Raw genomic sequence first — 71,592 nt, forward strand, 5'->3', positions numbered from 1 at the left:
ACAGTACAATCAACAGGTGTGATAACATATAATTTGTCAAGACATTGCCATAATCAGTCATCTATAGCTGTCTGCTGTGATATCTAATGCTACACTGTATAAGAAAAAAAACCTGATCATGATATACCAATGATATATATATATCTATGTTTATAACAATGTAGAATGAGTATAGTTTTGATAAGATCATTATTATGCTAGTTCCTTGAAACATGAAATTGTTATGATAATTTGTAAGAGAACACGATGCTTTGTGGTTTCTTTGTCTTTATTTCAGGGTGTTGGGTACCACCACTTGAACTGATGCCAGTTTGTGTAATTGCCTTGGTTTGTCTGATTCAATTTTTTCATTTACTCCATTAATTCTTATTCAATATAGCATCAATAGTTTTTGCATTTTGTTTTGTTTTCAAAGCTTTCCTATCTAAAATCCTGCTTCCATTTTTACAGATATATAATGTTCATGCATTTTCTATTTTTCCTGCTTTTCTTTTGTTTAATGATCACAATTAGATGTAATTGTAAACTGAACATATACTTTAGGTCACTTAACAACAAAAAGTTTAAAGATTACACTTAGTCAACAGTTTGTATTATCTTTTTTTAAGTGATGATGGTAGCTGCAAGCACTGTGTGGCCCTGTTGTTTGCTGTCAATTCCTTTTGTGAACGCCATCGTGACAGAGGTACCGAGGTTGGAACAGATGTAAATTGTAAATGGGATAAACCACGCCAGCCATCTATGCCATCTACTGTCACTGATCTTCAGCACAGACAGAAAGCTGGTCAATGTGATCAGTTTAACCCTGTCTCATCTAAACCTCGCTTGGACCCTTTGAACATTAAGGATAGGCTTTATAGGGTGTGTGAAGACCATGGGTCAGTATTCCTTCATTCTCGTGAGCCCTTTCTAGCAACAAACGATGAATTTGATGAAGAAGTGCAGGAAAAATTTCCATCGATGCCACAAATACTGACCAAGTACTTTGAGAATGAACAAATTCAACAGAAAAGTGATGAGTATTTGTTCAAACACTTAGAAGATGTTCATACAAATGAACTTGTTGATTACATTCAGACAGAGTCATCTGATGAATCAAAAAAGGACTTGTGGTTTAATTACAGGAAAGGCAGGATAACAGCATCTCTCATGGGTTCAGTCGTAAGGTGTAGGCTTGACCGATTAAAACCTGACAATTACATTGTTAAACAAGTCATGGGAGTTTCAAACAATTACACTCTTAATGCAACTGAATATGGCAAAACCATGGAGAAAGTTGCTCTCACACAATATACAATGCAGTATGAAAAAAATCATCAAAAAAGTGAGATTACAAAATGTGGATTGTTTATTAGCAGGAAGCACCCATTTATTGGTGCAACCCCAGATGGGCTTGTTGAATGTGAATGTTGTGGGGAGGGCATCATTGAGGTTAAGTGTTCATATGCATATCAGTTTCTTGCACCTGTAGAAGTTGCAGGAATTCAAGATTATCATCTTTTTCTTGAAGAGGGCAATGTTAAGCTTAAGGAAAAATCCAAATGGTACACACAAATTCAAACACAATTGGGTGTCACTGGTAAGCCTTGGTGTGATTTTGTTTTTTTCACTCGAAAAGGACTTGTAGTAGACAGAGTTACCTTTGATTCTGTATACTACCATGACTGTGTACAAAAGGCAGCTGCCTTTTTCACAAAGTTCTTGAAATTTCCAGCATTACAATGAAATATCTATTATCTGTGGCATGCAATATTGTAATACATACATTTGTATGTGTTGTTCATTTTAAGAAAAATGCACAGGATAGTTGGAAAATGTTCATATGCATGGTGATAACTACTATGAAAAATTATGGAAAAACCCTGTTACAAGTATTACCAGGTATGTAAGTTGGCATGTTGCATAGTTTTACAGATATTGCAATTTTTTGGCCAGTTTGTCAAGATCGAACTGCTTTGAAATTACTGGCCAGAATTTACATGCATACCTCAGATTTAATTAGTAAAGTTTAACTCTAAAAAGAAACAATATAGATAGGGGGCATTGTGTCTTCAGATGTTTTGCTTAATAATTTGGATATACATTTAAACACATATGTTTCATACATATATATGCATCATTGGAAAGGTTATTAATTTTTCTATAAAATAAACTCATAATAATAGTCTAAAAATCATTTGAAGTTGCATAGAATTACATAATAAAGAAAAGGGGGGACAATTTTGCATTTGGATCTACTTTCACATTTTCTTTTACTAGCATATACATTGTAGCAGTGCCTATGAGCATATAACTGACCACGCCACTGAATGGACATCTATTTATGTTTAAAACAGTACCACATGCCGGCCTGTAATAATGTAGTACCCGCAGTATGTAAGTATTCAATTTTGCAAAATAAAATTAAAATGTTGGTAGCCCCCTATTTATATATCCTCGCATATTAATTTTAGTACAAAATTACACTTGCATTATACACAGGTAATTAGCAATTGACTTTGATGAAGTTGTATATGAAAGAAATGATATAGCAACATCATCACTTTTTCACTAAAGGTTTCATTAGATTACAGATAAATGCCGCAACAATAACCATAGGATTCACAACTGATTTCATGTTCCAAGGAATGACCTGGGAAATCATTTTGTAAGTCTTTAAGCGCTGTATAGCCCTTTCTACATGAATTCGAAGATTTGCAATAAGTCTTGTCCTTCGAATTTCTGATGCATTTAGTCTCTTCCCCTTTCCCCAGCTACATTTTCTTGTAAATGGTGGAATATTCAGGAAGGCATGTCGCTCTGTAAGAAGATCTCTGATTGTAAATCCTCGATCTGCCATAATCTCATCTCCAGGTGAAACAAGATCCAGAAAACCACTGTTCATTGTGATAAACCTGTCTGATGTGTTCCCTCCCCAAATTTGTGACACGAAATTGATAAGTCCTGATGGGGTGATAGAAATGAGGAACTTGTAGGTATTATGAGACTTGTATGTGCTGTAGGTTTTTGCCTGTATTGAGGGGTCACGTGGTCGTTGTATGAAAATCTCAGAACAGTCAATAATGCATCTGGTTTTTGGAAATGACTTTTTGAATGAAAACGGCATATGTTTTCTCACTAGATTTCTAGATGGCCATACTATCATGTCTTTGAAAATGTGATAAAGATAGAAAATCCAAGTTGTGAATATTGAAGACACTCTTGAATTTGAAACCCCAAACAAAGCTGCCAATAAAAATGTAGGTAAAGCAAGCCTTAATCTCAACATGGTCATCAAGAATTCATGACGTCTTGTCAGTTTTCTCTTTGGCCCAGGTTTACCACCTGTGTTTTGATACTTTTTATCATCAACACTGCTGTTGTCAGTCCAGTATTTCAAGTTTGGCTCATAATCTTCACAGATGTTGTTCAATTCATTGAAAATCTCAAGATTTGGAATGCCGGTGTATTTCCTGATACTTTCATCATTTTCAGTTATTTTTTCTGTGAAGCAGTCTCTAAGTAGGGTATCCTTATCTTCAAACTTAGTTGACAGAAACCTCACTTCCTGCTCCAGATGTGTTACATCCTCCAATGTTAAATCTGTCTCTGTACTGGAATCCTTATGAGTGATGGGTGATGAAGTATAGCCTGAGCTTATGTAATTATGATCCTCCATACTCTTATTGCATTGTGGATTTTCTACTGAAAACCAAATAAAATCATGTGAAATGTACAGAATCGTATCTAGTCTAATAATAACAGGAGGCTAATTATGCCTTGATGAATTATGCATTCACTTTTTCTACCACATAATCTTAAAATTATGAAATGTGTCAGAATTTAATGATAAATGGATTGAATTGAATTTATATGATAAATAATTAACCTGTATGACAAATTTTCAAGCTTAACAATCCCAATAATTTGACATGCCTCAAACCTTATGTAAGAATATTTTTATGGAATTATGTAACAAGCTTAACAAGTATAGACATACTTTACTTTTGAATGTAATGTAAAATTTAATTATCACATAACTCTATATATAAAAAATATGTGAAACCATGACTATTTTCACAGGACAGAATTTTGACATAGATGCTTTTCATAACAAGGAAAATAATGGTTTTGTCTCACAAAGGTTTCAAACACAGAGTTGGAGGGCTAGTGGTAGAATGTCATTGATAATCAGGTTTCATACCTAAACTAGTTGTTATATCTATTTCACATACAACATAAGGCAGCTCGTCATTTGGGAAAACCTCTATATCTTCACCACAGTCACTCACAACAGACTCAAAGTCCACAAGTTCTCCGATGTTAGCTAGTGCAGCCGAGTTATCTTGTTCTGGAAAATAAATGCAAACATTTTGCTTTAATAATTTTTAAATATTTTCTTTTATGCTGGGTTAATAAACAGAATCTAACAGAATCAAAAGAACTTAATAAAAAAAAAATGAATTATTTTTATCACTGAAGAAGATGGGTGTTGATAAACTTTAAGATTATACATGTACTTATTTTGGAATTTGAATAATATTTTCACTTTACTGAGTGTGACATTAAAATACTACAAATAACAATATGTCATATTTGATGTCATGCTGTAAATATGAATTAAACCTGATCAAAGGTTCATGGGATATCTCTTGTTTATAAGCTTTTCACAGACAGGCTTGCATAACGACAAAGTAATTTCTATGACCCCCTACACCAAAGTTATGAAATTGTTATAAATATAATTGTACTGTATACTTAAGCACACACAGCTGAATCTACACAGTAACATTTACCTCCTGCGGCAGTCTTCCATTCTTCCCTTTTTTGCATTGCAGTAGTGGAACGTAGATTCCTTCACTCCTAAGCAAATAAAAGTCCATTCTACTTTAATTAAGATATTTAGACAGTCTAGTATTTCAAAACATATTGATTCATATTAAAACATACACAAATTAAATTATGCTATATATTTAATGGAATTTCCCCAAACGTTCCAAACAGGTGTTCATGCTGATTTGTTTATTAGATCATTTAGTTAGTTATTTGGTAATGTTATGAAGAATATTATAAATGTATAATAGACCTATATAATTTTACTGGTACCGAGTCTTTGTTTGCCATGCATAACAATATTCATACAATGTATCTTTTCACTTTACAGAAGAGACACCAGAGTTGCAAATAAATTTTGGCATGATATGGTGAAATATTGAATAAAATATCGCTTGTTTGAAGATTAAAAGTATTGTCAGCTTTCATTGTATACCAACCTTATAGTTGTTCCATGGGAACAGTTCTGGAATGTCTGATTCCCCGTCTTGCCTGAAATGTTTACTACATATTCGATGCCACGGCTTTGGATTATAATCAGGTAGTCGTCGAATCATCGCTATCCATTGTGCACGTAATCGGGGTTGTCTCTTCGCTGTCGGAAACGACCTGAATGTTACATATTGCATCCATGGATATTTTTCAATGTTACTGCTTTTACGGCTGTCCGATATACATCCAGGCACAACACACCAATACTTAGTTTTCGAATTCGTACCTTTCTTTCGTCCCATTTTGACTAAAGCCGTCTAAAATTCAACGATCAATTCGAGCTTTCAGCCGGTCGTGAATGACGCCATCGTTTGGAGAAAGTGCCCTAAATATTTCGCGGTCACATGATCAAAACACCGATTTCTATCTCCGCTTCAAAAGAGTTCTTGTATCTCGGAAACGGCGTATTAATCGGCACTTCTTCAATTAACACCAGTTTATAACGCCGTTATGTAACCATACTTGAATAAATAGAAGAATGTACAGCACTTTTTCTCGGTTTCTTAGCACGATGAATAAGTGTATCGTATTTGTTTGTACGACAAAATACGTTGGTCGGGTGCTCTGGCCATATTTACCGACCAAGTGTTAATGTAGTCCTTGTGCCGGTCACGTGACCACGCAAGAACACGAGGAACGACGAAAACATCTCGATAAAGACGTTGGACACCTAACATTAAAATCCGATCAAAAAAACAAACAGAACTAACCGGGAAATCATTAAATATTGAATTTTATTAAAACATGACGTTTTTTGTTCTTTTTAATTATAAATGCAACATTAACCCACATGCGTAAGTCTATCTGATCCATTAAGTATCAGATTTAGATCTATATGGACATTAAATACAGACAATTTCCTCAAAAACATGACACGATGATCGTTATAATGGTGACATTGTAAAAAATAATGTAGCGCATTTTCCAAGGGAAATGAACAATTACATGAAGGGTTCAGAGTTAAATTAACTTTAAAAAGGTCTGAATTTAATGAGCTACATCCATGTCGAAGTCTAGTGTGAATGACATCAAGTTTTCTGTCACCAACTCCTAGTCTTATTGCTACAGGTATTTTTCGTTTTATTTGTCTTTTCAATTTTGCTATTGTTTCTGAAGATCTTACAGTGATGTCTAAAGAATTCCATGTTTTTACTGTGCTGGGAAGAAATGATTTTTCATATAGAGACAGACGACATCTAGGTGGTACATAATCTTGGTTATTTCTCAAGTTGTAAGTAGTATTTTCATTAACTCTGTTGGGCAAAAGGTCGTTTAAATAAGATGGCGCCATATTATAGTGCATTTTATAGAATAATTAAAGTTTTTTCTGCTTTCGCCTTTCTAATAGTGTTTCCCACCCGGTTTCTATATATAGCGACTGTCTACTTGTAAATGAGGTTAAACCTGTGACAATTCTAGCTGCTTCTAGCTGAATTTTCTCTAACTTGTCAGTATCTGAGTTGTTACACCCATCCCATAATTCACTCGCATATTCTAGCAAGGGTCTTATAAATACAATATATAATTTAGACAAAATTTCCTTTTTCAAAGTAAATTTCAACTTACGTAAAACAGATAAGTGACGTGAGGCATAATTAGCGATATATGAAATATGTGTTTCCCACTTAGCATTTTCGTTCAACGTTACTCCTAAGTGTTTGTGTATATTACTGCAAGTCAATGTTGTGTTATTAAATTGTAAATTAGTATCAATTTTTTCAAGAGAGCCGTTGAAGATTATAACATCAGTTTTGCTTGGATTAAAATAAACTTTCCATAGTTTTGACCAATGATCTATAGCTGTTAAATCATCATTCAAATGCCGTTCTATATTCATTCTGTTATTTCCAGAGTATGAGAGACAAGTATCATCAGCAAACATTCTTGACAATGAAAATAAATTTTCAGAAATGTCGTTAATAAATATTAAAAATAGAAATGGCCCTAACACCGACCCTTGTGGAACTCCAGCTTTCAAGTATCCGGTATCTGGGCTTGAGTCACCAATGACAACGAATTGATTTCTGTCAGTTATATAGTCTTTTAACCAGTTATAAATATTACCTTTGAACCCATATGAATAAAGTTTTTTCAGAAGTCCACGATGCCAAACCCTATCAAAAGCCTTAGAAATATCGAAAAAAAAACATGCAAGTTTGAAGTTTATTTTCCAATGATAGGCAAATGTTATGATAAATCTCAATTAATTGTGACACAGTAGAATGACCCGGAAGAAAACCAGACTGATACTTATATAAAAGGTTGTTATCAAAGACAAAGTTATATAGATGTTTTTACACAACTCGCTCAAAAACTTTACTAACAGTGCTAAGCAGAGAAATTGGTCTATAATTAGAGGATAAAAAACGTTCACCTTTTTTTAATAGAGGTATTACCATAGCAGTCTTCCATTGGTTATGGCACTTACATTGAGTTAAGGATAAATTAAATAATAACTGTAAGGGAATGCATACAGTTTCAGCAGTATTTTTCAACATTTCATGACTAATAGTATCTTTACCAGTAGCTTTGTTTAATTTAAGATTCAAAAGAATATCCTTTACTTCACTAACAGATAAAATAATATTTTCAATAGTATTATTACCTCTTGATGTAAATTCAGGAATATCAATTGGTTCATCAATAATTTCAGATATGGAGCAAAAGAAAGAGTTCAACAAATCAGCTTTCCATATCCGCCTTCTATTGATTTTGTCCTTCAGAGTTAAGTTCATTTTCGCCGTGTTTGACTAATTACAACAGCTTGTTTATTCCCGTGTTTTGTTTAGTTTGATTAGGATTGACGACAAAAGCGAAGTGGTGATAGTTTAGATTATGTGCAATGTTTTAAAATGTTGAACATTGTCCAAAATTTGTCTTGACTTATACTCGGACTCCTCTCACATTTTTGCTAGTTTAAAACATACCCTGTATATTATTTACGATATCCACAAGTTACCAGTTATACATTTTTAGCATGTACACGTCGTGCAGTAATCTGTATAGTTATTACATTTTACGGGGCTAATATTTATATCATTTGCGGTTGTCCAAGTCGGATCTACATGTAGTTCATATGTGATCAATTTCGCGCAACACCGCTTTGTGAACATTCTGTAGTACATATAGGTATTCGCGAGACAATTATTTTCCTGCTATATTAAATACCATAGATGTAGATAAACTGAATTACCCGCTAATATTACCTACTATACTTTCTATAATATATATATACTTATATCTTGAGTCATAGTATCTACAATATTCACGTGAAAAAGATTATCAGGGAAACAACTCTCAAGTTGAAAAAAATCAATTAAATAATACATTATTTTTTTGTTTCCACTGTCGTAATCGGAACTAAACGGACATATTGACGATTGTTTCCCCCTAACTCATTATCGTACCGATTATAATAACCTACCGATCGTGTAATATAATGATAAGGTAAGGAAAATTTTATGGTTTTTTTTAATTGTTATTATGCATTATATTCAATTCAATTCAATTCTTTTATTGGCATTGCCAACATAGGCGTACAATCATATATACACAAAACAGGTAAGTATAAAGTGTAAACATACTTGCTATTCAGTTGCTGCTGAATATTTTGTTTTTGAAAATTGGTCGCCTTTTAACACCAAATTTTTGATTGTTTAAAACATCAAAATTTAACAAACCAGGCTTTTCTCTCGCACTCTGTTGTGGCGGTGGCAAGCACTCGCATTCTGCTTGTGTTGCCATTTGGCTGAGTTTCTCCTGCACAACAGATTGCTGCTACATGTTTTTTGAACTTTGACTTAAAATTTGATTTCAAAAGATATCAAATAGTATTGGTTAGTATCTGCTATGATTTTGTGGGGGAATTTTCTGCTCCCAGTTTCCTCCCCAACTTCATTAGCTAGCGTGGTTGAAGTCATTGGCCATCATTTGCCACATTAATCATAACAGTTAGCAAAAAATAAATCCAACAAAAAATGTGTAATTTTTGTTTGTTATTTGTTTTAGTTGTCTTCTATTTGATAAATAGGAACTCCCCTTCTCTATACCGGTATAAAATAATAAAGTATCTACCTATATCTACCTATATCTACCTATATCTAGTCTGATAATATATACCACATATACTATAGTATTTAGGGAAAGTTTCATGATGATGATCCAATTTAGATATATTATATTTACCCCGGAATGTTCCGGATGTACAAGATTAAGTTTTGTTTTTATCGTTGCCTTCAAGAAAACATTTTCGGTTCGAAAATTTACAGATATTTATCGAAATGAATATAAAAATTCGTGTTTTTCCCCAGATTTTAGATTTTGGATGGATGGGGGGGGGGGGGGGGGGGCAAAAAGATATGCATTTGCGGACTCGAATTTTTTTCTGTCTAGATGTTTCCAATAGTACATCACATTGGGGAAATATATAGATATATAAAATCAATCATCAAGTGTTTTAAGACGAAACACCAGAATACATAAGCTTTTGTTACCATTTTAAAGTTTAATTTTGAGAAAAATCCTCCCAGTTCTATTGTATAAATCAAAGATGTCAGACTGTCGGCCTTTTTTGTTTTCTCGAAAATGATTGGGCACAACTGGAGACAAAGAGGAACACCTATTTGTAGGTAAAGAAAATAACAAAAACTACGTTCAAAAAAAATATTTATTTTGAATCATATATTGTTTTTTTGATTAATATACAATGAAAAAAATACGGAAAACAAAAACTACATGGTATATGTATATAGTAAGGTACTTATATTTTTGAAGCATTGTAAGGTCGTAGGTTGGTAAACGTGTACCGGTCCGATCTGGGTTTACGCTGAAAAAAATATTATAAAAAAAGGTTATTTAACAATACATATATATCATTACCGAGAGAAATATTTATGTATACATACCTAAATACCCATTATAAAATCTTTGTTAAATAAAATAGCACTACATAATTTCAGAGTGACGGAAAACTTACTCAAAATCCTTGCAATCGAGCCGGATGACAGTAAAATACATTGAATTACTCCCAGACTTGATTGTAATAAGTGATTGTTGTAATGCCTTCACGTGCCGGCTTTTGATTGTAGTGTCGCTTCAGCGTTAATATTGATGTTAATATTGATCTGTTGTGATCATGTTAATGAGGCTCCGACAAGAACACCGCGATAAAATCAAACTTTAATTTTACGTACCTATTTGACCAAGTCAAAATAGGTCTTGACTGAGCGAGTCTTGATCTTTTAACGATCGGGTTCTTCAGTTATTAAATACACGACTTGAAAAAGGCTATTTATGATTCTCGATAAGTCAACGAAATTTACATTAGGGAAAGCTGTTTAGTTTTTTTCTGTTTTTTGGGGGGAGGGGGAAGGGGTAATTTAATTTCTAGGCTGACTAAGCGAGTAATTTTCTCGCGGAATCCGAAGTGGGTCAACAAAGAATGGAGTGCGACCCGGCAATCCAGAAGAGATTGGACACTTGGGTAAAAGTCTACCTACTCTGAATTGTGCAGTATACCACATTGTGTCCACATTATGCAAGTCGGTAAAATTTGCTCTTGGTTAAGAACCGGATCAAAGATACGCGGTTGTTCATGGGCCCCCTCGTTTCGATTTAAATTTATAAAATCAAATACTGACTGTGATATATGAATATCTACTGACATGTCCATATGCATGTAATTTGTGAATACATATATACTTACTACAAGAGCCGCTTCGTATTTGGACATTGTCAAGGGCTATGTGACCCTGGTTATCATCTCCCTTCCAACCAACGATGTAAATCTATAAAACAAAATGACGGGAGTCCTCTATATAACGTTGTCTGAATATATAGAATTTTTTGCAGTCACAAAAAACCGATTGTGCTTCTTTTGAAAACAACACGAATATAGAATATGAATGCTGTGAGACTCTTCTAGGGATCGCACAAATGTCTTGCTAGTGAAAAGCATCTTTAGATATATCGATTAAGTAACTGATACAATAACAGTTTGAATCAAACAGCAGCATATACTAGTTTATTTATATACTGGGCACAGTTGTTCAAAAGGTGATTAGCTTAATCACTTGATTAGTGAAAATTTCATTTCTCATTTTTGCAAATGCTGTGAGGATATCATCTTTAAATTATGTCAGGTGGAAGAAAATTAAGAATACAGAGTATCATAAGGTTTTTTCAAGTTAGTTCTAACAGAAATTATTATATCAGGATTTGAAAAATGTTGTTAAATTGTGATTAGTCTAATCACCTTTTGAACAACTGGGCCCGAGCTGGTTGGCTACATTATGTGGTAGTGAAGTTAAATTCCTATATTTATAGTTACCGCTGTGTAGCTGGATGAGATGGTGATTGAACGGCTTTGCCAAGCGTTGTTGTTGGCGCCGTTTGTTTCCCATATCGTTCCAAAAGGAGAAGCGGCGTAGACTTGAAGATAGTATGTCTGCCCTTTGATGTGGTAGTTGAATGTCAAGCATTTTTTCTCAGCTATGAAATACAAACATTTCTTCAATTCAACATTTTGTGTACTTCATATGATATTATCACAATGCATGTAATTTTAAATTTCATTATTTACGTATTAATCGAAAAACTTGTACTGTTATCAGTTGTACAGTTAAGACCTAAGTGACTTGATTCCAGTTGTCACAATAATTTGAGGTCATAGTTGCATTTATTGAGTTATATGCATCGTAACAGTAATAAAAGAACGAGACACAAAATAATGCCATTTTAGACCATATATCAATATGTGTAAAGCGTACTCGGGGTGGGGGTGGGGGGTAACTCGGGGGATAACTCAACCAAACCAAGAACAAATACTTTTATTCTTTGTAGGCGCTGTACAGCTCTTTACAAATATATTCCCATTAAGTCATAAACAGAATCTTTTATTCGTTGCTAAGACAATCGCCAAGCAACACAGAGTAAGAATTACGAGATACTAGGGTATGAAAGTGAATCAGATTCAAGTTATGACCAAAAGCTTATGATAATACACCTTGTCTTTTTTTAAACACGTACAGGATGTTTCATTTTGTTTTACATCGCCAGAGGAAATCATGAAAAATCAACCTTCATTCATAAATCTCACAAAAGACTCCCTATGTATTGTACTGTAAGATAAACGTAAATTTTAAGGTGACGGATACTTACCTGGTAAATTAAATTTCCCCAGCATAGCGTAGGTGCCAGATACTTCCGTGTTGGTATCTATGTACATATATCGGCTACCGTCATATGCGCTGCTAGGCCCTGTACCGGACGCAGCACCCTATAACAAGATCAGGACGAACTCAAAGGCACATGTTGAGAAGAGTATGGAAAGCTGTATGAAACAATGATATATATACAGTATGTGTATGTATTTTTGGCTTTGTAATGGACTGTATTCTCTATCATGAAAAGCGATCTGCAATGGACTAATTCACTCGACCCTGTAAGTTTTCTTCCTTTTCTTTTTTCAAAGACTTAAACTTTAAGTAAGTGCGAGTCTGTTATATATGAAGTTTTTCATGGATCTTTTCCCACGTCAACCACATACGAAATATAACTGTCATTCATCAAGAAACCTAGAATACTCTCTATAAAGAATCTAAACAAGAAGAAGCCAATGGGCCTTAACGGTCATTTTACTCTAAAGACCAAGTGAAGTATGCATATTCACTAGCAGAACGGTAGTACTGAGAATAATTAGTATTCCATCGGACCAGTTTGATAACTAATTACACTTAATAGTAACCATCCCAGGACCCAACTGGTGTAACTGAAGAAGATCTTAAAAGGTAGTTAACTCTTAGACATAGTGATCATATTTTATTTCGAGTTTATCCGTAAATAAACTGCACTTAGTCAGGACCATCTCAGGATCATTTCAGGCAACTTTGAGCTGATTCCAATTTGTGGAACTCGAGAAAGTTTGAAATATATTTTAAGATATTCACTCAAATTCACTCACAAATAAACACCACTTAAATTGGTCAGTGCCATCTTATCATCCTTTCATGCAAATTTTATCTGAATCCCACCGATGGAATTAAAGAAGCTTGAAATGTATTTTTAAAGATGGTGGTCATCTTGGATTTCATAACGACCCGAAAAAACACAAACACATGGTCAGAATCATTGCAGGGTCATTTCAGACAAGTTCGAGTTGAGTCTTATTGGTACAACATGAGAAGAATTTTGAAATATTAAACGTTTACGCATGGCACATGGCGCCCTCTGCACAACGACGGACAAAAAATGATGACTATTAGTCAAAATGCTCAACTTAATTCTGTTATGTCTTATTGTAGCTTTTTTAATAAAGTGCTTACCGAAATTACACTCCAATCAAAATAGTCGTTATTGATTTGGACCATTCCACAGTTTGATTCGCCGACCTCAAACGAGCAGACCATAATTGTCGCAGCATCTTTAATACAAGGTAAGTATAATTATCTATATATGTGTTAAATAATGACATATATTTTGCACAAATGTAAAATTACCCTTAAAGTTGAATTATATTCCTGTCTCGAAAAATAGAAATAAGTAAGCCTGTTTTTCTGATCAGTGTTTACCCAAAAGGTCGTGAGGGAAAACAAATTGGTATAGGTCATCATCCGCTGTCCATAATCTTTTCACAACAGATATCCATGAAGTTTGCTTGGAATGTCTAGTAGAAGGTCATGTCCAATTAGTTGTATTAAGTGAAAGCAAAATTTAATATGGCCGTCATGACTCTCATATTTAAAATCTATATTTAGCTTATATCTTGATATTATCAGCTTCATAATTACGAGACTTTGTATGAATGTTCAAGAAACCTTTCGGAACTATTTTGTTATTTTAAAAGTTTATTTGATTTGGTCAACACAACAATTACAAGAAGTTAGACTATGAAAAAAACTTAAATCTTGAAATGGACAAGTTACCTCAAGACTGAATCATTATTACTTTACATTGATAAGAAACGATGACTTGTTTGACCAGTGCCTTTTGGTGACCTATATATTGACCTGTGTCATAGCTCAAGTGTCTTAAGATATCGATATGGAAAGGAAAAGTATAACATATTGATAAAACGGATGCCCATTTTGATCTGTTACCTTGGACGACTTTTGAATTGACATTTGAAATTTGATCTGTGGTATTCAGTGATTTATTCATATTATTGATAATTTGGCATATTCAAAATGTATGTAACATAAAGCAACATCAACAAATCTCTATTGGTAGTATCTTGCATATATTTTCAGCGTGAAAATCACTTAAATAAGATAACCACAAAAATATAAACGTATGCAGTAAATAATAAAATACAAACCATTAACGTCACAGTTGTTTCCTGAAAAACCGGAAGTACAACTGCACGTGTATGATGATCCGGACGCTGTGCATGTTCCACTGTTCTGGCACGGGTTAGGTACACACGGATCTGGAGCGATAATAATTTATAGTGTTTTTTTTGTATTATTTTTCCTGTTACTATTCCAATGATTATTAATTTTGAATATTTGATTATCAAATTATGTACAAAGAATTATTCCAAAGACCTTCATTGTAACAGCATTTTGCGAGATTATGAATAGTTCTATATATGAAGTAATGGCACAAACAAGTACCTTGTCTTCTCTCGGATATTTTTGTCATCGTTAAAAACGGAAGTTTAAGTTTCAGATTAAGAAAAAATCTCTTACACTTAAAGCAAAAATAAGCAATCACACATGCTTGATGTAGACGGATTGAAAACTTTAATTTATTGGAAAATGCTATCGGGAACCATCAGTGATTTCCGTAAATTAGATTTCTTTATCGTTTATGGAAAGTGGCGATCATATGATTGATATCTAAGTTAATAACTTCGACTGGAATACAAACCGACAACATCGCAGTTAGTTCCTAAAAATCCAGAGGTACAACTACACGTGTATGGTGACCCCGACGCTGTACATGTTCCACTGTTCTGGCACGGGTTAGGTTTGCATGGATCTGGAGCGATATATATAGATATATGTATATATAATTAATTCCCTTATAGATCCTCTCCGGTCGATGTCTGCTGTATTCACTAATATGGTATGCTTTTTATCATGGTAAAATGTTTGTAGTCATTTCAACAAACAGCAAACGAACAAAGAAGATCGACATAATGATCAAACCATAAATCCCACTCAAAATTGGACAAAGTAATAACAAAGTTATAAACACTTGCCATATATATATATTAATATAAAGTCACTTGAAAAAGTACAATGAGAATAAGACCAGGTGATCCGGTCCAGTAAGCGTCTTTTGCTTCATACAAGGTGTATGACCGTCTTAAGTCACATCCTCAAATGAGAACTAAGGTGGTGATACCTGAACCACCAGGTGTATCAACAAGCAACGACTGTCTTCATAACGCCCAATAAAGTAGAATATTTCCAAATCAGTACGTTTTATCGACCATTTAACTTTGCTGTGATCTGCATCAAACTGCATCTTTCGAAAGTTTGTCTTGCTTAGTTCTCAGTCAGTAGTCAACATCTGTATCGGAAATCGTGATAATTGGAACAATCCCTTGAATATCATATTAACTGGGTAATGTAGACAACGTAGTGAGAGGATGCATGTATTTAACTATCTAGAATTGTACAATTAACGATTAGGAAAATTAAATCACCACGCGTATCATAGCTTATGTATGCTGTCCATGCTGGTCACGTTTTAAGTTAAGGTCGTAAAGATCAACATAAGCGACTGATGTTGAAGAGTCTAGTGTCCTTAATTTCTAGTTCTACAGGGTATATATTATCGACATTATAACGTGTTTGTTATTCAAAGATAATTTGTTTGTTTGTTTGTTTATGTTTTACGGCCCATCGACAACTAGGGTCATTTAGGGCCAAACAATATACTAACATGTTTTATTTTTAAAGTTAAAATCAGATAAAATTTGTCATTTTTAAAAGCATCCGTATTGTATATTTAGATCATTATGATAAAAAAGTGGTAAAATATGTATATGTACGATCTGCTTCACCCGTTTTAAAAATACGAAGAAATTTCTTAGATACTTCGGTCGGCAGAGAGGTTTTTTTGCTGGAATTTGAAGAGAACAGATAACATTTAATTATACAAACCATTTACTTCGCAGTTAGTTCCTGTAAAGCCGGTAGAACAACTGCACGTGTAGGATGATCCTGCCGGGGTACACGTTCCACTGTTCTGACACGGATTAGTGACGCATGGATCTGGAGCGAGTCGTATAAACAAATATTATCTTTATTTTGAGAACTGCTCATGAATGTCTATATCGGAACATGAGTAAGCTTTACATACAAGAATAGGGGAAGTAATCATACATACATCCGATACTGGGGTATTTAACTAGTCTAATTTCTCGCAACTGTGACTGGGTCGCTTAATTCGCAAAATATAGCTACAAGAAAAACTACCCGATATACTTGCTCAGAAAAAGGATTTTCATTATTGAATTGCTGTTTTTCAAGATCGTCATTTTAGCAAAAATATCACTTACTTTTTAAGTCCAAATAAAAAAAACAATCATAGGAGGCGATCACAGAGCTCAAAGTCAATCAAAAGAAATGCCACAATATGACATTGCTAGTTTCACATCTGTTACTTCACCAACGGGATATAATTGATGATCGTACTGCCAGTTTCACATCAATTACTTCACGAACAGAATATAATCCAATATGGTATTGCTTGTTTCACATCTGTTATTTCACGAATAGAATATAATTCAATATGGTACTGCTAGTTTCTCATCTGTTACTTCACAAACGGAATATTATAGTTCAATATGGTACTGCTAGTCTTCAATGTCTTAACTTGTTTTAACATATATTGAATTACATATAGATATTAAAATAGAAATTAATTCATGCAGGTTATTTTGCTGTACAATATATTCAAAGCAAAATAAACACAACATGAAGAAGTAAAATAAATATTACGATGCAAAGTTTAGAAAGAATCATAAGTTTAGTTATCGTCAATAGATATCTCAGTCTATGTTTAACCTTATTCGCAATCCGTTAACAAAAACTATCTAAACCCATTGTTTTACTTACACAACATTATGTGATATCTTGATTTTTGTTTCACATTTATTGCCTCATGTACAGACTATTCTGTCAATTATCGTTGTCTCGAATTCTGATTATTTGAAGATCCTGCATAAGATAACGAGGTTTGACTTAATTGAAAAACTTACTGCTTGTTTCACACGTATTGCCGGTGAATGCGCCAGTACAAGAACAGATGAAGGTTGAGCCCGATACGCTGCAGACTCCCCCATTTTGACATGGTGAAGTGGAACACGGACCTGAGTTACCTAGGACAAAAGAGAATGTTAAACGATTAAACAAATCGACTATGTCATTTTACTGACACCAGATAGAAAGAATTGTTCTTTCAGGAATGAAAATAACGATACTCGGGAGACCATTATATCGTTAACTAGCGCCTGGTATAATGGTATCTTGCCTGCAAAGTTCTGGCATTTACATCAGGTGTAAATACCATTGAAAGTCAGTTCAATGCTTAAATGCCTACGAACGAACCCGACACTAGAATTGTTGCCAGAATGACCCCGCCCTACGTGATTCCCATTTTGCCTCAAACTTTTGTTGATTGACTAAGAACCCCACAAAAATCAAATTCTTAAAAAATAGAGAGATATCAATTATATTCTACATATCAGTGCTACAGAATATGCTTTCTTACTGTTTTCACAAATTAATCCAGAAAATCCAGAAGCGCATGCACAGGTGAATGAAACCGCATTTCCAGAACATATTCCGCCGTTCAGACAAGGATTGGTTAGGCAAACCGGCGTCACTGTAAACAAATTTGATATATACAGTCAACGTACTCATTTTATAGTGCACTCAATTTTTACAAAAAAAAAAAAAAAAAAGCCATAACTTTAGTAGTGAAAATGGCATCCGGGACCATGCTTTATTTAAGCATTGAACGGCTTTCAGTTGGCATTCATAGTCAATATGAATGCCAACTGGACAGAGGCAAATTCCATGAAGCGCGCTAGCGCTTCATGTTGAATTTGCCTCTGTCCAGTTGGAATTCATATTGACTATGAATTCCAACTGAAAGCCGTTCAATTCTTATATTTACCATCTGCGATTTTTTATTTGTCATGCGATTTTTGTTTTGAAACTTTCAAATTCAAATTTTCCGCGCTTACCAGTAGCAGAGATCACTTCCTGTTGGCAGTTCATAGGCTGGTGAACTCGCAACTGAATTGGTAGGGTTATATAGTGGCAGTGCCATACAATGGTAAATATATTAGTATGAACATGTAATACTGTCATGGATGAATTGGGTTTACGTGAACTTGATCTTGACATGTATATGCCTGTGTTGACATCTGTGTTAATCGAATATACCTTCAGAGCAGGTTGTTCCTGTGTAACCACTGGGACATGTACAAGTCGCTGTGTTATCCGACACGGTACATGTTCCTCCATTCTGACATATGTTGGGTTTGCAAAGATCTAAAAACAAAAAACAAAACAACAACAGAAATGTGTTCAGGTATGCCGCTATCCCGTCGTTATAACTCAAATCTAACATGTCGCATGAGTTGATGGTTTTTTCAACATCTCTTCAAAGCTATATGGTTCCAGTTTCTTGATCAAAGATCAAAATCACTTTACCAACATATTTGAAGTCCACAGTTCAATTACTTTATCTAATTGACAAGTTATATATTGTAACCTACTGCCATCGAATGACGAATTAACTTTTGTTTTTTGTTTTTTTTCACAACCAGAGTCTAATTAGAACGAACATGCTAATTTACGTGAAGTATGAAAACTACAATAGCAATTAAATGGTAACATTTCCAATATCGGTACGGGTACATAATGCATAAAACGCATCAAATTAAGACATTTAATATTTGCTGCCTTTTATGTTCTGATATAAAATTTGAGAACATGACTTTGCCCTTTTTTATCTATTTTTATTTTCTAAAATTTATACGGCGGAATGTCACAGAAGACGTTTCATTTACTTTAAAAGAAAACAACACCTAATTCTCATATTCGTACTCCAAAATGTAAATTTAAGTCAAATATACAGCATGTCAGGACCTCTTAACCAAAACCAGCATGGTAAAAAGTATATATCTTTACATTTTTACATTTAATCTATCAGAGAAGTATCCAGTTTCAATAGTTGGCTTAGCTTTGGAGAATATAGATATATGAATAGATTTAGTTTTTCTATACCAGAACACTTATATGAGTAACATATTTACCACAAGTTCCTGGATAAATGCGTATGTTGTCGAGAGCTACATATGCATTAGTATCAGTAACTGTTATTGTTACTATGAACGCAACCTGCAATGAACAAAAACAGGTTATGATTGTAAACTACTCTATGAATATAACATGTTTGTATTGTCCTCTCGCGATTCCGTGTCCTCAAAACATTCAACATCACATTTCAAAGATGTCTGCTTCGTCTTAGTTTCTCCCAAATCATAATGTCCATCGTACCCTATGGAATGTCTTTTGGGTGTTCTCTGGAAGACTTTTATAGTTACAATTCCATAAAATATGTAGCGATATGAACTGAAACATTCAACTAGTTTAAACCAAAATCAACAAAAATACCGACATCATAACCAATCCATAATTCAAACTCAAAATCTATAAAAAGGGATTAAACGAAAAATGTCCAAATCGTGATAGTGTGGGATTGTGAAATGATGACATGGCACAATAATTCAATAAATCATAATTTTCAATGGCGTTTTCAAAAGTGTCCATGTATATAGAAGTTACAATGTACCTTCGTGTGACCAGATGGTATATCTGCTTTAGCCTCTTTATACTCAGTAAGCGATTCGCCTTGTCTGTACCATATCGAGGACAGTGTGTTGCCTGATGCTGTTGTTGAATATGCTCCAAAATTCCCCGGGGCTCCGGACATTATATAGTAGAACGTCAGGCAGTTATCGCCATCTTTGCAAAATGAATATAAATTATTTAGTAAGACATTTCATTCGTAGTGATGAAAAATCAAACAATTTAGATTTTGAATAAAACAGGAACTGAAACCAAAGGTGAAATAAAGTGCAAATTATGGGTTGTTGAAACACAATTTTGATAAACAGTCTTTTTTAGAATAGAAAGGGAAAGGGACATTATGTGAATGACAGAACTTTAGTTCCGTTAAGTGAAAAAATAACTTTTCCAGGTTTGACATTGAAATACAATCAACTTCGGTATCTGAAACTGTAATAAATCAAAGATCGTGCGTTAATTCGAAATCAAAAGTTCAGCTCCCATAGTAAAGATTCTTTTTGAAATATATTCGATTCACTCGAACACTTTTTAACGAGTCCAATGGTTTTGAGAGGTAGGTCGACTAGCTTCAATACAACGATCTTGCCCATAAAAATTGGCCTGTTTATTTATTTTTTTTCAATTAAAAGTCCTCAGATATTCAGCATAACCCGCCTAATCGTATAGGTAACAGTATACAAAAATCAATAGATAAGATAAAAACAGTACGCATAACAGAATAAACGCGCTAAAAATAAAATCTTTCAATTGCAAACAACATTTTATTTACTTTAATTCACGTCAAATGAATTGGACATCAGACTAAGCCTTTGCAAGTCTTTTCCAAATCATTAAAAAACATAATGGAAATAAAACATTACATACACGTGTATTATTCTGCTGTGGTTTCCGATAGTTCAGCTGAATGATGAGATGTTATTTTAGAATAAAATTTTGGTAAAAGTGTTTTTCTCCATTTTAATAATCATGTCCATGCCATCGATGCAGTTTCAATGGTGAATAAACATGAATGAGATCTGTGTGAAAGAGGACATAAAGTCCTCGTGTATAAACACATCGACCATTTACCCAAGAGATATATGACAATACATCAGTTTTCACCATTATATCATCAACATTGTATGGCACTAAAATTAAGAAGTCGACGAACACTAAGCCCATACAGCTTAAATAGTTATTGTTTTATTCTTATGATTTATCCATTGGTCGTATCAAAGCCTTGTTCACTCATAACAAAATTACCAGGCTGTGATTTGATCTGTGGAGGTAGGTTCCGCTTCACCGAATTTCCGTTTGAGCTTAATATCATCATCGTATGATTTGAGATTTGTAAAGGGACCTTGTGTTATTTATCAACATTTTAAAGGTGTGATTATCATGTAAATATGGTACCCATAGTGACACGATAAGGTTTTACAAGTTAAAACTGTTATTGAACGTCGGGAGCTCTATGACATCAATCTGCTGGGAGACGGAATGCCAAAACGTCTTCACATTTCGTTTATAAAATAAGTATTTACGCGACAAATGTTCAAGTTCGGGATAAGCGATACCCTATAGTTAAATAAAAATCATGTTTCATTAGTCACTCTGATATGTAATGCTGACGATACATCAACTATAGATAACTTATTTCACTAGACGAATAGTTTGCAGTTGCCCCATGTACTCGACATTTGTGTGTATATATTTACTGAGTATTTATTATTTTCGCGCTATACTTAATATCCGCGAATATAGCGAAATGAAAATCCCCCCGAATATTGCCAAATATACAGTAGTCAGGCGACGATATCAATGAATTAACGGGATTGATAAGATATGTAGTACATACTTGGTAGACTTAAAGACGCATAAAGCCAAACTTGTTCACCAACTTGTCGACCATTATTGTTTATGGACATAAACAATGAGCCATGCTGAGGTGTGAAAGGCCCTCCTCCTGATGTGCTTACATCCCAGTCAAAACTATCAAAGCCAACATTACTGAACGGGCAGCTCTGGTCAGATTCAAAGGAACACCCAGTACCTGAAATATACACGTAATTCGTTAACGAACCAACAAGATACAGATTTTGGTAGCACATTACAGTAGGACAGCCTGGCCATGGGCGATTTGTTTGTTAAGCAAATAACTCCTGTATTGTGATATGCATAACAAATGAAAAAAATAAATGTACACTATAATTGGTATATTCAGTATGAAGTAGTGCATACAGGCTTCACATTTGTTAAAACTAAAATGAATAAATTGTTCCGGATTTAAAATTTCCGGATTTTCCGAAGGTGTGTTTACACAGGAAATTTAGTTTTGCCTACAGCGAAAAATGGAAGCTCCCAGTACCGGCAAGATAACGAGAAAACTTGATTTACAACATATGACAAAACAAGATTAATTCTGTCTTTGGGATAGAGATATTTAATTTCAAATAGGTTTCAGAAAAAGAATTGTGTAGAGAATTGTGTCATGTTGGGTCAAATATCATAATATGTTGCATTTCTAAGCTATTTTTAAGTTGTAACCATGGTATTCACAGCTAAAAAAAATCACAGAAAATTTAAGTTTACTTATCCTTCAGAGCTATATCAAAATTGTAAATGTTATACAGATTACAGATATATATACTTTATTAGAGGTAATATGTAGGGTTAACTGGCAATGTTTACATATCTAAAACATGTGCCATATTTTAGAATTGGGCATTTTTACTGTACACTGCTACCTTTGGTTCGCCATGATAAATGCAATATTTCGCGTCCGTGCGTAGTCTATTTTACCATATCAATTATTGCACGGAAATGAAGCATGACAAACGGACAACTCTAGGTACATAGGTTATTCTGACCCGAGTCACTAGTCAAATGAATTAAAATTTGATAAACAGGTTACGATAAACCTCGGGGACTGAAAAGTAAACCAACAGTGCCTTTAACCTTAATCGAAAATTAGAATTTCTAAGATTTATAAACCAGCTTGACATTGGTATAACATTCTTAGAGAAGAGAATATTTTCAGTTAAAATCATAAAGTTATATGGTTTGTACTTTGATTGTCTAGAGCAAGCCATGGAATTTGTTTTAAAAGTTTCTATAAATATCAAAATGTAAGGTTTACTTATTACCTCATAAATATATATAATCTGGAACAAAGACTTACCACTCTCATAGCATAGCTCAGCCAGGAAGCCGGATGCACAATTACAATAAAAAGTGTTACTTCCAACGCTGTTGCAGCTGCCACTATTTTGACACGGCTGGGATGAACAAACATCTATGGAAAGAAACATGGGCAAATACAGTGAAAAAAACATTTAATACTAATAATGTGCTTATTTTTGCGATCTAAAAGATTAGCGCAAAATTAATTAAAACAAAATAACGGAATGACGATTTAGCGCACCAACAATGCTTGCAATGAAAAAATAGGATCGCATAGTCAAGGATTGTGCAATAGAGTGCAAAAATTGTGCAACGTATAATTTTTCCATATAAAAGTTTTTCTTACTTGTTTGACCGCATGTAGTTCCATAAAACCCACTGGCACAATTACAAAAGGTTGTAGTGACTCCGGTTTGTATACAAGTAGCCCCATTTTGACAATTATTTGAAGATGAACATAAATCTACAAAATAAAACTAAACGTCATTGTTGTGATATCGTCTTAATAAACAGAGAATACTAATATTAATCGAAGCCGTTATTTTAAAGGCAAAATATTAACAAAATCGATTTGTACAAGTGATCCTTAAAAGGTATACGGATAATAGAATCAGGCGCGCTGGAAGGGTAAGCGCCTTTCCGATTACACTATGTCTTAACCTGGTTAAGTCACATCTTCAAATGGAGAACCAGGGTGGTAAAAACAGAACCACAAGGTATATCAGCGAATATCAAACACGTCATATAGCAAGGAAATAGAGTATCTACAAAGTATATATAACAACGGACGAAATACTTGTTATATCTAAATGACCTTAGCTGTAAAGTAAACAACGAATCGAAATTATTCTACAAAAGACATAAAAATAAGAATATCAAAAAAGTGATTTTATTAACTAAAAAAACCTCCAGCATTTTTTCCGAACGGCTATCTCAATTTATTTCGCAAAATTATTTCTTTTCACTGTATTTTCTGTCTGAAATGATTTCCTGCGTGTTCAGATATAACCGATAGTCCAGCTACAATTTTTGCAGCATCTAAATGTACATTGTGATTTTATGATGAAGGGGATGCTTGCCTCGAAAGTGTTTTTTTTGTAAATGTACGTATGTATTTATGTATTTGTATAGTCACCCAAAAAACAGTTGTATCATTTATCATATAATCGGACTACTATCCAGTGATCTTTTCCGTGTAAAATTTCCATGTCCGCAGTATAATATCCCCAGGAGCGTTTTTCATTCGCAGCACTTTTCAGAAATCGATTGTGACGTTATCATATAGACAAAAGTGCAATAAAATGTGTGATTCTATCTTGAAAATTTTGATTTTAAAACTTGTCAAGATGTACCTATTCTGAGTTATGAGATCAAGGAATCTTCAATTTGTTTTTATTACATTTGATTTTATTTTTAAAGAAGTCTCAAAACTTTAGTTTTTGCTCTCCAAGACTCGCAAAAATAAGAATTATATATGAAATGAAACTCATTTAGATCCTATACATAACATACATCGGTATATATGGATACAGTAGTACATTTTTGTAGTTAAGCAAAAAAGTCGATACTGAAATAATTACATTACAATGTAATACTAACTTTGGTTATGCATATATAATACTTTCATTGTTAATATGTGTATTATGAGGTTAAATGTATTTCTGAAATAGACATCATATTCAGAAAAAAACCCACCTAAAAAGCAGAAACTTACCATTGACATCACAAATGGTTCCCCAAAATCCACTAGCGCACGTGCATGTAAATGTATTGTCTGTCTGTGAACAAGTGCCGCCATTTTTGCAAGGATTGCTTGGTGCACATAGGTCTGTTAATGAAGAAGTATTCGAACAAATGTACAAGATTTATGAAAGTATAGTGCAAACTTTACCGACGTGTACTCAGAAATGAACAAATAAATGAATACGGTAACCCTTTTAGGCGTTCCTAAACTATAACGAATGCTAATATTGCAACAGAACCGTTATTCTGAATAAAAATTGTCAAAGTCCAGGTGTTCCGAAAGAGCAAACGTCCTGTAAACTATGTTCCGAAAGGTTTATTACTCTGTTCTTAATCGAAGACAGCTTATGTCAATCCATGGAATGCAAACTTTATATTTGAGATAATATCGCCTGATCACTATGGTTTCCTTTCTCTATCAATTGCGATCTTGTGAACCTTGTTGGATTTCGTTCTTCCGATGACTTTTACATTAGCATAGTTATAAATTATCAATGAATCATATTTTGTTTAGCCAAGAAAGTCATTTCTAATTACATTTCTTAAGTTGTTTTCTCCAAAATTTCGTCTTCTAGAAATTCAGCTTCTATTAACCCCATTCCCCCTCACAATTCCTCAAACTAAGCGCGAGATTAAATATTCCTATAAATAATCTACAATAACCTTACGGAAAGCACCAAATAAATGTCTTTTGTCTAAAGGGATCTGAATCATATCTATATCAGAAGAAATATCGGTATTTCAATGTGTCAGAAAATGTTAAATCTGGCGTCCAAAATACAAAAAAAAAATGTATTGCACGCCAAATAACAAGTAACGCATTACTTAGAAAAAATAAACGTACACAAAATGAACTGATATATGCTAAGTACATGTCTTTGATCTTAATAGTAAACTTGACAAACAACTTATTTACCTGTGTTTTCACATGTTTGTCCAATAAAACCTGAAACACAGTCACATGATAGGACGCCATTTGTGTTGATACAGGTACCACCATTCTTACAGGTGTCGGAGAGGCACTGAACTAAAATGAAAATAATACAGTTTTTATATTACATTTCTGAAGCCAACATTGACTTTTAAACTCATTGAAACAAAACTAGAAAGTGTGAATTCCATACTCACCAAGGTCACCGCATGTGGCTCCCTGGAATCCGGTTGAACACGTACATTGTCTTTCGTTTCCGCTCTGTGCACAAGATCCTCCATGTTGACATGGGTTTGGAGTACACAAATCTACTTAAATAAACAACAGTAAGTTAGCACGTTTTCAAATGCGCCGAGTGTCATATTTGATGATTTGTTTTCTGATTTCATGCAAATGTTTTTTTCAATTACCTTTGAAAATTCATTATTCAAAAATATAATAATCACTTATCACATGTTTAACGATTGAAAAGAGTATTTTGTTATCAGAAAACAATCACATTATTGACATAACAGGATAAAAATAAAGAAACGATGGTCAATCTGTTTTTAAAATCCTATTTTGTGAAACATCGTAAATCAAATATTTACTATCAATGCGAATCAGAAAAACACAATAATGACATATTTTGCCAAACAACTTTTCTCTTAATACCGACGACATACAGGGCCAAGTTGTCCAAAGGATGACTTGTTTATTCACTTGATTTATCTTTCACTTGAAAAAAGGCAGGTAGGTAGAGACTGACTAGTATTATAATCTTATAAAAATTGTTTGACTAGAAATGATTTCATCGTGATTTTTAAACTGTTGTTAGACTGTAATGAACCTAATACCTTTTGAACAACTCGGCCTTACAAGTATATGACGAAACGATGGAGTTTAGTTAAACATTTATTATACGATACCAAGTTTATACAGTTATGTGTCATACATGGGAATTAATGCATAGTTGATAATATTCATAAGGATTTTAATTTTGCCATATTTGTTTTACAGCTGTTGTGATTCGCAAAATTATATCCCCGCGAATAAGTTCAAGACAGAAAACCACGAACACTTACACCCGTGAAACTTAAAAACTATATAGTATTTTGAGTGTAGAAAATGAAATGCAGAAAAATGTAATATTGCTTTAATCAAGGACAAGCGAATAAAAACAACATGTTATCATGTCTGCGTTGATGTTGGAGATTCATTCTGTGAACCAAACATCCACAGGTAATTACTTTTTCTCAGAAACATGGATATCGTTTGCTTTAAATGATGAAGTATCAGCTTCAATTGGTTTATCCAGTGATACATATTTCATTTCAGAAAGAAAAACGTGAAAATACTGCAAACGTACAAATTTCAGCTGTAACCTTATTTGAGCGCCTTTCGCGCTAGAAGTCCAAGTTTACGGGAGCATCGGTTGAAGTAGGAAAGCTCGAGAGACAGGATTTCTCAGATTCTGTGTTTCATTTTTTTTTTTTTTTGGAAATGTTGTATCATTGTTTTTAACAGTAATGATCAAACGAATACCTCATAAATTGATAAGTATCCACAAGTTGACTTCATGTTTACAATTTATCGATTTGTATGGGAGCGGACAGAGATATTATGTCCACGATAGTATGCTTCAGTGAGGTAGCACTATAAATTCGACATCTGTTTGGCACTACCACAAGGAATCAGACTTGAACAGCCTCCTGAAACACATACACTCACAACATGCATACACCTTGTACGCAGGGGATACAATTCTTAAATAACCAAAGCTAATGTAAACTTAATTATTTTTACGCACTCAAATTTTAACGTAAATATAATAGAACAGATTAACGGAATGATGAATTAGCGCACAAACAATGATTGCCATAGAAACCAATGTAAATAAACTACAACTAGCTTAATCAATTTAGCGGTATGCTTCCAGCGCGACGCTAAAATATGTATTTTTACAGTTTTGATTGGTCGTTAAATAATATAAAACAAAACAAAAAATCCCTTAGGATTAAGCATTGCAGGAAAAAATTCTTCGTGCTTGCCAAACTTAAGAATCTTCCCGCAGGGATGAACGGATAAAATGATGTATTACTTCCAGTTAGAGAAATGCCAGTCTGTTCTAGAGACATATTCAGAACAACATATAGTTCTACACGTACCGCATTTTCCTTGGAAGACAGATATATCGTCGAGATACACTCCTTGTCCTGCCCCATAAACGCCTCTAAAATAAATCTGGCACCAGGAGAGAACAATATGATTATTCAATAACAAAGATAAGATATTTATTGGAAGTTATGTAGCACAACAAATGATAATGCAGACACGAGTTATAGACTTAACATAGCATTTCAATATACAACGTATAACAAATTATAAAATTAACCTGATTATTAAAGGCAATTAGCATCTGACATATTGACAAAATATGAATCGTCATATTCAGTAAATTCGACTTTAGGCCAAAACAGGAAATGTGACAAAGTAACAAGAACGAAAGAAAATATTCACACTAGTGAATTATATAAATGTAAAAGATGATATTCAAACTAGTAAGTTAAATAGATGTAGAAAGGTGATATTAACACTAGTAAATTATATACATATAGAAAGATTATATTTACACTAGTAAATTATATACATGTAGAAAGATAATATTTACACTAGTAACTTATATGCAAGTAGAAAGATTATATTTACACTAGTAAATTATATGCATGTAGAAAGATTATATTTACACTAGTAAATTATATACATGTAGAAAGATTATATTTACACTAGTAAATTATATGCATGTAGAAAGATTATATTTACACTAGTAAATTATATGCATATAGAAAGATTATATTTACACTAGTAAATTATATACATGTAGAAAGATTATATTTACACTAGTAAATTATATACATGTAGAAAGATTATATTTACACTAGTAAATTATATATACACTAGTAAATTATATACATGAAGAAAGATTATATTTATACTAGTAAATTATATACATGTAGAAAGATTATATTTACACTAGTAAATTATATACATGTAGAAAGAAAATAGTTAACATGATATAAAGGGAAAACACATTTCTGTCGAGTGCATCAACAAGGAATCTAATTCGGGCCTCCGATGTTATAATAATCCCTGACTCAACCTCCTAAACAAAAGACTATGCACCGTAAGAGCTAAGCAACATATACCTTATTTAAGTCTACTAACTGTTCCTGATATAAATTAGGATTTTAATATTAATATGGATGAGAAGTAAACGTTCTCCGAATACGGCATTTATTGAACGGATCTGTTAGATATTTTACCTTCCTGTTTAAACTTGAAGATGATGGTGAAATTTCGTGTTCTTTTGATACCCATGTCAGTCCAGTGTTATCGACAGTTAGCAGATTTGTGGGAGAGGTGTTTGCATCATCGCTGATCTGAAGTGACAGTTGGCTCGCCGACCCAGTTGGATCATTGACTATGGCTTTAAAGCGCACACATAGTGTAGCGTCATCTGTAATAAATCAGACAGGTATAATTCACATTCGCGCGCAGATACACATCAATTTCAGCGAAAACAATAATAATGACAATGATAAAAAAAATCTGCCATGAAATAAATCGTTAGTTGTCCCGATTTTGAGATGAAATTTCTGTATCTATTATGCTTTTTTTGTAATTAATGTGTTGAATTTCACTAAATCAAGATTTATCTGTTGTTAATATTGTCTAAATAGGCACTAGTTTGTGTGAACATTTAAGACTCTAGGTTTTAGTATCATATAATTTTTGAAAAAAATACCAAACTTGTGTTGAATAATCTAATATAATTTTATTTAGTATACCCTAATGATGACATAAGAATAAATACCGTATTCGTTGTTCTTCATAAATGCGATTGTAATTAAAACAGTGAGACTACCCATTGGTGACAGGGGATCGGTCTGCTCCCTACGTGTAAATGAGTCACAGAAGATACTTTATACAAACTGATTTGTTTTGAACTATGGTGGACTGGCAATTAAAGCCACGCATAAGAAGCCCAGGTTCGATTAGGACTGTTTACTGCCGCGAGGGCAACGAAAAGGACAGGATAAACTCATATATAATTTACAGAGTTACAGAGTCAACATGAGTCAGTTAGACAAAACTAAAACAAAAGTTAGTGAAAAGCCAACGTGAACTGGCATTTAAACTTCATCGCATTTCGTTAACAAACCCACGTTTTTCTGTTGTACCTCGGCTCGCGCAAAGTTGGGTCACGTTCCATTTTTATATGTTTATTATATACTTTTTTAAAAATTATTGACGTAACTGAGCAGATTTTACGAAAAGTAAATGAAGATAAACCCAAAGGGGATTCTGAAGTTTAACTTCAAAATGTTTTATATCTATACATCAAAACATAGAGAGTATTTAAGGTATTATTACTTTTTATCATTTCCATTCTTATTTATTTCTTTTTATTTTATTTTTATTTCTGATTTATAGATTAAAATTGAGTATCATGGAAATCCACATATTCTATTATTTGCAGTGTTTCTGAAAAAACAACTAAAAACAAAATAAAATATACATATTTAATTACTTACCTGGAAAGTTAATTGCCGATTGTAAAGTAGCAGCATCAGTATTAAAGTAGCTCCCAGTTGGATCCACGCGGTAGAAAGTGAGACCGTCAGCTGGTTCCGGTGGGTCAATAGACTGTCCCTATAACGGCAATGAAACGATACCATAGTAAAGAATTCGTACAGGCATGGCAGCAACTGAAAAAAAACCTCATCAAACACTACAGGTTGTTTGTTGAAATACACCTCCAATCTTAAAAATGCTAAACCGCCGACAAAATGGTATATATGGTCGATTGGAAACAGAAATAGGAGTATTGGTTATGTTCCTGTACTAAATATTCTACACATCCGACAAAGAATAATGATTTTTAATTGAAAACGACTTACAGTCTCTTGTATTTATTTTTCTTCTTCTTTTTCCTGCCCTCAGAGCCAAGAGGTTATGACTATCAGCCAAATCAAAACTAGCCAAAGTTATATTTTTATCATATCAAACGTTAGATACATTTCGCTATTACCACCCTCCAAATCTTAAGCTTTTCCTTCTTAAAATTAAAAGTTAGTAAATAATTGATAATTGATGAAGACGTTCTATCGTTCTCGGCTTCTGTGTTTTGTATGTAACGTTCGGACTAATATGATATCCCGTTGAAGACACTGTTGCTAGGTGTTTTTGTTTGTCGGTTTTTATCCGGTATAGTTCTATACCACGGGTGCCATTTTATGCATTTTCGTGATAAGTAGCATATACGCTGTAAGTGCTGACGCATTTTAAATACTACTTAAAAGAAAGACATTCCAGAAAAAATATTTGTTTAAATAGTTATAATAGCAGTTAACATTAACTTTGGATATTAGATATTAGCATTTTCATATGATATCATTAGATACTCATAAACCAAAATTAAAGATGATCTCTGTTTATCTCTTGATATCATTCTGATTACCGACAGTGGATTCATTGGGAGGCTATACCAGATACATTTTCAAAAAAGAAGCTGTACAAGATACAGATTCATAAAGAGGCTGTACAAGATACAGATTCATAAAGAGGCTATACCACATACATTTTCATAAAGAGGCTGTTCCAGAAACAGATTCATAAAGAGGCTGTACCAGATACATATTCATAAAGATGCTGTAATAAATACAGATTCATAAAGAGGCTGTTCCAGATACAGATTCATAAAGAGGCTGTTCCAGATACAGATTCATAAAGAGGCTGTATCAGATGCAGTGTCTTCAAAAATCTTTTCCCCGAATATTTCCCTTGATTCTTTACACATTTAATTGTCTCTGTTACACTTTAGTCTCCTCAAGATCAGGAAGTCATTTTGGTGAACGCAATACGTATACGAATATATGACGATATTGATGATGCGATCCTGTTATGACAGAATATTTTTTGCTATGAAGTGATAATACATCGTTTACATTTGTTTTCTTTCCGCCCAAAGGAAGCTAACTAATTACCAAACCAGACGAAAATAAGTTCTTCACTTCTACACGATCTAAGGAGATAATTCCAATAGGTCAGGATGAATAATTCAGATTTGAATAAATATTTATTTATTTTAAAGATTTACAGTCTTGAAAGACGATATACCTTCACTGTTTCGGGATCCTAATGTTCAATTGGGCGTAAATATATGTTTGATGTTTTCTGTAAGTGTAAAGCTTGTGAATATCATAAATGTATGGCTTATAGTACATAATAAACTTCCTTGTATATTTATGTATATATGAAATATGAATATCATTATCAGTGTCCTGGATGTGTGTGAAGTGTGGATGAATATTTATGTTATTCCTTTTAATTAAACACTGAGTTGCCTCCCTTTATTCATATAATAATGTATATATGTTATGTTCTTTCTTTTTTCTTTCCTTGTAATTTTTCATTTCAAATATATCGGTAAATATAAAATAATTAACATATATAATTGATATCTTTAAATTTCATATAATTACATTGTCCATTTATCCTGTCATCTACATTATGGAGAGAATTTACATAGGCATAGCCTGTTATTCAATCCAATTGAATATATTCCATCATTTTTGTCAATAAAATTTGTTGAAATGAAATAAATGTATTTTTTTCCAATTAAATAGTGCCCCTATAAAAGAGTTTATATTGTTATTATATTGCAAAGGTACCAGTACCAAAGTATTTCATCCTTCATAGTGCTTTCAATTTCTAGTTTAGATATAAGTATAGCTATAAGTCAGTTATATAATAATACTTTATGCAATTTTGTTTGAAAATGAGGGGACAAACACATTTAGACGTTACGCTCGTTTGGGGCATAGTCTGATTTCGTTAGATAGCCTCCAGTAAAACCATACCATGTAAAACATCAATAATTTCTCAGGTAGTATCTTATACACCTTATAATCACATACCTTACCTGTAAAACATCAATAATTTCTCAGGTAGTCTCTCATACACCTTATAATCACATAATACCTTACCTTTAAAACATCAATAATTTCTCAGGTAGTCTCTCATACACCTTATAATCACATACCTTACCTGTAAAACATCAATAATTTCTCAGGTAGTCTCTCATAAACCTTATAATCACATACCTTACCTGAACAATTGATGCCTAATGAAAACTTTTATATTTGGCGCTTAGACATTTCTAAGATATTACAACGTGCATGAGTTCAAGAAATGCACGTACCGATCTTATGGTCTCCCCAAATCGCATTGATGATCCACCTACGTCTTCCAAAAAGCAAGTCCCATCAATATCGTTTTCTGCTCCCTCGTTACACGTAACGGTTCCTGTCGAACATAAATACAGTTTGTTGGTGTATTTAGTTAACAAAATCTGCTATCTCTCAATGTCTCGAAACTCCCGCGTGAAGTAGTAATCACATGAGAATAGCAACGCGATCCTTTACGTGATACACATAGACTGATGACGTATATTATTGTGACGTTCTAATAGAATAGTGTGTATACGCGGACATTTCGAAAAAGTACGGGTTTGATGGAGAGGACGCCATTATGCTGTATTGTTTATGAAATCGACACTGTTATGTATTAGTATGTTTGGTCAAAATGGCGTATGTTAAGAGGAAATGTAAGGTTGGCGTAATTCTCTATCACTATGAGAAAACATTTTGCTAGTTATATTAGATTAAACCTGTCTGAGCACTAAGCTAGCACAAAAGGAAAATATTTGCGTTTGGGTCAATATGCTTGTCACAGAACAGACATAGATTGAACGGATACAAGCATATACATTATGTACTAGCTATTATTTTTGAAGGGAATGACTATGAGCAGACCTAACTGCATGTTTGAGGACCCTGTGGGACATTAGGTTTGCTAAACAGACTTTTTGTCATCAGAAAATACAATTCGTTATTATCAATAATATCATTATTGAACGCTTGGCAGGAAGGTAGCGTTGATAGCGTTATTGTTACACGGATAAAAGCACATCACAAAAAGCAACCTTTAGCAAGCATATGTATCAGGGCATCTTCTTAAAACCCTGGTGAAAACATTTAACGTTTCAAACCTATGTATGAACAAAATGGTTTGTTTAATATTGTTGACACGAAGCATGGCACCATGAATGTTTAGCTTCTTGGTGATAAGGAGCTTGAAAGTCTCCTTAATTGTGACGAAATAACCATTTGGTCTTCTTGATCAATAATGAACCTCAAATATAAACAAAACATATGTTGAACTACTGTACTTTTTTGTTTCATTGTTTCAATATGGTGTCCACAGGAGTTTGCAATACAAAACTATCTAATAAGCTGACAAAACAAAATGTATTAACAAATGCTTCATGTTATACAGTTAACTCAGTTAGAGACAGTGCCGTAATCTTATTTAATCTGGACTTGTATGTCGTCAATAAATCAGTAAACATCTACTCTTTATATATATATATATATAATTGTTTAATTTTTTTTTTTTTTTTTTTTGAAAGATTTTGATATATGTTTTATGAAACCTTGATTCTAATTCAAAATCAATAAAATGTATATAATTGTATGGAGGCAATGGAATAAAAGTACCAGAAAATTGGACCAGGCGTTTTGGTAGGTAAGCGACTAAATCTTCAATACAAATCTAGGATTAAGTTACATCCTCCAAATAAGGACCAGGGTGGTGACAACGGAACGGATGTCACCAAGTACTGAACACGTCTGACACCAGGAAATGGAATGTTTCTAAATGATATCATGATGTCGATACTCACCTGTAGCCTCGCTACAGACGTTGCCTCCAATACCTGATGGACATGTGCAGATAAATCCGCCGGGATTATTCAAATCTTCCGCACATGTCCCTCCATTCTTGCAGGGTCGATTGTAGCAACCTGTAAAAGATCCATTCTTTCAACGTCTATTGAACAACAACCTAAAGTAAAACCCATGCAGGTTATATTGGGCAACATGGAAAATATGCAATCTTGCAAGATCTATTGAGGCAATCTGCAAATATATACGATCTTGCAGGATTCTTTGAAGCAATCAGCAAAACATGGACAAACATGCAGGGTATATTGAAGCAAAAAAAAAACATTGAAGGGAAATATGGAAAACTTCCTGCTCCCAGGCTATCGACGAAGAGAAGAATGCACAAGGAAGCACAATATCATATTCCTGTAACAGTAAAATGGAAAGAGGAGAGAAGCATGTATATATTTTAATGAAATGAAACTAAAAAGATTTGATCGGATCGCTAACTTTAAGAGGAACTCGAAGAATCGATTAATGTGATATGTTGTTGAAGGCTGTTCCATTTAGATATATTTGTAAATTCTACGTCGCTGGAAGTTGTTAAGAATATCATTAAAATGACGAGATATGGATTTGAATTTTCCTTACAGCTTTCAGGTAATTTTGAATGTTTTACACACTGGTAAGCTTTTGATATTGTCTTCTGTTTGCTAAAAAGTGCTAATTTAGGGTGTTTTTAGATTTGTTAGAGACGTAAAATACAATCCGATATTACCTGATTTGATTGCTGTGACAGTAAGGGAGAAACCATTTCCGGCGGTTGATGATGACCCTGATGTTGTGTCCCATATGACTGTGGCTAGATGCGATTCGGAGTTAGCTCCACTGAGCATCGTTTTTGTGACAGTTGTCGAGCCACAAAACCTGAAAGGAAGTTGAATTTATTGTTTTAGAAAATTGGAAATATAGGATTAAATTCAAATATATTAAATAGTATCGAAGGAAAATCGGAAATATCGTATTTCTGTCTTGGCACACCCAAGGACTAGCCATCAATAAAGATAGAAGTCAATGAAATGGCTAGTTTCCAGGCCAGTGATTTCCACCCTCTAGTCTCTATTGGTGTTGGGAATCATGTTTCGGGAATTATATCACTTAACGTGTTTAAACATTTTGGAAGTAGCTACACATTTTGTACATGTATATTAATAAAATCAAATAAACACATTGCAGACTAATTCGTAGTGTAGTATAATAAACACACAGAAAAAAAGAGGTTTTAAAGACCTAGTCATAAGTCACAAACAACTGGTATGGTAGATGTAGTCGTAGTAACATAAACCTTAACACAATCCTATTATGTTACTGGTTATAACACTATAAATCATCATACACGTGTTTAGAGAGAGCCCTTATAATGACAAATAAATAAACACATGTGATTATCACAAACAATGGAAATGTTACGCGTCGGTTATACTATTCAATATGTGACATTAGGGTGACACACTGCCACATATACCAAAACCAAAACGGTATTATTTCCTTTTATTTGGCTTAGAAAATCACATTGCCTGAACAACCGCTTCCCCACCTCACATCAAGAAGTTATATATATTATAAGACTCTTTCATATGTGTATATGTAGGATAGGGATATTCCACCCGAGGGGTCACAAAATGTGGTAAAACCCGAGGCTTGCCGAGAGTTTTACCACATTTTGTGACCCCTCGGGTGGAATATCCCTATCCTACATATACACATATGAAAGAGTCTTATAATATATATCCTATGTAGGATAGGGATATTCCACCCGAGGGGTCACAAAATGTGGTAAAACCCGAGGCTTGCCGAGAGTTTTACCACATTTTGTGATCCCGAGGGTGGAATATCCCTATCCTACATGCACACATAATGAAAGAGTCTTTTTCTCTCATATCATTACCGAATTTCTGGCGAAAGTGTCCCTCAGCCATCCATTTTCTTCAATTTTTTAATTTCATTATTTGACGTTTTTACTAAATATACTTGTAATATTCTGAAAGATCATACCCTATTTTGGCAAACTATGTTTGCACACAAATTTCATTCATTTTGTGGTTAAGTGATGAACGAATGAACAATTCGCCGATAAATATTACCGTAACTTGACCGACTTTTACGTGGCCGTGATCAAATTGTCAACATCCGAGAAAAAGAAGTTCTATCAACAATACTGAAAGCCAACGCTGAAATGAGTTTTCCAACTTCACATATAATTTGATTTGCACCTCGACATATTTAATCATTTCACAGAACACACTGTACTTTTAAATGTCAAGTCAAATTTTTTTTTTATAAAATACTACGTCACTGCATGACGTCACGACTGTCATTGGAATTCCATTCATAGTTCAAGGATATTGAGAGTGATGTCGATCTCGATCGCCATGACGCGGCGATGTTTCGTGGCTGGTAATTTTAAATTCACTGTGATTTTGGCAACTTCGTGTGTGAACCAGCGAACAGTGACTCTATACGAGTATTCGATCTTTTCTGTGACATAGGATTATATGTGTTTAACCGGTTGTCTTGATGGAATGACGGAGGTAGGTCAGTCGATAGGCTAACGAGTATCCTATTGAAAGGCTAGGATGGCAGTTAGTTTTCATGGTTACTCTACACAAATATAGACTCTGAGTTACAATTAAAATAAATATTTTTATATGAACATCGAGGGGTGTCATTTTTACCGAATGTTCGTTCATTTAAGAGCCCAACTTCCAAATACACAGGTTACTGAGTAGGCCTAACAGTTACTGACAGTACAGTAGAGTAAACAAATTCCAGGGCCCCCTGCTGACGCAAACGGAACCATTTCATAAGTTGTGACGTTTGACATTTTCTTTTTTATATTTTTTTATGTATGGCTTTTATTTTACTTCCTGTCATTGCCAGGTGATTGTGTGTGTTTACATGTTTTTAATACTGTTACAACAGGCCTGTAGGCGTAGTCTAACTGTTTGTTACAGTGTTCGCTCAGATGAAATGTCTAATCGTTTAACCGTGTAGCCCTATTAGTGATTTACTGCTGATATGATATAGATTTATCTAAGAATGTATGTATTTTTATAGTTAAGTCCAACGTTTCAAAACCGACACCGACGATAAGGACTGTCGGATGTGAACACAAGCAGACGACGTTGTGAGAGTTGTCCCCTTGAACGCAGATTAATCCGCGCGCGTGAAATGCTATGTAAGATAGATTTATCTTACATAGCTATCTTACATGGGCAAACTCTATCCAACATGGCGAGATATGAGAGAAATATATATATCTGGTATATGTCCAAATCCCGGGAATTTAGAAAGTATCAGAATAGTTGAAAATATGGGTTTAATTATATACCGCATATTCGTAACTGTTCCAATTATACAATGTATACTGGATATTCTTAACAGTTCCAATTATATTCCGGATATTCTTAACAGTTCCAATGATATTCCGGATATTCCTAACAGTTCCATTTATATTCCGGATATTCTTAACTGTTCCAATGATATTCCGGATATTCTTAACAGTTCCAATTATATTCCGGATATTCTTAACAGTTCCAATAATATACCGGATATTCCTAACAGTTCCAATAATATTCCGGATATTCCTAACAGTTCCAATTATATTCCGGATATTCTTAACAGTTCCAATGATACACCGGATATTCTTAACAGTTCCAATTATATTCCGGATATTTTTAACAGTTCCAAGCTTTAAATTGTTCTACTCACTCAGGGCCCGGCTCTCCAATAAGGTTATATCGTATTTCCAGTGTATCAATGCAAGTTGAACTATCTTTTGCTATATCCATATTGTTTAGATCGAACCTTATCCTGGAGCCAGCAGACGCCTAAATTACAACAGAAATGTGACACTATTAAGCACAATTAATTATCCTGATGGTCAACATATATTGATATATATGACGTAGTATGCTTATTGTTTTGAGGAAAATATTGACTCCGGATTTGGAATTCACAAGTTAAGGTTTCCAATCCCCTATAAGGTACGAGTGTTTTTTGTTAGACGTTATAAGATATGGAACACAATGCATAATGAATATGTTTTGAAATAGCCCTATCAAACGTATATAAGAAGATATCCAAGAACGATAACAAAATAAATTACAAGCATTCGGCTATAAAATTAATTTGATTTTTCAAAGGTTTAGAACAATAAGTAAAGTTCTTTTGAATTACATTCTCTCGAATACCAAATACCAAATGAAAGAAAAGAACATACACATTCATAATTATAGCAATTAGTGATCAAGCGACTTGAGATACAGTTTCAAATTGTTGTTTCGAGTTAATTAAAGAAAGAAACGTTTATTTTCGATAGTTATTATTTCACACGATTCTTTGATTATGTGTTCACGGTGTGGGTTTCTTAATTATTTCTTCATTACTGAATATATTTTGATGATTTTTGTTGCCCTATCACAGACGATGTTTGCGTGAATATCGTTAAAACAAGGGTACCCGACGCCGTTTCCGCATCAAAATCAGTAGCGTGTGTGACCACCCTGGCATCAGTCGATGTTCTTACTCTCCATAACATTGACCCCATCAAGGTGTTTATTGCCCTTTGAGGGATATTATTCCACTCCTGAATAAGGGGCTGTGGGAGTTGAGCAACGTTATATGATATCGTTGTCTCATGTGCACCATATTACATGGCTACATGTGAATGTCCCTGCATTATCAGAGCAATGGCCCTACCCCTGTCGACTTCACTCAATCGCGGCATTTCTCTTTACAGTCGCTTCGAAAAGAAATGTTGTGTAACTGATCTGTACTGCTCCAGTGTTACATTTGTAATGATTTATCGGCACATATGGAGTACCCTGGATACACGCTTTCTTGAAAAAATCTGCATCAAGTATGCAGCGACGAGCGGGATCACGGTCCGCTGAATTTTAAATGTAAAACATTTTCACAGTGCACGGATGTAGCTCAGTGTGAAATTGAATTAGATTTAGAACACGTGTAGAAAAACCGAATGTGCGTTTCTTTTTATTCCCACTACCTTAATTCGTTAAACAAAAGACATTCTTTTTTTAGAAATAATCAAGGAATTGAGGGATAGTTCCTTAAATAAAATGTTTTTCTTAAATCAAATAATGCTTCTATATGGAAGGTTTGAAGTGACTCCTTATATTAAAGAACGTCAATGGAACCAGTGTCAGATCTTGGAGTTTGGCCTAATTTATAATATATATTTATAATGTGGGTTATTTTCATTTTTCCTGACAAAGTAGTAATCTTCCAGAAATTGCAAAGTTATTTAAGGACGTTGTAGCTAGTATCCGAGAATCAGGAACGATAACTCTTTACATTCGGAACTCCTCTAGATTATTTCTTTTGTGGGTTTCATCTAAACGCTTAAATTCGCTTCGATGTCAAGCGTATTTATAACGTAGACAATAACATACAGCTGTCATCCGGATGATGCAGCTGTCAGATGCAGACGACAACATGGATTCTTCCCGGAAGGATAGAGGTCTGTTTGCTGTTGGCCATGGGGGTAGGACTTCCCGAAGATCTAAAAGGGGGGCGCATTTTAAAGTAATCTCAATTATTGATGCTATTTTAAGTTTATTCATTAAATAACTGAATTATATTTGAATTATGTTGTTGGCTTTTTTCATAACACCCAATAACAGTTGTTACGGCAGTAGCGGATCATCGGCTAAAGCGGATCACTGTTTTATTTGCGCACGCGTATGTATTTGCATACTACTCGTACATGTGCATTCGCTATTTCGAATTTCGAATGGTCACCATTATCAGAGGAGCAGTACAATTGATCAAATAATAATTTTACTGTGTACTAATTTCCCCTCATGTCGCCCCTAGCTGATGCCATGTGTTGACACTAAAATAGCTTGTAAACATAGGCCACTTTCGAATGAGAAGAGTCTACCGTAGCCTTCCTTGAATCGTCCAGTCTGTCAATTACAATCCCAAATGGTCGTTGAATTAATTATTCATTCACTTGCACAAAATCAGATGCATAACTTGCAATTGGTATAGGTACTTATTGTATCAGCTTCATCATGTCGTTCTGCTGACAGAGCAGACGCTCTCACGGATACAGTCATTTGTAATGTGATCACTCGCCGATTACTGTGTTAGCGGTCCAATATTGCATGCTGAATAAGAAATTCCAAGTGGTGTTCATCCAAGCTAATTACACTACACTCTATGTAGACCAAAACTAATAAAGTACCATAAATCGCAATGCCCCATTAGCTGTCACTGTCACACTGAACCAAGTCAGTCTGAGGTGACGTAGAGCTGTGACGCAGCTGATCCAGGGGTCGTCTCAAAATTGTTTCAGTCAGTGCAATAATTGTTCAGGGTGTCGTGTTAAACTTTTAAAGTTTAAACGAAGAAAAACTATTATAATTAGGTTTTTTAAACGTTAGATACCCCTGTTCGCTAAAAATCCAAATGAAACTGACTAGGTTAAATGGACTAATCAATAAAAACATGTGCCAAAGTCCATAACATTTAAACATGGTATACTAATACATACAAGTTTTGCAACATTTTTTTTCCAGAGATGACAGAAGAGTGTATGCAGCTCTGTATTAAAGAATAAATGAAAATATCTACAATGCCTAAGTTTAGTTTATAAATTATTACTCTCACTAGTGTCGTAAACAATACATTATACAAATGTATTCGGTGGATATTTCAATTCAACATGTTCTGCTCTTTATTATTTTTTTTATTTTAAAGATACTGTAGTAGTTTATTGAAAAGAGAGGCCTATATAACAATGCTGTCTGTGATGAAAATTAACAGCAATAAAAAAAATTAAAGGTATAGAATTCAAACTGGAATGAAAATATATAAGGGCTGTTTTTTTTATACTCTAACATGTTTTAAGGTTTAAAACACTTTTATGGTTAAGCGTTTTTTATGGCTTAGTTTTAACCACTCGGTTAAATGGTTAAAGAGTTCCTCAACCCCGATTAAAAGCATGTTTGAGATCGATTCAAGATGGTGGAGCAAGTGCTGCTGCAAGCTGTAGAGCTGACAGGCGAGGGAGGAGACTTTCAAACGTTGATTTCTCTAAACGCAAGTGAAACTGAAAGTCGGACAAAGACTAAAGATTGTTGATTTCTTCATAATAACCCTTTGGTCTGATAGGACCTTCATGTTCTCCAGGGTTTGTTTGCAACGATGACAGTAACAGAGCATTTAAATGAAGTTGATATGGAGTATCACTTCGGCATGATTTCATTATATTAAAACATTTCTGAAAAATGCTGTTGTTCTCTTTGTACATGATACATCTCATTTTTCAGACAGTATATATATGTTCAAGTTACAGTAATGTGCCAAAAGTATTCGGTCACGTCATATTTTCACTTTATATTTCATGCATTTTGAAAATTTTTCAATAAATTTTTATGACTTCGTTTTTAAATGTATTTTCTTGAAATTCCATACACTAGTAGACTAGACAATTGTTAGCTCATTCATCTGATATTTTTACATACTTTTCCGCTACTTAATTTTCCAAAAATAGATAAATATAAGCATGTTGCCCGAAATGTGAAGTCACTAAATGCTCTTTAAAATATTCTTACTTAATGATTTCATTGCTAATTTTTAAAAATCTTAAACATGCAATATCTCTTGATATTAGCTACAGAACTTTATATATGCAAATATTGTAGCTAGTTAAGTTGTTGTTTTAACACCATTTTATTCAACCAATGCGTTTTTTAAAACCCTTGAACATGTTTATGTTTAATAGCTTAAACATGTTATAGGTTATTTCAAACCATAAACATGTTCGAGTATAAAAAAAAAACAGGCCTATAAAATTCTTAGTTTCATGTGAACTAAATTTTAATTTCTATTCTAAAATGTGAAAGAAACTCTATGCCGATTTGTAATTATTATATCACTTTGTTTTCATTCGCAGAGTTAAACAGGAAAACGTAAGAAAATTGATAATAGAACAGTCTAACGACTAGACTATCCGTCATGTACGGCTCGGTATTTTTTCCACGGATGACACTCAATTTCCCTGTATTTAATTTGGATAAAAGATACAATCAGTGTTTCCTGCTTACAATTTTGACTTGTTGAGATGGAATACACATTACCGATATCGTAAAGATACATCTACTACAGCTATAAAATGGTATTCCCCATAAAATATATCTAACGTTAACATCGGTAACGTCGTCGACATAAAGTTGAATAACGCTAAATCGTCCTGGGAAATGACGTTAAAGTTGTTAGTTGTAAAGAGCCATCTTTTTGAGTTGTTATGCTCCTACTGTTTAGTATATTCAGAACAAAAGCTTCGATTTAATATTAGACGGGGTCTATTGGCATCCGAAAATTGCGTTTTGAGACATCCCAGCAAACTTCACTCGTCACCAGGGGCCCGCAAGGGGACGTGATCCGTTATAGACGTACTGATCCGCTATAGCCGACAATTCGGTAGGTCTTGTTTTGCTTGTTTCATTTCGTATGTTCAATTCTATTCAGATCTTTTGGTATCACAAGAAAGGTAATTAAATTTGCTTTCTGGAGATATACAACACCTATCAAAAAAACAACACGTAAAATCGTGTGCAGCGATTGTATGCAAAGTGATCCGCTACTGCCGCAACAACTGTACCCTATATTTTGGTAATGTGTGCATTTAGTAATATATACAATGTACTGAAACATTTAAATTATGTACTCGGGGTTCATTTTGGAGGGGGCCATATGGGGCCATTGGCCATCAAATTTACTGAATGGCCCACATGATTAGGAAAAATCTTTAAATTTTCTTATGTAATGACCCACACATGATATTAGTTTTCTTGAAAATCAGCTAAATTTAATGGCCCATCAATTTGATAAACCAAAATGATCCCTGTGTACTGATGTTTCCAGTATATGACGTCATAGAATAGACAGATGTACCAAAATTGGAGTGAAGTATTTAGGGGGGGTGGGGTAAGAAAATGTCACATATTTCAAAAACTGACCATAGAAAGTTTCCGTAAAAAATCATGGCTATGCAGTAAAATTGATGACATATCCTGTTAGTTTTTTGAGAAAATTAAATGACACAATTATTTTACAAAAAATTTTGAAATCAGAAATAATCATAAAAATGACCATATAAAATAGAATCATGATAACGAAATCTGCGGCTTCACATGCTATTATTTTTATAATAAGCATCCAATACATAATAAAATGTGATATATACATTCACTAGAGGTTAATCAAGATACAGAAGCATTTATTTTATATTCAAAAGTAAAAACATTGAACTTGTTGCCATTTTAAATGCATTAGGTGCATTTGGGTTTTGTCCACAAAGAGGACCAGAGGTATATACTTATAGGGGGTCTAAAGGGGGGTCTAAAAAAAAAATCAACCACACAAAGTTTTTCTTCATTTAGGCAGTGATACATAATTATCTCCTGAGCAAATAACCAAAATTTCAGAAAAATTGAATGTCGGGAATTTTGTAGCCTCACTAGCTCTTAATGATGCACTTTAAAAACTTCAACAAGTCAAAAGAGTGTTTACATGTAGTTTATGGAAGGCAGTGTTGTTTACCTTGATCAAATAAACACATTTTCGACCAGTAGTGTATGGTTGGTTTGTTGTTGCTATGGTATCGGATCCACTTTCCCCTAAAGTGATGGTTCTACTGCATGTTCCTGAGAATAATTACATTATGATGATATGTCATTAAAAAACAAAGTATGGGTTAGGATATTGTATTAAAATGTAAAAAAAAAAAAAAAAAAAACAGAGGTGAGAACATATTAAGATACAAAATATAGCGGAGAGCAACATGTTCTAACATAAAACTTTAACGGAGGTTAGACTGACTATAAAAATAAAAAAGTTTTTCGTACAAAAATATAGAAAATATTGATGAGGGTGTCATATTAAGCTACTTTTAACGTAGAGGATGTTATCATATTTAAATAGAAAATATTGGTTAGGGAATCATCTTTAACTATAAAATGAAGAAGCGGTTATCATATTTAAAAATAAAATGCTGTTGAAGACAACATACAAAACGAAGCTACGAAATTCATATAGCGTTATTTTATCCCAGACGACTAATCATACTTCAGTAAAATCCTTAGCTTACCGCTGCCTGTAAGTCCTTCACAAGAAGCTCCATTGAGATGTTCTGGGCACACACACGTACACACTGGGTTATTAACAGTTTTGGTAGCAAATCCTCCGTTATGACAAACAGTGCTGGTACAATCTTCAAAGACATGGAAAATACATACATAGAGCATACAATATATATATACAGCAATGGATGAACATAGAATCGTCTTGTTGGTGTTACATTAAATCAACAAATTGCGAATGTCAGTCGTGATGAAACTTAATATTTGAAAACAACCGAGAATATCGTCATAATAACGAAACCATCATTCTGACTCAATAGGCAAGATATGTTTGCTGTGTATGCTATAGAAAATACAAATTATTTAAAAATGTGCAAAAATTCATGTGTTCCTTATTGATAAGACAAAACATATTTTCTGACACGCATTTTGTCTTCTCTGCTGTCTTGGTGGGTTTTTTCATCACATGTTTGTCAGAATTTTTTTTATGCAATATTTTCGGTATGGTCGACTGCGTATCTGTGCTGATGATGTTGAATAACTGAACATTTCATACAAATTGGTTTTTACGCTTTGGAATATTTTACGATTATATGTCGACGCTATAATTTTCAAATGTTAATGCAAAGTTGTTGTTTTTTAATTTCAACATGTTGTTTTGGATTTTTGTTAAACATATTAAAAACGTGAGAATATATATTGAAAAAAAAAACGAAATAAATACAATAACGATCCCTTTCATTCTTTTTGCATGTAATAAGTTTAAAACGAAAACCCTTTGTACTTTCAATAAAACCGCTCAAATTTGAACCTTTGAAAACAACACTCTTACCTTCTAATGTATCAGTCAATATTTTTAATTCCCTGGGCTTCACTGGTAACGAAGAAAACATACAGTTATGTTTTATGTTGATGTCGATCTGATATTAAACTCACCTTTTCCACATTGGTAGACATTTGTGATAGCTTCTCGATCGTAAAAAGAAAATGTGTTTTTTGTATCTTCGGTCAGGAATTTCAAATCCTTGTCTTTAATTGACATTGTCTCTTGCCCACTAGTTACAGCAAATATCTGAAATAATCAATTAGTGATGAAATCAAGTAAGTAATCATAACTCGTGATCAAATTGTCAACATCCGAGAAAAAGTTCTATCAACAATACTTTGAAAAATCCAACGCTGAAAAGAGTTATCCAATTTTACATAGCCTTACAATGTAAGACAATTTGATCACGGCCACGTAAAAGTCGGTCAAGTTACGACAATTTGTATAGGCGAATTGTTCATTCGTTCATCACTTAACCTTAAAAGGAATGAAATTTGTACGCAAACTGTGTTTGCCAAAATCGGGTATGATCTTTCAGAATATTATCAGTATTTTTAGTAAAAATGTCAAATAAAAAAAATTAAAATTGAAAAAAATGGATGGCTGAGGGACACTTTCGGCAGAAATTTGGTAGTTGTATGAGAGAGAAAGAGATTTCTCTCATATCTCGCCATGTTGGATAGAGTTTGCCCATGTAAGATAGATTCATCTTACATAGCTATCTTACATGGGCAAACTCTATCCAACATGGCGAGATATGAGAGAAAAGAAATTTCTTACTGCAACCAACTTTTCTTTTGTGTCGTAAGATCAAGTAAAGCGGTCGATGAGGAAGATAATATATTGTCAAATGTTTCCAACACTTTTGAATATATCGCAAATACGTTCGACAGGGACAAAAGGGATATACAATTTACGTCGCGTTGACACTGAGCGTTAGCGTGAAAACAAATTGATTTGAAAATGGACATATTTTCAACGAATTTTCTGCACTTACTTTTGTTTGAAGACTCGGTTCGTAAAATCTCGTGTAAAATGAAAACTCATTAAGATCTTATACATTAACATTTAGTAAATAAGTCACTCACAAATCTAGAATACATTAAGACGGATGCCAAACTAAATTCAGTGGCGGAGGAAGAAAATGTGTCATCTTTTTCTGTTATATAGTTCGAGGCAGCATCTGGCTGAAGTTTGCTCCAAATCATTGTGAGTGCTTCGTCGCGGTCTCGACGCTGTTGTTCGTGTGTACCATCTATGACATGCATGAACTCGTGCAACACGACGTACAGCTGAAAGAATTACAACAAAATATCATCAATACCACTAATCACGTGATATAAGGCGTTAATTCTGTGACTTGATATTCCAATAATATCTTAGAGATGTAAATTATATCTATTTAAAAACCATACATGTCATATCAACATATATCGAACTCTCAAATTTGCCTGTATGGAAGAGTGCGAGAGGTCTTACTTTTGAAGGAATCTGGGGTGCTCTGAAAAAGTCCATGTGGTCGTTTGGCCTTCAGATATATGTTATGAAGTTGTAAGCGACAGAACAATTTCTAATAGGCTTAAGTAATGAGAAACAACGCATATCCCTCAGAGATATATTCTTCAATAGAACATGTATGACAATTTTTACCCATTATATGTGTATCCACACTTTATCTTGGATGGGGTAAGCCTCGTGTCTGGCAACTTGAGAATCCTCATTCCCATGTTGGTATTAACCTGTCTCACCCCAAGGAAGAGATTCTATCATTCTCTAACCGTGGACAGGGATATCCACAACATTTCCTGTGTAAGATTGTTTATCTCAATCTAGGGTTGAGACAAGCGACATGTGTTCTTTGCACGTCCTCAGCAATTCATGATATCACGGAAATAACACAATGACGACACGGCACTATTGTCTTGCATCTATGTAATGTCAATGCTAGATACAGCTGTATGGTGTCCCTAGCATCACTGAGGAGTCCTAGATGGACAAAACAGCTGTATGGTGTCCCTAGCATCACTGAGGAGTCCTACATGGACAAACCAGCTGTATGATGTCTCTAGCATCACTAAGAAGTCTTACATGGACCAAACAGCTGTATTATTTCGGGTCTATTGTTCGGTATTTGCTGTGTAATTGTTATATACATTTTTGCTGGGTATTTATTTTCACACTATATCTAATGGGCACGAAAAGCGAAATTAAATTCCCGCGAATATAAACAACTATACAGTACTGAAGATGAATGCATTATATCTAAATGTGATATTCACTTAATCACTTGTGGGTCTTTTGACCAATGACTATACACAAATACGTATATCTTGACATCCTAAAATAAATAAACCACCCAATGTAATCTTACATATGTTTTCTACCTATGTAAGATAGATATAGGTAGATATTCACCAATAAAAACAACTATTTCTGTGTGTTTGTAGTATACTTACAAAATTACAGCCTCCGGAAACGTGTAAGTTTAAATGTATTGGTGTTGATGTCCCCGAGTATCTCCCCACACCTGCGGAACACCTGTAATCAAGGAAACAACAAACGTGGAACAACACCCTAATATAGGTTACGTGTGATTGATTAAACATTTTATATATTCATTTACATTGGTATGGATGCAAAATGAGAAAGATAAATTTATATTTGAGTTTACAATTCATTCTGGATTAAACTTTCTGAAGTTTTCCATTTTTAAAAAATAGAACACATACAAAGCTCATTCACTCTTTTAATGATAACATAAACATATTTTATTCAGAAGAGGTTCTGAATAGGACTGACTGGGGTCCAAAATGGACGAAGTGCTTCAAATACAGTAATGTGTTGGCGTTCTTTTTTTCAATCATAGGCTTTGTGATTTATTAGCGTCTGTACCCTCCTGTGTTACTTCCGGTGATTTTCACGTATTCGTTTCCATCCCCTGATGCTCTTTGCCTCCATTCCAGACATGTTTTTTCCTTGAACAGTTCAACGGCATCCAATAAAAATCCGGGTATTCCACTTTGGGTGATGTCAGCATCCGTACTCGATTGGAAATAATTGGCTTAAAGACAAATTCAAATGAATTATGAGGCTTTCATACTAATAGCTCCGATAACCAATTAGTAGTTTATTGTATACTCTTTCATTATAATGAGTTTTAATTTTGGTTGTTAATTTGTGGCTGTTTTACGAAGAGATATTCCGGTAGGGTAAACATCTTCAGCTTTATCGATGACAACCATCATGTAGATCTAGGTCAGATATATATTATATAGTGGGATTACATCGGGGAGAAAGAAAACAATGTAATACACAACTATGTATTCCAACAACAGGTATAAATAGGTCGATGTCCTAATGAAGGCATGACTCAAAATAGCTATGGTTCCAACATCCTGATGTTCTTCAGAAGAAAACGTTATGTTTAAATAAAAGAAAATAACGCGGTGCAAATAATAAAATTTGTCGAATTTTCAATGATGGCGATACAAATTATGAAATGCTTAAAATGTTCAATACATTTTTAACAACCTGTGTTGATTTGCCTATATATATATCGTTAGTAAACCAAATTGTAGTTATGTGACTGTAAACTACAATCCCCAGTGAATTGGTCAGTGTAGGAATAAGGGTATTAAAAACATCGTAAATTCAGTCGATAGAAAATAAGCGTATCCGTGGGAACAATCAAATCTACCCGGCGTAATGTCCGTCAACGCCGCATCACTTCTAATTGATAACGGTATATATCAATGCGCAGAAAAACGAGCTTGCTAACGTCATTTATACGATAAGCGGGAAATTCAAAGGCATTCTTGCTTCAGTCACAAAATAATGAATGTAGATATAAGCATTGAACTGTTTCCAGATGCTAGTATAAAGTCAATATGAATAAAATTTGGGTGACAGATAAATTAACGGGCGACATCTTATTTATCTGTCACCCAAATTGTATCCATGTCGACTGTATACTAGCATCTGGTAACAGTTGAATGCTTAAATATTCTTTATTTACATTAATGTATATTGTTTCGAAGGCGACATATGCATGTTTGTTATGAATTGTACAAACTGTATACTTTAAAATCAAATTTCAAAATCTATGTATATATACATACTCAGCTGACTTGAGTCGTAAGGGACGATTCCATTAGGCCATAGTCCATTCCCAGATGTATCAATGTACCTTTTGTTTCCTCCTTTTCTCTTTGGCTGTGTATTGTACAATGAAGAAAGATGCAATAAACATTTAACTGACATCAAATTATCATAAATCATAAAAATGTAAACTTTTGTTTATTTTACATTAATTGCTAAACAAGTTATGATCAACTTATATCAATCGTTTTTGTTGGCTGGACGGAAGCGCGTGAGGGCTCTTACTGTGGGAGGAAACCCGAGTACCGCACCCGGAGAAAACCCCAGTGATCGGGCAGGTGACCCCTATATTTTTTTCATGTCCAATCAGGGAGTCGAACCACGGCCGCATAGGTGAAAGGCAAGTGTGTTACCAGTATGCCACCCGACCACCACTATACACTTTAGCGTACATATTTAGCAGAAACCTTATTTAAACGGTTTTTGCGCGAGAAACTTTGCGGTGATTTATAACTTTTATTATGTTACTTTTTATATACTATTTACGTAGTTTATAATGTAGAAGCGCCAATTTATCACTAAGATAATATAGCTCAAAATGTCCTTGATCCATTAATCATTTAAATTAGTATGTGGAGAAATTAGGGGAAACATTTCGGGTATAAACACTTGCTCAATTAAGTGATACTGAGTCAATATGAACAACATGATTTTTTGTTTTTTTTGTTTGGGCTTTTTTAAGGAGCAATGCACCATTTTTTGTAATTGTTACTTACTTTATAGACTTTAGTTCAATATGTGGAGTTATAGTTTACTGTACAGACTGTGGTTCAATATCTGGAGTTATAGTTTACGGTACAGACTGTGGTTCAATATCTGGAGTTATAGTTTACTGTACAGACTGTGGTTCAATATCTGGAGTTATAGTTTACGGTACAGACTGTGGTTCAATATCTGGAGTTATAGTTTACTGTATAGACTGTGGTTCAATACCTGGAGTTATAGTTTACTGTATAGACTGTGGTTCAATATCTGGAGTTATAGTTTACGGTACAGACTGTGGTTCAATATCTGGAGTTATAGTTTACTGTACAGACTGTGGTTCAATATCTGGAGTTATAGTTTACTGTACGGACTGTGGTTCAATACCTGGAGTTATAGTTTACTGTACAGACTGTGGTTCAATATCTCGGGTTATAGTTTACTGTACAGACCGTGGTTCAATATCTGGAGTTATAGTTTACTGTACAGACCGTGGTTCAATATCTGGAGTTATAGTTTACTGTACAGACTGTGGTTCAATATCTGGAGTTATAGTTTACTGTACAGACTGTGGTTCAATATCTCGGGTTATAGTTTACTGAACAGACCGTGGTTCAATATCTGGAGTTATAGTTTACTGTACAGACTGTGGTTCAATATCTGGAGTTATAGTTTACGGTACAGACTGTGGTTCAATATCTGGAGTTATAGTTTACTGTACAGACTGTGGTTCAATATCTGGAGTTATAGTTTACTGTACAGACTGTGGTCCAATACCTGGAGTTATAGTTTACTGTACAGACTGTGGTTCAATATCTGGAGTTATAGTTTACGGTACAGACTGTGGTTCAATATCTGGAGTTATAGTTTACGGTACAGACTGTGGTTCAATATCTGGAGTTATAGTTTACTGTACAGACTGTGGTTCAATATCTGGAGTTATAGTTTACTGTACAGACTGTGATTCAATATCTGGAGTTATAGTTTACTGTACAGACTGTGGTTCAATATCTGGAGTTATAGTTTACTGTACAGACTGTGGTTCAATATCTGGAGTTATAGTTTACTGTACAGACTGTGGTTCAATATCTGGAGTTATAGTTTACGGTACAGACTGTGGTTCAATATCTGGAGTTATAGTTTACTGTACAGACTGTGGTTCAATATCTGGAGTTATAGTTTACTGTACAGACTGTGGTTCAATATCTGGAGTTATAGTTTACTGTACAGACTGTGGTTCAATATCTGGAGTTATAGTTTACTGTACAGACTGTGGTTCAATATCTGGAGTTATAGTTTACTGTACAGACTGTGGTTCAATATCTGGAGTTATAGTTTACGGTACAGACTGTGGTTCAATATCTAGAGTTATAGTTTACTGTACAGACTGTGGTTCAATATCTGGAGTTATAGTTTACTGTACAGACTGTGATTCAATACCTGGGGCTATAGTTTACTGTACAGACTGTGGTTCAATATCTGGAGTTATAGTTTACTGTACAGACTGTGGTTCAATATCTGGAGTTATAGTTTACTGTACAGACTGTGGTTCAATATCTGGAGTTATAGTTTACGGTACAGACTGTGGTTCAATATCTGGAGTTATAGTTTACGGTACAGACTGTGGTTCAATATCTGGAGTTATAGTTTACGGTACAGACTGTGGTTCAATATCTGGAGTTATAGTTTACGGTACAGACTGTGGTTCAATATCTGGAGTTATAGTTTACTGTACAGACTGTGGTTCAATATCTGGAGTTATAGTTTACGGTACAGACTGTGGTTCAATATCTGGAGTTATAGTTTACGGTACAGACTGTGGTTCAATATCTGGAGTTATAGTTTACTGTACAGACTGTGGTCCAATATCTGGAGCTGTTACTCACATTATTGACTGTTGTACAATTTCCGACATTGCTATTGACTTTATTAGTTTGTTTTTTCACTGAATCGGATAGTTTACCAAAGACTCATATCGTCCGCTAATATCTACATGGTGCTTGTGTATAAATTCAGTGTATACCTGAACGTCGTATTGACCAAACGACGCCTAAAACAAAGTTGCAACATAGTCGGCTTCACGTGTTGACATGTACATTAGAATTGAATGTATCCATATGATGTGATCCATCAAACGTGTACATACCTTTTGCCTTTCATGACCGTCATTCATAAAGTTTCGGTTAAAATCATCAACCCGTGCCTAGAAAAGGAATGCAAAGTTTGATGATCTCGTATCTATTTCATGCACATTAACATGAACAAAAATGCAGAGAAATTTAATCTTTTTAAGGTTATAAATATATCATAATATTAATGAATATCAAACATACAATAATACAACAAAATACATGTACATCGAGCATCAGACAAATACCAAACATTTAACTCAAAATCAAAGAAGCTAGGGTATCACTTTCAGTTAATCCAAATGTAAGCCTGAAACATTTAACTTATTAGTTTTATATATATTCTATACATAAGTAAAACCTCTTATAGTTGAAAACGATATGGGACTCTGCTTCGTAAATATAATCGATATTCAAACATCGAAAATCGTAATCATCACAGTGTCGTAGTACAGAGTATATGTAATCAATCTAAACCTGAAACTGGTCAGCAACCAAAGTAATAATCATTATAATGTTAGCATGCTATGACAGAATTATGACGCTCTGCTTACATATTAAGACAGACAGTGCATTAACATACAACATACCTTATGACACTTGTCGTTTTCACAAAGGGTCTCGCTGTTAATCTTGTTCAATTTATCATCGTCATTCTTAAAATAATCAAAACGATAAGCTTTCTATGAAAAAATTAAAAAGCCCATGGCTATGTCATACAGAATTTATTATATGACTCCAACGAGTGAATATGCCACCAGGTTTTAGGCTGGTGGCATATCAAATTATTGCACGATTTTTAAAGTTCCATATGACATAATCACAAGGTGTAAGAACGTGTTCATCACATAACTCATATCTATTTAATGTAGATAAAAAGTATCAAATTAATTCCAATATAAGACATGATAATTTCGACTTGGATGGTAGATGTATGTGTTTCTTTACAGAGCATGCGACGTGATACATCAACTGTGACGTAATAAATTTATGACGTCACAGCAGTGTTATCATACATGCGTCTTGTAACATTAGTGACATAGCCATATGTCATGGCCGGTTATATTACGAAACAACCTTATACAAACAAAACTATATGTATGGAGTAAGCTTGTATAAGCCTTTCATATAATGGATTGACTTATTGTTAGAGATCGATATCCTCATAATTATTAAACACAATGAAATGACATGGATTCTAAATGTTGTAGAAGTTAACAAAATGATTGTAAGACTGAAGTTTAAGATAACAGAATTCCCAAATGTCATTGAAGTTAAATAATATAATAAATATGTTATCAATTAAACCATTCGGTATATCAAGCAAAATAGTCTTGGAAACACAAAATACTCACTTTTTCAATTTTGGGATGATCACGCTTTTGTAGGTTTTTTCGTTTCTGCTTCAGGATCTGTTCCATAATACTTTCAATCTCTCGTTCATTGCCATTCTTTAGAAAAGGGAAAAGTAGCAATAATTCCCTGAATATCGCATTGGTTGTTTTCGACCTCAACTTGTCATGGTACTAAACATTCAATGATTTCTTACATACATTCGATATTTTTTTTAATATTTTACTTACTTTTAATATCTCTTTGTTCATATATGCGATATTCTTAAATGTTGTATTTATATCTAATATCTTATAATTACATGAACTAATTGTTTTGGAATTACACGTTACTTACTGTATCAGCTGTTTGCTCTTTACGCTTTTGGTGGCCATCATGATTCTCCTTTAGCACCTTACGGATGACATTCTCAAGCTCTATGTCCGTCACACCTGTTAAATAATGGCTGTTTAAACAACAACAACTGGTGCTGGTTATAATTTCCATATTTCTATAACTATAGACCAATGTGTAATTACGCTAATCTATTAAAACTATTCGACGCTCCCTATCTGTGTTGGTTTATGTTTCTCGGGAGGCTAAGAAACAGACCAGTCTGTACTGTCGTGGTTGTGTCCTTGGTCAAAACACTTTATCCTTATTGCTTTGGATACGTGCATCCCGTCTGCTGTTCAGTGAGGTAGTCAGCAACTACTACAAGGAAACTCCGCTTCAAAATGACCCTGGCTATTCACGGGGTGATAAATCCTGCACATCAACAAACCTGTATTGCGATGCCGTCAAACCAACGCTTCCTATCTTATAGTACAGTTAATTGTATTCTATGTTTGTTTTTGTTTAAAGAAATGACTGTCTATATTTAATATAGGACACTATTGAGTTCATATTTGAAATAGTTCAGTTATGTTGGGGAACATCCAATATTAGACCTTTATGACACAGAATTGAATTTAAACTGTGATCTTTTATTTTTCTGTTTTTATTTTTAAAATCATGAACCCGTTGCTATTTCGGTTCTGGTTTTTTTCGGCTTAGCAAGCCCAAGGATATATTCGCACCACGAGTTCATGTATCAATAATTGGCGATTAAATATCAGACGGTGGACAATTTCCTGATCGTTGTCAATTAATAGATGGCATTTTGTTCATGCGATTAAAGTGTTTCGGCCCGGTCAGTCACGACAACCTGCATTTGGATATCCTAATCGCCAGATTTTATCGTCAATATGTTTTAAAAACTCATTACGTATACCGAAATACTTCAACATGAAAGCTAGCCCTAAGGTGAATATTGTGTTAACTGTTTGATATATATCTTGTACATTATAGCCATTGTTGTATCTCATATCAGTATTTCCGTGTCAACGTGGAATATCCGTAAACCTAGTTGGGGACATATCTTAAAAGCAATAAGAAAATAATGCCATTTACTAAAATTGTTCATATTTGTAGAAAGCCATAATTTCCATTGGATATGTTTGATAAGGACGAACTGAATTGAGGCGCTTAGCAAATACGGTGAGAAGGGGACGAATTATCATGGCATTGTATTTTAATTTTTCATTTACATGAATTCATTTACTTTTACCATTTTCCCACAATTTTTTTCTATTATTATTTTCCCCTCGGTACTGTATCATTAACTTATGGATTATTACGCGATATCAAAGATAAACTGTAAATATATATATATATATAGAGAGAGAGAGAGAGAGAGAGAGAGAGAGAGAGAGAGAGAGAGAGAGAGAGAGAGAGAGAGGGGGGGGGGGTGTTACACAACAGTATGTGGCTGCTTTATATGATACTCCTACTACTCGATGAAGTTATTTTTAGAAAATCAGCTTGATTTTTCTTTCACAATATCAGTTGGGGCGTACGGATTTATCCTGTAGTGAAATGCCACAGGTTATTACGGAAGCGTATTAGGGCCACTATAAAAAAAAATTAAATGAAATTAGTAAATCGTACGTACGAATTAGTAATCCGTACGTACGAATTAATAAATGGTACGTACGAATTAGTAAATCGTACGTACGAATTAATAAATGGTACGTACGAATTAGTAAATCGTACGTACGAATTAGTAATCCGTACGTACGATTTTTTTTTTTTTTTGATAGTGGTCCTAATACGCTGCCGTAGGTTATCATACAACATACATGTATGGCAATTTCAGAAATATGTGGAAATATTGTACCTCATTACAAACCCTAACAAACAATAAGGGTTTTATTTATCTTCAAAGCAATACATTGGAAGAGTTCCATATGAAAATTTAATTATAACAAAAACAATTGCGAACTACGTTTGTGTGTGTCATCACTTCCGGAGCCGCGTGAAATTCACCGTGTCAACCAACCAAAACGCATTAATTTTAAGTTATGTATTGGGAGTTGAATAGTACCAACCTATTCCGGTAGGAAATATATCTACATGTATATATATATACATGTACAAACTGTTTTACGAACATAATACTTTATCATGGCTCTCACCGCACATAATTGATCTTAACTTATGATAATACGTTAACATAATACTTATACAACTTCCAGCCTTGTATATTTTTCATTATAGTCTGACCAGAATTACCTGTCGTGTTGAACTTTGATTAGCATATTAATTACAGACGAGTCTATAGTCATTTGGGGTTTTTTTTTTGGGGGGGGGGGGGGGGGGGGTGCTTTGTATACTTTATATAATGTAAAAAACCTTATCATCAGATGCATCATTTGTATTTATATTGGTCTAGATTTAGCGACAAAACTGTTAACATGTGAACAATTGATCACATATAGTTACTTGAATATGTGTAAACCATGCATCAAAAATAAATGATACAATCCCAGTGTCGTCAATATAAAATTGTAACAAAAACGAATGGTCCAAAACAGCACCCTGCTGGACACAGTAGTATTCTTAATCAATATGTTTTGCTAACACACCTGTGCACAAATGGAACTACCCACTTCCACGGAAAGGTCAACGCGACAGGTCATTCTGGTTTGACTATTCATGTCAATATTTTATAATATGTAGTATGCAGTATATGAGGCTGTCCTTCATTTTATATTGATTCGGTCATTGAAATGGACAATATTAAATGCATATCTCACCTCAAAAGTATCCATAACATTTGATTTTGATTTGTACACAGGCATCTTATATCATCTCAAGGCTATTAAGAAGACACGAACTCAATATCAGGACACAAATTGATTTGTACAAATATTTACACTCGCTAGTGAAACTATACATTGATGTGTTAGCACTTGAATCAGCCAAGTGCCCGTACAGTTGCTGTCATTAAAATCAAAGCTACCTGGGTTATTACTGTATATATACACATAAGATTTCGGAATACATGTATTTTACATAAACAGGGTTTACACAGTGTAACACTATTATTTTAGAGTAATTGTGTACACCGACGGTCGTATCAACATTAAATGCTCACCAGTATGCCTACTGTCATGTGAAAGAAAAAGAGTATCTTAGTTACCGATGCCGTGATTATATCGAAAAGTAACAGGTTGTTGTATTTTTCACCATTGGGTGATACTCTCGCATAGCACGCACGAGGCCTTAAAATGGGATGTTCGTTATTTGTCAATGAAATTCGCGAGATTAACATGAGCGTTTGAATTTGTCTTTAATTTCATAACGTCTAGTTCAGTTCACCACACCCATGGTATTGAGAAAAAAGAAGAAGAAATCCAATCTTTAAATGATTCATGTTGAAAACAAGATGCCAGATTGTAATGAAACGAATAAAAAATTGTATATTTACAGACCTAATCTCGCCCCTACCCGATTCAGCAAAGATTGTGTTTGTTTAATATATTCAAATAATGATATTTCTTATTCGGAAAGTCTAAGGTGTAAACATGTCGTTTTTATTCTTAGCTAATGTTTAAAGATGTACAATGTAGATTGAAAACTAAAATTTAATTATAAAAAAAAAATATTTTTAAAAAAATCAAAAATTATATAATTCAGTCTTGTTGGCTCAAGGAAGGTCTTTCTTAGGCTTGCTGTTGGAGCAAACAGGAGTATCCGGAAAAGAACTAGAAAATATGTAATTAAATGGCAAATTATAGCATATACAATTATTATATGATACTGACCTTTGCTGTGTATGTCCGTTAATGGTGAACCTTGTGTTGCATAGAACAGACATAAAAATGCTACCAAGAGCATGCCGAGCCTTCCGCTCTCTTGCATTGTTAGTAATGAAAATCACTGCTTACATAAAGTGACCGAGGAGAGTCTGCTCTGCCCACGTGACAAGGGTAGATTCCATCCGGACAGTCTGCATACATAAAGTGACCGGGAGAGTCTGCTCTGCCCACGTGACAAGGGTAGATTCCATCCGGGCAGTACAGCTGTCTCGACCCAATGCCGATAATATACACCATGAAGGCGATTAAGATTTGATTATTTATCTGTTGGCTATATGGAATGGGTTCCATAACAAAAGAGTCAGACCTCAGTTTAGAGTGTATTTTGTTGTAGTATTACTTTGATTCCATTCCTATTTCTAATTCAATTCTACTTGATTATTTTGACACGGGTCAGAGGACCAGTTTTACTGCTCAAATACACAAAGATAATTGGTGAACGTTTTCTGTCGCTAATTACAATATTCTGATTAAGAATACCTTTGTGAACAAACATCATCATAGATTATGACAATTTTAGATATGTTTTTGTGATAAACATTACACATGTTCTTAACAAAAATACGTTCTCTTCGTTTTCTTTTTTTAACTGTCAAAACAAAACCTGGTAGCCCAGTGACAAATGTTGGTCACGCGAACTTCGCAATATTTTGAAAGATGTAGGAGAGCAATTTACTTTTCACAATACGTATGCATTCTTTTTGTTTGAAATATGGAGATAATTTCATTTGGTGCACATGAAAACCTAACTAACGCGAAGACATTCGCCTTTGACATCCCAGAGTTAAGCACTCAATGAATTTATTTTTGTTTTCCTCTCTACACAAAGATGAGAAACGGGTTGGTCTGTGCTCTAGTGACTGTGACCCATGGCAAGACACTTCACGCTAATTGCTCTGGTGGCATGCAACGGGTCTCTCGTATGTTTTTCAGTGAGTTAGTCACCAACTACTACAGGGAATTCCCGCCTCAAAATGACCTCGGTTGTTCACGGGACGATAAGATAACAAGCGTCTCTACAAAGGAAGATGTACATATCGATAACCCTTGGATACGTAAGATGGCATACACTGTAAGCGTACACAGTTTAGCAGTAATACTATCTTAGCGGTTTTCTAGCTGAAAACATTACGATAAATCATGATTTCATCGCGGCACTGATGGGTTTTATTTCTGCAACAAAAACATAACGTAGGATTGATATAAATTCCATCACAGCATTTGTCTACTACAAAAAAAAAAAACAGTTATAGTACAAAAGTAAGATACACACACCTCGGAAATCAACGCTATCTTTTATCGGATGACTGGAATAATGCCGCCTACATTATCATACTGCAAGATGCATAGATACATATGGAAAGATGTTCCAAGAAACTACAATTAACGAATCTCCAAGGTCGAATAGGCACGGTTCAAGTTCAAGTTCTTTATTGACTTTGAGTCTTCCGACTCATCAGTATCCTATACATGTACATACATTGTAATATACAAATTTTACATAACATTGACAACATCAGACAAAACACACAAAAAACCTAAATTCGTGCCAGAGACAATATACTCGGAGAGCATAACTATGTTAAAGAAGCTCTTTTGACATTTGCCACTTTGATGTATTTGGCCAATTTTTCTAAGTCTTTGGTATTTTGCCCGTTAAATAATTGTATCAATGTCAACATACTTGGTTTTTTAAAATAGTAACTTTTCAAATATAGGCACGGTATTACCGAAGTATGATCGGATCAAACCACCAGGGTCAGCACTGGTTCGGTTGACTATTACTTTGACCATTTAGGTGTGTAGTCTCATTTTTAAGTTATTGAACAAATACATTAAGACAGATTACAATAAGCTTTGGTTGTTTGTTTGCGGGATTGGCTTTATTAGATTTGGGTCAAAGTCGATAGACAGCTCAGTTATCTACCACGAGAAGAATATGATGGGAAGGAGTATAAAGACTTAAAATATGTTTATATGTAATGATTTTTAAAGTGATTATATCTATAACATGTTGCCATTAAATGATTATTTGAGTATACATGAGTTGTTATCCGTATGGATGACATAGGAATATAAACATTAATTATATATATACTGTATTAATTAATCACTTTTATTATAGAAGCGTAAGGAGCATTTGGACTGTCCATTATTTGGTTTGTTTGGTTTGTTTAACGTCCTATTAACAGCCAGGGTCATTTAAGGACGTGCCAGGTTTTGGAGGTGGAGGAAAGCCGGAGTACCCGGAGAAAAACCACCGGCCTACAGTCAGTACCTGGCAACTGCCCCACGTAGGTTTCGAACTCGCAACCCAGTGGTGGAGGGCTAGTGTTAAAGTGTCGGTACACCTTAACCACTCGGCCACCGCGGCCTCGACGACTGTTCATTAGCCACTGGGGATAGCGCAGTATTCCATACACAACCAGTATAAGGAGGGACTAGTATTCAATCTAATTAAAATTAGACTTGTAATTTCCACTCCTCTACGATACTCTACGATAAACTGCAATACCGTATCCCATACACTACTTAATACAGCTTAAACAGACATGTTTTGAAAGAAAATGTCCCCTACGGAGGGTCTATGGCATATATAATATATAATAGGCAAATACTATAATAAAACAATTTAAATAACATTGAAAAGCTTTGCTTGACCGCGTCCACGCAGCAGTTTCGCTTAGGTGTTAGAAATTTCCGGTGTACGGGTATACACAGTGAAACGAGGGTGATTGATATGTTGTGAGCCTCATATTGAAAGATTTGAATTTTGCCGGACATATTGTATTGTTTTTCAACATAATCCCCTTCATTATCTAGACACTTTTGCCAGCGGTATTTAAGGGCCGCAATGTCACTTTTATAGAACTCCTTTTCTTTGCTGTTCAAAAAGTCATACACTGCATGTTTGGGTTAGGGTTAGGGTAAGGGTGCCTGAAATAGTTTTTTTTTCAGTTTTGGAAATACATAATGTAGATGAAAGTTGGTTAAGTTCGCGATCAATAGATATAGGCTGACAGGATGCTATAACATGGTGACAGGAGGCTATAACATGGTGACAGGATGCTATAACATGGTGACAGGATGTTATAACATGGTGACATGATGATATAACATGGTGACAGGAGGCTGTAACATGGTGACAGGAGGCTATAACATGGTGACAGGAGGCTATAACATGGTGACAGGAGGCTATAACATGGTGACAGGAGGCTATAACATGGTGACAGGATGCTATAATATGGTGACAGGATGTTATAACATGGTGACAGGAGGCTATAACATGGTGACAGGATGTTATAACATGGTGACAGGATGTTATAACATGGTGACAGGAGGCTATAACATGGTGACAGGATGATATAGCATGGTGACAGGAGGCTATAACATGGTGACAGGAGGCTGTAACATGGTGACAGGAGGCTATAACATGGTGACAGGATGATATAACATGGTGACAGGATGATATAACATGGTGACAGGATGATATAACATGGTGACAGGATGCTATAACATGGTGACAGGAGGCTATAACATGGTGACAGGAGGCTATAACATGGTGACATGAGGCTATAACATGGTGACAGGAGGCTATAACATGGTGACAGGAGGCTATAACATGGTGACAGGAGGCTATAACATGGTGACAGGATGATATAACATGGTGACAAGATGTTATAACATGGTGACAGGATGCTATAACATGGTGACAGGATGTTATAACATGGTGACAGGAGGCTATAACATGGTGACAGGATGCTATAACATGGTGACAGGATGTTATAACATGGTGACAGGAGGCTATAACATGGTGACAGGATGATATAACATGGTGACAGGATGATATAACATGGTGCCAGGATGATATAACATGGTGACAGGATGATATAACATGGTGACATGATGATATAACATGGTGACAGGATGTTATAACATGGTGACATGATGATATAACATGGTGACAGGATGCTATAACATGGTGACAGGATACTATCACATGGTGACAGGATGCTATAACATGGTGACAGGATGCTATAACATGGTGACATGATGATCCAACATGGTGACAGGATGTTATAACATGGTGACATGATGATATAACATTGTGACAGGATACTATAACATGGTGACAGGATGATTTAACATGGTGACAGAATGCTATAACATTGTGACATGATGCTATAACATGGTGACAGGATGATATAACATGGTGACAGGATGATATAACATGGTGACAGGATGTTATAACATGTCAACAGGATGATATAACATAGTGACATGATGCTATAACATGGTGACAGGATGTTATAACATGGTGACAGGATGCTATAACATGGTGACAGGATGCTATAACATGATGACAGGATGCTATAACATGCTGACATGATGATATAACACGGTGACATGATGATATAACATGGTGACATGATACTATAACATGGTGACATGATGATATAACATGGTGACATGATGTTATAACATGGTGACATGATGATGTGACAGGATGATATAACATGGTGACATGATGATGTGACATGATGTTATAACATGGTGACAGGATGCTATAACATGGTGACAGGATGATATAACATGGTGACAGGATGATATAACATGGTGACAGGATGTTATAACATGGTGACATGATGATACAACATGGTGACAGGATGATATAACATAGTGACAGGATGCTATAACATGGTGACAGGATGTTATAACATGGTGACAGGATGCTATAACATGGTGACAGGATGCTATAACATGGTGACATGATACTATAACATGGTGACAGGATGATATAACATGGTGACAAGATGCTATAACATGGTGACAGGATGATATAACATGGTGACAGGATGCTATAACATGGTGACAGGATGTTATAACATGGTGACATGATGTTATAACATGGTGACATGATGATATAACATGGTGACAGGATGTTATAACATGGTGACAGGATGCTATAACATGTTGACAGGATGCTATAACATGGTGACAGGATACTATAACATAGTGACAGGATGCTATAACATGGTGACATGATGCTATAACATAGTGACAGGATGCTATAACATGGTGACATGATGATTTAACACGGTGACAGGATGCTATAACATGGTGACAGGATGCTATAACATGGTGACAGGATGATATAACATGGTGACAGGATGATATAACATGGTGACAGGATGCTATAACATGGTGACAGGATGATATAACATGGTGACAGGATACTATAACATGGTGACAGGATGATATAACATGGTGACAGGATGCTATAACATGGTGACAGGATGATATAACATGGTGACAGGATGTTATAACATGGTGACATGATGATATAACATGGTGACAGGATGTTATAACATGGTGACATGATGATATAACATGGTGACAGGATGTTATAACATGGTGACAAGATGCTATAACATGGTGACAGGATGATATAACATGGTGACAGGATGATATAACATGGTGACAGGATGATATAACATGGTGACAGGATGCTATAACATGTTGACAGGATACTATAACATGGTGACAGGATGATTTAACATGGTGACAGAATGCTATAACATTGTGACATGATGCTATAACATTGTGACATGATGCTATAACATGGTGACAGGATGATATAACATGGTGTCAGGATGATATAACATGGTGACAGAATGCTATAACATTGTGACATGATGCTATAACATGGTGACAGGATGATATAACATGGTGACAGGATGTTATAACATGGTGACAGGATGTTATAAAATGACGACATGATGCTATAACATTGTGACATGATGCTATAACATGGTGACAGGATGATATAACATGGTGACAGGATGTTATAACATGTCAACAGGATGCTATAACATGGTGTCAGGATGATATAACATGGTGACAATATGCTATAACATGGTGGCAGGATGATATAACATGGTGTCAGGATAATATAACATGGTGACAAGATGCTATAACATGGTGACATGATGATATAACATGGTGACAGGATGTTATAACATGGTGACATGATACTATAACATGGTGACATGATGATATAACATGGTGACAGGATGTTATAACATGGTGACAGGATGCTATAACATGTTGACAGGATGCTATAACATGGTGACAGGATGATATAGCATGGTGACAGGAGGCTATAACATGTTGACAGGATGCTATAACATGGTGACAGGATGATATAACATGGTGACAGGATGATATAACATGGTGACATGATGATATAACATGGTGACAGGATGTTATAACATTGTGACAGGATGATATAACATGGTGACAGGATGTTATAACATGGTGACAGGATGATATAACATGGTGACAGGATGCTATAACATGTTGACAGGATGTTATAACATGACGACATGATACTATAACGTGGCGACATAATGATATAACATAGCGACATGATGATATAACATGGTGACATGATACTATAACATGGTGACAGGATGCTATAACATGGTGACAGGATGATATAACATGGTGACATGATGCTATAACATGGTGACATGATACTATAACATGGTGACAGGATGCTATAACATGGTGACAGGATGCTATAACATGGTGACAGGATGTTATAACATGGTGACAGGATGATATGACATGGTGACAGGATGATATAACATGGTGACAGGATGCTATAACATGGTGACAGGATGCTATAACATGGTGACAGGGTGCTATAACATGGTGACAGGATGCTATAACATGGTGACAGGGTGCTATAACATGGTGACAGGATACTATAACCTGGTGACACGATGTTATAAGCCTGTTACAGCCTAGCGCCAGTAAACACTGATATCGAGGAAGGCTTACTGCATAATGTCTACAAAGTCTGATTGCACGAAAACTGAAACTGAGTATCTCGATCTTATCATGGAATGTGAACAGATGTCTGTCTGACAAGCTTAAAGACGAAGAATTTGTAAACATACTGAAAAAACATGATATCATTTGTTTGTACGAACGTTGGTTGAAAGAAAACGATGACATTAGCCTTGTTGATTATAGTTCCAAACCGGTATCTAGAATACGAGGTAAAGGTGGAGGCATAGTTGTTTATATTAAAGATGCCTTGAAAAATACATGTACAGTAGAGAATGTAATACATGACCATACGATAGTCATCAGGGTACACAGGAACTATTCAGTGATGATAAAGGTTATTATATCATTTGTAATTATATCCCTCCGTATAATAGCAAATATTACGACTTAAATAATGTGGATGTATTTCAAGATTTATCATAATGTGTCGCGAGGTACAAAGATTTCGGCACGGTTATAGTTGTGGGAGACATGAATAGTAGAACAGGTCAAAGTGGAGATTTTATACAAGTTCAAGTGCTTTATTTCCTTGAGCCTTACGGCTCATCGGTTCAATAAATATATACATGTACAGAAATGATACAATACAAAACCACACACTCGCATACACACACACAACCGGACTAACACATACATTGTACAACAGGTAGAGTGTAGAAGGACATTTTTTTATACTAATAAAAAATCTGTTCTTTGTTTATTACTGTATTTAATATATTTTGCTAAATTTGAAAGATTAACTGTTTCTAGAAGTTGAATAAATTTGTACATACTAGGTTTATTATAACAATATTTCTTAATAAAACGTTTTCTTAGGTCTAAATGAAATTCACATTTAATAATAAAATGAAATTCATCTTCAATGTCTCCACTGTTACAATAGGAACAAATTCTTTGATTTCTTTCTAAGTTATTAAATCTGCCAATTTCAATATTTAATTTATGTGATGACAATCTAATTCTAGCTATTTCTTTTAAATTAGCAGTACCTATTGGTTTTGATAAATATGGCTGTAAGTAGAACTTTTCACTAATAAACTTGTACAGCGAACACTTGGAAGATGAATTGATTTTTTTTACATTCTTGTATAAATATATCACATAGTCTACATTTAACAATATTCATAATATAATCAGCTGTATAAATATCCCCATTTTGCCATATATACCCAACACCCATTCTATACAGTTCTTTTTTAACTTCATTCAACCATTCATTCCCGTTTTCTAACATATCTTGATAACAAGCATTTAACACACAGTTATCGGTTTGTTTTAATTTCAACCAATATTTAAAAATTCTAAATTTTCTCACTATTACAAAAGGTAATCTCCCTAATTCTTGGTAAATCATACAATTAGAAGTACTTTTCTTAACCCCCAATAATCTTTTTAAAAACTGTAAGTGGATTTTCTCTATATCCGGTGCTTTATGAAAACCCCAAATTTCAGCCCCATAGTTAAATATACTACCGACGTATGTATCAAAAACATGTAGTTGGGTTTCAACGTTAAAAAAAAATTTCTTTGATACTCCAGAAATTGAAAATAATGCTTTTCTTCCTTGTTCAGCAATTTTTTGTTGAGTTTTCTTAAATTTACCATTAAAATTCATTTGTATCCCCAGATAATTAAATTCATCTACGGTTTCTAATACACCTCCGTCATATAACCACTTTTCTTCTTTTCTTAATTTACCACCGTTTCGGAAAACCATTACTTTAGTTTTGGTAGTGTTTACAGTAAGGTTCCATTTCTTTGCGTAAAATAATAAAGTATCTAACATTTTTTGCAGTCCCTCGGGAGTTTCTGCCAGTAAAACCATATAATCAGCATACATAATTAAAAACAAGTTAATAGTATATAACTCAATAGATGGACATCCTTCTGTTAGGAAATTCATTTCACAGTCGTTGACATACATGGAAAACAATAATGGTGACATTATTTCACCTTGGAATAACCCATTTTGACATTTTAAAAAATCGGACATATTATTATTATATTTGACACAACATTTCACATTTTTATACAGTGCTCTTATAATATTCAACATTTTCCCTTCAACACCTTCTTTAATAAGTTTGTACCACAAATTTTGTCTATTTATAAATCAAAAGCGTTCTTGTAATCAATAAAACAGCAATATAGTCTTTTCCTATTTTTTAAAATTTTACTTATTAAGGTTTGTAAAACAAAAATGGCGTCTACAGTAGATAAGTTTTTCTTAAAGCCAAACTGAGCGTCACTTAATTTAGAATAATCACTATCAAATTTCATTAGGCGCTCATTTAAGATTGATGTAAAAATTTTACCTAAACAACTAACTAGTGTGATGCCCCTGTAATTATTGGTATCATTTTTATCACCTTTCTTGAAGATAGGTATAATATTGCCTAATGACCATGATGAAGGATAAAAACCAGATTTAAAGATATTATTGAACAATTTGACTAAGCAAGGCAAAAGTACCTCTTTTCCTTTAATAAAATACTCATTTAATAGTAAGTCTGGCCCACAAGCCTTAGAATTATTCAAGTTTCTGATAGCTTTAAGAACTTCACTATCAGATATCTGATTATCTAATTCATGAAACATATTATTTGGTACATTTATGTCATAATCATTTAAAAAACATTGACCATTGGATTATCCACAGGTTCTGTTGTTGATAATTCACTAAAATAATTGTAAAAATCTTATTCGTTAAGATTACCATGAACAATATTTTTCTTTTTCCTGAATTTACTGTAAAAAGCTTTAGGATTACTTTTTCTCAGAAAATCCATCATATTTCCCTGTTGAGCTACATATTCACGTTTTAATTTAGCTTCGAGTTTTTTTTATAAATACGCTTTTTAGATGTAAAAATGTTTCTATTTTCTTCTGACTTATCAGAATTGAAAATAAATAAAGCGTTTTTGAAATCAGTATATCTTTTCTTACAAAGTTCGTTAAACCATGGCTTGTCCTCTACTCGAGTTTTTCTAGTCCGTCTTGGTGTACCTGTAATAGTATTTAAAGGCAATAACAATTCATTTAACATATTTGTAAACTTATTGACACTTTCATCTATACATTCTTGGTTATCTCCCCTTATATTACAAAACTGTAACAGTTCTCTACTATGTTCCTCTAAACAATAAAGCGACCTATCTGCATGGTCCTCAATCCATTTTGCCTTAGTATATGAATTTTTTGCATTTTCAACAACAGGTATAATACTAGTTTTTACCTCATACAAATCCACTGTAAAGCTAACTGGAGAGTGGTCTGAAAACACATTAAAAATGCCACTTTCAAAATAAAAAATTTTCTTTAAAAAATCATCGGACGACAATACATAATCTATTAGACTGGACCCTCTACTATTTACGCCCATTTACGATTCTTAAGGACGTGGTTTTACATAATGTCAATAGGTGTCTACCAAATTGATTAACACAGGTGTCGGAGTTGGCTCGTTTTGGAGGTACAGGATCACTCGAATAATTAACAATATTTGAAACAACATGCTCAGGACCTTGTCTAACAACATCATCAGTAATATAGTCATCACAAACACCAGTTCTACTATTAAAATCTCCAACTACAATCACTTCACCTAGTGCTTTATATTCATATATAATTTCTTCTAGACTGGCAAAGACATCGATTTCACATTTGTGATAGAAAGTGTTATTTACTGGTGGGAAATAACAAGCAAAAATGTACACATCACTACCTTTGGTTCTGGAATTATTACATAACTTTAGTAAAACAATATTATCATTAATGTTATTTATTACCTTACAAATACCACAAAGAGACGATTTAATAAAAATTACAATTCCACCACCCTTACCATGCGTTCTAGGAAACACACAACTGACGTACCCTTCCAATTCCACTTCATCCTCTTTTTCAACCCATGTTTCATACAAACATATAATATCAAACTTATTAATAATATTTACAAAGTCTTCTATGTCTAATTTGTCCGTGATGGACCTACATACATTTCATGAAATAATGGACAGTCCTTCCACACAATCCTAATAGGAAATGTCGTGGTCCCTACTGGGTGGCTCTTGTCGCGAAGATGGGTTTCTCCACCGACCTCGTGCCGCGTGTTGATATCGCGTATGCAATGAATGAAAATCATTACGTCCTTGACGTGTCGTTGCGTTATTCCATCCTGAGTCTGCGATCCCCGACTCATTACCAATGAAACTGTCACTATGCTGTACAAGCCGCGGTGAACTGGTGCGAGCTCGAGTCGGAGGCGGCTCAAAACGCTCCTCTCCATCTGGAGTAGACGGCACGCGATTACGTTTTTGATCCTCGCGACGACCAATAGCTGGAGTAGCAAAATTAATGTCCACCGAGGGCTCCCGTTGCTGCGCGCCCGCGTTACGGACAACGTCGCTATGTGGCCGCTGTTGATCAGATCGACGTATAGGGTCACTCTCTGGCACGTAAAGCTCCCCGTCAATATAGAGACGGTCTCTGACGAGTTTGGCATGGCGACCTTCGCGCTTATAATGTCTCATGACAGGATATACAGAATGATCGTTTAGGCGAGTTTCCTGCATGCAATTTATTAAATGTGTTTGAGTATATTCCAGACACTACTTTACAAGCTCGATGCAGCGAGGATACGGTTGTTAATCATTTTGGAAGGAAACTATAAGATCTATGTAAAGCAAGTGGGCTCAGAATTTTAAATGGAAGACACCCTGATGACCCAAATGGTAGTGTGACATTTTTTTAATAGTTTAGGTTCTAGCCTTATAGATTATGTGCTGTTGAATGAGTCGAAGCATGACTGTATATCCAAGTTTAAAAGTGGAGAATTTAATGAGTTTTCAGATCATTCGCCAATCATTTTTAATATCAAATCAAAAATTTGGAATGATGATAATATGAATGAGGTATCTGGTTCGAATGATTTGAACGTCAAATGGAATAAAGATAATGAGGATATTATCAAGGAAAAGCTACGTTTAAATATGCCGTTACTAGAACAAATTTGCAATGATGATGGTGTTGCTGTAGATACAATTGTTAGTCAATTTACTGAACGAGTTAGTCAGATAATTTCTCCATATTGCGATATCAATCACACGGCATCTATCAATGATCGGAATTCGAAACAGAAACCTCGTAGATGTATAAACATTGATAAACCTTGGTTTTCGGAAGAGTGTAAATTGAAGTATAGAGCTTATAAAACGGCTCTTTTTAAGTTTAATATATGTAAATCTAGACAAAATCATACTGAAATGAAAAAATGTTACAAGAAAATTGAAATTAGACTGAAGAAAGATTACAAGAATCACAAAGGGAATTTAATGAACTTTCTAAGAAAACATAATCCGAAAAAGTTTTATAACGAATGAAGATTTCTACAATCACTTTAGAAAGTTATACCAAGGAAGTGTACGGGGAAATGAAGAAGTTAAAGAGTTTTTACGGGAATATGATGAAAGTACCACAATATCGTACGAAGAATTGGACAGGAACATAACTGAAAGAGAGGTTAAAAGTGCAATAGATAATCTTAAACATAACAAGGCATGTGGACTAGATGGTTTGCATAATGAAATTTTTATGGTAGGTAAAGAATTTTTCATTTCATGTATGACTGCTTTATTTAATCGTATTTTTGATTCCGGTAAATTCCCTTCCTCGTGGAGTATTGGCACGTGTATTCCGGTCTTTAAAAGGGGGACAGAGAGAACCCGGATGATTATCGTGGTAATACCTTAGTTAGTTGTCTTGGGAAAATATTCACTTCAGTGCTAAATGAAAGACTTGTCGTAGTTGTTAGAATGTATAATAAATTAACCGACGCGCAATTCGGATTCCGGAAAAGTCAGTCGACTGTAGACGCTATTTTTGCTTTGCAATGTTTGATCGATCGGACGCTTAGAAAAGAGAAACGCTTATATTGTTGTTTCATTGATTATAAAAAAGGCTTTTGATTTTGTTAACAGACAGAATTTGTGGTTCAAATTAATTAAAGAGGGGATTGAAGGAAAAATGCTGAAAGTTATAAGAAGCCTTTATGATAACGTAAGATGTTGTGTGAAACATAATGGTTTTTATTACATTTTTACCAGTGAAATATCAAAAATTGTTCATTCTATAAAAGTGATATTTTTCACTAGTGAAAAATATCACTTTTGCTGTTTTGACCAATCAAATTAATGATTAGAAAATACCAAAATAATTGACCAATCAGAAAGCCCGACATATATGTCAGCACCTGGACAGGGAAACTACTTTTTTTGTTTACAAATTATCGCTGTAGGCCTAGTTAGCATACGGGGTAGGTTTTTCGTTGATAAAAAATGTAATAAACAGAATATCAAACAGTGTCTTCAGTAATACCAAATATATTTCACTCGTGTGGCTAATATTTTGATATTTTTCACTCGTGCTGCGCACTCGTGAAAAACATCAAAATATTAGCCCCACTCGTGAAATATATTT

At 34.2% G+C, this 71,592-nt stretch overlaps 1 protein-coding gene across 1 annotated transcript; it reads right to left on the reverse strand.

Moving 5' to 3' along the window:
- Positions 1–9,956: 9,956 nt before the first annotated feature.
- On the reverse strand, positions 9,957–58,342 carry LOC117316799 (neurogenic locus notch homolog protein 1-like). Its single transcript, XM_033871573.1, has 38 exons — positions 58,204–58,342; positions 54,413–54,507; positions 54,079–54,174; positions 53,314–53,379; positions 52,741–52,797; positions 49,853–49,946; positions 48,627–48,795; positions 48,191–48,272; positions 46,823–47,026; positions 45,845–45,980; positions 44,917–45,039; positions 44,370–44,473; positions 38,508–38,626; positions 35,515–35,663; positions 34,757–34,876; positions 33,215–33,318; positions 30,546–30,663; positions 29,274–29,467; positions 28,119–28,194; positions 26,169–26,279; positions 25,957–26,067; positions 25,012–25,125; positions 23,644–23,760; positions 23,296–23,409; positions 21,973–22,167; positions 20,122–20,294; positions 19,583–19,667; positions 18,708–18,815; positions 18,028–18,141; positions 17,516–17,635; positions 16,416–16,526; positions 15,172–15,282; positions 14,618–14,728; positions 13,626–13,723; positions 12,463–12,580; positions 11,633–11,793; positions 11,009–11,090; positions 9,957–10,129 (listed from the first exon to the last, which is right to left on the reverse strand). Exons 1-38 carry the CDS (start codon positions 58,298–58,300, stop codon positions 10,125–10,127), a joined length of 4,362 nt encoding a protein of 1,453 aa, XP_033727464.1. The 5' UTR covers positions 58,301–58,342; the 3' UTR covers positions 9,957–10,124.
- Between the last annotated feature and the right edge of the window lie 13,250 nt (positions 58,343–71,592).

The sequence above is a fragment of the Pecten maximus genome, chromosome 18 (genome assembly GCF_902652985.1).
Source record: "Pecten maximus chromosome 18, xPecMax1.1, whole genome shotgun sequence".
Classification (NCBI taxonomy): Eukaryota; Metazoa; Mollusca; class Bivalvia; order Pectinida; family Pectinidae; genus Pecten; species Pecten maximus.

Coding starts and splice junctions, on each gene's coding strand:
- LOC117316799 (XM_033871573.1), bottom strand. CDS start 58,300: ATGCAAGAGAGCGGAAGGCTCGGCATGCTCTTGGTAGCATTTTTATGT. Junction 38,627..44,369: donor AATGTGTTTATTTGATCAAG/GTAAACAACACT, acceptor GTTGTAATTTAG/GCGTCTGCTGGCTCCAGGAT. Junction 33,319..34,756: donor CGTCTGTAGCGAGGCTACAG/GTGAGTATCGAC, acceptor TATGTTCGACAG/GAACCGTTACGTGTAACGAG.